The sequence below is a fragment of the Thamnophis sirtalis genome, unplaced genomic scaffold, assembly GCF_051295495.1.
Source record: "Thamnophis sirtalis isolate CommonGarterSnake01/CBP01778 unplaced genomic scaffold, rThaSir2_p1.2 scaffold_7, whole genome shotgun sequence".
NCBI lineage: Eukaryota > Metazoa > Chordata > Lepidosauria > Squamata > Natricidae > Thamnophis > Thamnophis sirtalis.
This window is the reverse complement of record NW_028261387.1, coordinates 96,639,169-96,708,299: the sequence shown is the minus strand read 5'-3', so window position 1 is coordinate 96,708,299 and position 69,131 is coordinate 96,639,169. Positions and strand designations below refer to the sequence as shown.

Here is a 69,131-nt window from a genome sequence, read left to right as displayed (position 1 = left end):
TGGCGCACGCAGAGTTTCAGAAGGAAAACCAATCCGCCGATTACAGTAATTGTTCTCCCTCTTAGGAAGTTTCTCCTTAGTTGCTTCTCTCCCCGTTGCATTTCTACCTGCTGTTTCTTCCTCTGCTGCCTTCAGCTGCTTTTGGAAAAGAGATTGACTCCCTCCTCTTTGTGGCAGCCTCTCAGATGTCGGAACTCTGTATCAACCCCCTCCCCACAAGTCCTTCTTTTCATGAAACTAGACCTACCCCCTTCGTGCAACCCTTTTTGGTATTATATTATATTGCACTGCAACTGGGTATTACACTCAATGGTCACTCTCGCTCTGCAGCTTTTGCCCAAGGAAGACAGAGAGAATGAAAGAGGCGTTTCACTGGGCAGAAAAAGTAGAAGCAGGGCCCTCCTTTCGCCCGGGGGGGGGGGGGCTGCCCACCTCTCCCCCTCGCCATCCTGCACTCAAGGGCTGATGTCAGCCTCTGCCTTGCTGCTGCTTCGGCTGCCATTGAAACGGGGAGGGGGGGCATGGTATTTGGGAGGGGAATCATTGTTGTGCTGGAGGAAGATTCTAGACACTGTCCTGACCATCTCATTGTGCATGTGGAGGGAGTTTCCCGCCAAGGTTAACTGTCCAGCATTCCACCCTGATGATATTTTTTGAAGATATCTCCCACCTGACAGTTGGGGGAATTATAATTGGACTATAGAATAGAATAGAATTTTATTATTTGTATGCCGCCCTTCTCCGGGAGGACTCAGGGCGGCGAACAATTCAAAAGGGGAAAAAGGGGAACATAAAACAAAATACAGATAATTAAAATAAGCAAGAGTCACGCAACCATACAAGTCGAGAGGGGAGGGAATAGCAATAGCAATAGCAGTAGACTTATATACCGCTTCATAGGCCTTTCAGGCCTCTCTAAGCGGTTTACAGAGAGTCAGCATATTGCCCCCAACAATCTGGGTCCTCATTTTACCCACCTCAGAAGGATGGAAGGCTGAGTCAACCCTGAGCCGGTGAGATTTGAACCGCTGACCTGCTGATCTAGCAGTAGCCTGCAGTGCTGCATTTAACCACTGCACCACCTTGGCTCTTAAACTCATCACCCCCAGGCCTGCCGGCAAAGCCAGGTTTTGACGGCTTTTCGGAAGGCCTGGAGAGAGGTGAGGGTCCGAATCCCTGCGGGGAGTTCGTTCCAGAGGGCCGGAGCTGCCACAGAGAAGGCCCTCCCCCGGGTAATAGCCAGGTGGCATTGGCTGGTAGATGGCACCCGGAGGAGGCCAACCCTGTGAGATCTAATGGGTCTGTGGGAGGTAATTGGCAGCAGGCGGTCTCTCAAGTATGGACTGGGGTGCCAAGGGGAGGGGATTGAACTATACATGATATTATTCGCTTTCGCGCCCAATTAACCAGACTCAGCTTTGCTTTGCTACCGTTCGTTTGTAATTAGTAACAGTACACTTGATTTCAAACAAATGGAGTTGAGTGGTTTCTTTCCTGATTACTAAATGAAGCAGCAGCTGACAGGCAGCCCTTTCTTGGACCCCCCCCCCCGCCCTTACCTGCTCCAGGCAGCTACGACAGGCCTCTTGGATGAGCTGCTCCGTGTCCACGTCCTCCCCGACATTCTCACGCACGTTCCCTGCCGCCTTTTGGAAAAACTGGAGAGAAGGAAGGAGCCGCTCAGGGTCAGAAGGCCGAGGACAGAACGGGCGGCCCTCCCGATGGATGCATTTACAGGCAAGTCCCTGACCTACGACCAAACGGAGCCCCCAATGTTTCTGCTGCTAAGGGAGACACTTCTTCAGTTAGTTTTGTCCCGTTTTAGGACCTTTCCTGCCATAGTTGCTAAGTGGATCACTGCAGTTCAGTTAGTGTAAAGTGAATCATACCGAGCCGAGGTGGCGCAGTGGTTAAATGCAGCACTGCAGGCTACTTCAGCTGACTGCTAGTTCGGCAGTTCAGCTGTTCAAATCTCACCGGCTCAGGGTTGACTCAGCCTTCCATCCTTCCGAGGTGGGTAAAATGAGGACCCAGATTGTTGTTGGGGGCAATATGCTGACTCTGTAAACCGCTTAGAGAGGGCTGAAAGCCCTATGAAGCGGTATATAAGTCTAACTGCTATTGCTATAATCTGGTTTCCCCGTTGACTTGGCTTGTTAAGGCGTTTGCAAAAGGGAACGAATGACATGACTCTGGGACGCTGCAACCGTCATATCTACGAGGCCAAGCGTCTGAATTTTGTTCAGGTGATCACGGAGATGCCGCTGTTGATGGTTGTAAGTGTGAAAAACAATCACAAATCACCTCTTCCAGTGTTGTAACTTCGGGCACTAAATAAGCGCTTGTCAGTTGAAGACGGCCTGTCTTTGTCCATGGAGATTCCCTTTCCCAAGAAGCAACGGGACTTTCTGCTTTTTCTTTGAAGACGTTTCCCTTCTTGTCCAAGAAGCTTCTTCAGCTCTGACTGGATTTGGGGGAGGGGAGGGAAGGATTTACATGCAACCATCAGTCATTCCATTCCACACACCCAGCCAGAGCTGAAGAAGCTTCTTGGATGAGAAGCGAAACGTCTTCGAAGAAAAAGCAGACATTCCAGTTGCATCTTGGAATAAAAGCACCTTTAGGACTACCTGCATTTAATTGTGGCTTCACCCAGTGGCCGGTCTTACGAAAGGCAGCCCTGGCAGATATGTGACACACCCCCCCAAGCCCCCTGCCCCTTTATTAGGCTCCCCAGCGCACTCCTGGCCTCCCACTGGGGCAGCCGGAGGTGGGGCTGGGGGGTGCCTCTGGCCAGGCAGCTGCTCCCTCCCCCAACCCCCTCCCCCTCCGCAGCCCCCTACCTTCATGTACTTGCCGAAGACGGCCTGGATCTCCTCGTTGATGCTGGGCTGCAGGACGGCTCGCAGGAGGTCCATGGAGACCACGGGGTCTGTGAAGCTGCAGAGGGAGGGAGGGAGGGTGGGTGGTCGCCCCAGCCCCTTCCCGGAAGCAGCTCCCTCCCCCGGCAGATATGGGGGGGCCTGGGGGGCAGGGAGGGAGGGGGCTCACCTGGTCATCATCTGGGACCGCCGCCCGCGCCGCTGCACCAGCCGGTGCTTGATCATGATGTTCCAGGGGCTCTGCGGGGAGGGGGGGGAGAAAGAGGGAGGGGTCAGAGGCGTCCCCCGCCACCCCCGCCCCTCCCCCGCCTGCGGGCCCCGCCCTCACCGCCGCCCCCGGCTCCCCGTCGCCCCCCGCCGCCGCCGCCTCCTCCTCGTCGTCGTCCTCGGGCTCCTCGTCCTGCGCCGGCGGCGGCTCGACCTCCCGGGCGGCCCCCATGCTCCGACCAGCGTCCCCGGCCACGGGCGCGCTTCTCTGACGTCACCGATGCGCCGCGGACAGACCCGGAAGCGGCGCCCGTTGCCCGGCAACGGCGGAGTCTTAGTCCCCACCTCCTGGGAGCCCTCACCCCAGAGGAAGAGGGAGGGGCCTTGGCGACCCCTGACGTTGGGGGACCCCCCCATAGATTCCCCCCCCAAGAACTCCCTATCTCTCCCCCCCCCAAGGAAGGAGGGTGAGGGGCGCGTTTGGCCTCCCTGGGGGGGGGTTCAGTCTGGGTTGGCCCTCAAGGGGGGCTCTTGGGCCTGGAAAGGGGGGGGGGGGACTGACGGCCTCTTGGTCCCCCAGGGGCTGCTGATCTATAGGTAGTCCTCCGCTTATGGCCACAACTGAGCAAGACGGTTGTTAAGCAAGCCTTGCCCCATTTTACAACCTTCCCTGCCTTCGTTTTGTTAAGTGAATCACTGCAGTTATTAAGTGAGTCACGCGGTTGGTAAGTGGATCCTGCTTCCCCATTGACTTTGCTTGCCAGGTGGTCACGTGACCCTGGGACACGGACAGCCGTCGTAAATACGAGCATCCGGATTTTGATCACGTGGCCCTTTTGAGCAGTCACTAAATAAAAGGCCGTAAATCAAGGAGCTTGTGGGACTAGACGCAGTGTTTCTCAACCTTGGCGACTTGAAGTCCTGTGGACTTCAACTCCCAGAATCCCCCAGCCAGCATAGCTGGCTGGGGGATTCTGGGACTTGAAGTCCACAGGACTTCAAGTCGCCAAGGTTGAGAAACACTGGAGTAGAGACTGTGGGAGGGGGGCAAATGAGGGTCTCGTGGGGCAGCCGGTTGAGGCCGGAAAGGTTCTGCCTGTCGGGCTTCCTTCTCTGGCCTTCTTCCCTTTTTTAAAGACTTGACATGTTTGCTGCAAGAGAGGCAATGATATCACGCCATTGTCTACGTTAAGAAGTCACGAGAAGACAGGCGGTTTTATTCCCCTTTGTTTTTGAACAAACGAAGGTACAGTATATTAGCTGCCCAACTCCCACATCGGCGACTGGAAAAATGATCATAAAATAAAGCCATTCCAAACCCCTCCATCTCCCTCCCACGGCAGGAACAATACAATCAGAGTCGCCACTTCATCGGCTCCATCTCCACCTCTCCGGACCTGTTGCCAAAACCAGCTTCTCTCTCTCTCTCTCTCTCTCTCTCTCTCTGTTTTGCCAAAGCTCTCCTAAGGATGCTTCCATCGCTGCGTGTGAATCGGAAACGGGTTTGAATTTTGAAAAGGCAGAGCTGCAGACGTCCGGAGTCAAGCCAGCAGATGGGCATTTCTGAATTAATGGCCAGTGATTCGGAGAGCTAGAACGGAAAGGGAGGATACCCAGTGCCTCCAAGGGAAGGTCAACAGGTACCAGGCAGTGGTTTCACCTTTTCCTCCAGGTGTGCGGGAGTGTGTGAGAGAGAGGCAGGGAGAGAAAATAAAGAAGTAAGGGATACGAGCAGAGGGCCTTCCTTGTTCTCTGACTTTTAATTGTCCTTCATTGGATCAATAATCTGTTACACGTGCTTGACAAAATAAGTAGAATAAATAAATAAAATAAGATTGCACAATACAATTCCTTTGGGAGGATCCGGCCAAGGACATCCCCGGATTCGGAACTGGCGCACATTGTGTGAAGCTCTGTGTGTGTCAGCTTTGATTAAATCTAAGAGAAACAACATTTGTTGCTGTAAGATGTGCGGCCTTACAAATCTATAATAAAAGAAAAGGATTTCCACATAGCCTCCCTCCTGACTGAGGCCATACTGACGCACATGATCTGCCTCTGGACTTTAGGATGGCAAGGAACCCAAACAGATTTTTTTTTCAGTGCCCCTGTAGCTTTGAATGGTCTCTGAATGAACTGTTGTAAGTCAAGGGATATCTGCCTGTGGCCATAGTTGGGGGGAGGATGTGCACAGGGAAACGCCAGGAAGCTTTTGGCCTTGGGGTGTAAAGATAGCTTGCGTCAAAAAAAAAAGCAGGTTCCTCTCTGTTTGCCCATTGATAAAGGCTCAGGCACAAGGCTCCCCAAACATGAATGTTCATATATGCATTCTGCAAACCTTTGCTCCCCCCCACCTCTCTCTGTGCTTCCCACCCCTTGAACAGCATTTGCAAAATTGCACATGTGGTTAACAAGGCTGTCATTACCCAGGAACATCCATGAACTTCCTCTTTAAATGGGAACTAGAGACCCCATGACCCCTTGAATCATCCATCCCAGGTTCCTCAGAACCCTCTTAGTGTAGTGCATTCATTGGAAATTTCTTAATAATTCAGGGAGAGCGTCAGACATTTCTGCCTTGAAAGTAGCCCATACTGAACTCTACACACGGCTGAATATTAGCACTTTATAATGCCCTGCTTAGACTTCACCTAGAATCCTGCATCCAGTTTTGGTCTCCACGATGTAGAAAAGATGTGGAGACTCTAGAAAGAGTGCAGAGAAGAGCAACAAAGATGATTAGGGGACTAGAGACTAAAATATATGAAGCACAATTGCAGGAATTGGGTATGTCTAGTCTAGAGAAAAGAAGGACTAAGGGAGACATGATAGCAGCCTTCCAGTATTTGAGGGACTGGCACAAAGAAGAGGGGCGGGGTCAACCTGTTCACCAGAAGGCAATTGATGGAAACTAATCAGGGAGAGAAGCAACCCACAACTAAGGAGAAAATTCTACAGGGAGAACAATTAACCAGTGGAGCAACTTCAGAGGTTGTGGAAGCTTCATCACTGAGGCGTTTGGGAAGAAATTAGACAACAATTTGTCTGAAGTGGTTGAAGGTTTCCCTTCTTGAGTAGGAGGTTGGACTAGAACTACCTTTTTTCTACTTTTCTGACAGAGCAATCAACCCATGGAAGAGAAGTTGACTTTGGAGGTTGTGGGAGCTTCATCACTGGAGGCTTTCAAGAAGAGACTGGACTGTCATCTCTCAGAAATGCTGTAGGGCAGTGTTTCTCAACCTTGGCAACTTGGAAGATGTCAGGACTTCAACTCCCAGAATTCCCCAGCCCTTCTTCAAGGGCTGCCCCATGTAGAGCGTATTGCAGTAGTCCAAGTCTCTCAGTCGCTGCTCGTAAGCCTGTTTTCACTCTGTCTGTGTGTCTCCTTTTGGTTTACTCGTTGTGGCCAGTGGGGTGGGGGTTGGGGGGGGGGGGGTTACCGTTTTTATTCTTGTTGTCCTGGGCTTTGTATCGTCTGTAAGCCAGTCGGAGCCACTGAGGGCGAGTGGGCAGCCATATCTATCCTCTGAGTAAATAAAGTGAATAAACCGAAGCGCATCAGGGTTTGCCAGCGATCGTGGGCGACGATGACGCCAAGCCAGGCATAAACACGCCTGATTCTGGGAGGCTGCAGGCGGAGGAGCAGCAGTGCTGCCAAAACCAGAGCGGCTGACTCTGCACAAGACAAGGGCAGACACAGCCACCCCGGGCGGTCCTCGACTTACAACCTCGGTTGAGCCTGCCGTTCCCATTGCCAAGTGAAAGGCTTGTTCACTGAGTTTTGCCCATTCCCCAACCTTTCTTCTTGCCACAACTATGAAGTGAATCCCAGCAGAGGCTGAGTTGTTAAGTGAATTTGGCTCCGCTTGCCAAAGGGGATGAAGAAGAGGAGGCACAGCCATTTGTCTGAAATAGCGGAGGGCCAGGATGGGATCCTATGGGACCCGGAGCCATGTTTCCTGGCATGCTGGTTTTCAGCTCCGGCGTGCATGCGTGTGCCAGCCAGCTGGCTTTTGGCCTTCTGGAGGACCGGGGTGTGTGTGTGTCGTTTTCACCCTCACCAGTTGAGGAAAGGGAAGGGACCATGCACGCGTGTGTGGGGGTAGGTGTGTGTATGTGTGCGCACATGCACAGGTGGGTGGGGAGGATTGAATTGGTCTGGGTATGTGTGGGGCGTGCGATAGCGCACATGGCCACAATTTGGCACGCCATAAGAAAAAGCTTCTCCATCACCCATATAGGGCTTCCTGCCTGAACAGGGGGTTGGACTAGAAGACCTCCAGGATCCCCTTCCAGATTCCATTCCGTTATTCTATTCTAATTCTAATTCTTATTCTATTCCTTCCCCTCCAATCAGGCAGTGGAACTGCTTCCCTCCAGCAGTGGTGGAGGTTTTACGAAGAGACTGGACTTGCCTGAAATGGGAGAGTGTCTCCTGCCTGAACAAGGGGTTGGACTAGAAGACCTCCGGGATCCCCTTCCAGCCCTAGTAGTCTGAACTGAGTTGAATGGAAAGTGCCCTGAAATTTTACTGCTGCCATCTTTGCAGAAGGGAAGTTCCTGGCTGGGGGATCTCGGAAGACCCCAATGTTTGTGATCCCAGAACCTCTGGGATCTCCCGGACCCTCCCCGGGTGGGGAGGACCCAGAGCCGCCATCCTCGGGGTCCAGCTCTCTCCCTCCAAGGAGGCTCTGGGGGGGGATCTGGGTTTGTCAGGCGGCTGCAGCTGCTGCTGTGTGGGAGTCAGAGGCTTCTGGGGTGTCTTGGAGGAAGGGAAGAGGGAGGCACTTCATCAGAGGGCCGCTTCCCTCCCCTCCCCACAGCCCCACCCAGGACAGCCTTTATAGCCTGGGAAAAGCGCCGCCTGGGCCCCAGGAGCCATCTGTCTCTGGGTGCCGGCTGGGATGACGCCAGGGGCCCTCTGGCTGCTTGTGGGCTCCGTGGCCCTTTGGACGGGGCTGCCGGCTGCACCATCACTCCGGAGTGAGTAACGGCTGATGCTGAGCCTAGGAGGGGGGGAAGGAAGCCTCTCCCTTCGTTTGCTCCTAGGAAGTGGAGCACCTGCTTGGGCTGCACCTGGGCAAGGGAGGAGGGTGGGCAGGGGGGGGGAAAGAGGAAGAGACCCTGAAGCCTCGGCGGCTGAGTTGCTGCCTCCTTTCTCTCCTAAGAGGCCAAGGTTTGGCTACGGGCAGTCCTTGAATTATGACCATAGCAGAACCTGCTCACTACGGTTGTCTTAACGGTTATAAAACAGGTCAGTCGGGACAAACACTTGTCTGAAATGGCCCCTAGGGTCTCCTTGTAGATCAGGGGGTTGGACTAGAAGACCTCCAAGGTCCCTTCCAACTCTGGTATTCTGTCACTTGATCAAGCCAATTTTATGACTTTTTCTGCAGCGGCCTTAAGCATGAACCTTAAGCATGGGGTCTCCAAAGACCCTGTTGGGCTTTGAGATGCCCCAAGAACACTTAGGGGAGCATTGCATGGACCCTCCTTTACAAAACCAGTTGACCAGCTTGGTATAAGGCCTTGAGCAGAGGGGGTTGGACTAGAAGACCTCAGAGGTCCCTTCCAGCCCTAGGATTCTAAAACAGGGGCCTCCAAACTTGGCAGGTTTAAGACGTGTGGAATTCACCTCCCAGAATTCCCCAGCCAGCCATGCTGAGGAATTCTGGGAGTTGAAGTCCACAAGTTGCCAAAGTTGGATGCCTCTGTACTAGGTCATGCCACTGAAATGGCTGCCTGGGGGATTCTGGGAGTTGAAGTTCCCAAGTCTTAAAAGTGGCCAGGTTTGGAGGCCCCTGTACTAAAAGCGTAACAGCCTTCCTGGGAAGAATGTTAGTGAGGAGGAAGGAGTGTGTGTGTGTGTGTGTGTGTGTGTGTGTGTGTGTGTGTGTGTGTGTGTGCGTGCATGCGTGCCCCGGTTTGGAAGGCAGAGCTGATCACGCCCTGCGCCATAATTCTGATTACTAATCATTCATTTCCTCCTAATTATTTCCAGGTATTTTCCTCTAATTTATACCTGGAAAGGGTTGGGAGGTGTTCGGCTCCACCGAGTTTTTTTCCGCCCCAGCATATTTTTGTAGACAAACAGAAACGCACCTCGCAAATTCCTGGGACGTCTTTGAGTTTTGCACAGAAACAAAAAAAAATAGAAACACAAAGAAAACATCAAAGGCTCGGTGGAAATAACAGGCTTGTTGTAGTTAACACACCTCATAACAAAGTGGTGTGATTGTGTAATAGAAGGGATGCCAAACAATTAGTTTCCGCCTTTCATGCTGGATTTTTGATCCTATCAACAAGATGAAGAAGCCGGGGAAGGAAAGACACAGAAATGTTTCTCAACCTTGGCCACTTGAAGATGTCCGGACTTCAACTCCCAGAATTCCCCAGCCAGCATTCGCTGGCTGGGGAATTCTGGGAGTTGAAGTCCGGACATCTTCAAGTAGCCAAGGTTGAGAAACCCTGTAGTAGAGGATGGGTCCCATGTCGAAGGGGGTGTTTGGTGAGAGCCAAGAGGCAAAATCTTCTGAAGAATCCAGTCGGGGGGGTCCACCCTCGGCTGCTTGAAGACTCCCAACCTGCCTGGCTGGGGAATTCTGGGAATGGAAGTCCAGAAGTCTTAAGAGTTGCCAAGATTGGACACCTCTGATCTAAGGTGAGCCAAGGCCATTGGTTGTACCAATAAAGGAGAATTTGTGTCGGTCAGGGTTGACACGAGGGGGTCCTTGGTGCTCTCAGAGGTTGGTGTTTTCTTGCAGGCGTTTCATCACCTAACTAGGGAACCATGATCAGTGCTAGAAGGGAGAGGAGTTTGCAGAATGCAGGAGAATGGAATGGGTGCGGGGGGGGGGGGAGGATGAAAGGGTGAGGTGGAAGATTGTTTGGTCCTCGGCTGATTTGCTGCACATGTTTCATTACTAGGTAGCATCATCTGTTTTAGAGGGGAGGGGCTTGTGAAAAGGAGGAGGAAGTTTCCTTCCAGATGTTTCATTGTCCAACTAGGTAGCATCATATTAGAGGGGAGGGGGGCTTGTGAAAGGAGGAGGAAGTTTCCTTCCAGATGTTTCATTGTCCAACTAGGTAGCATCATATTAGAGGGGAGGGGGGCTTGTGAAAAGGAGGAGGAAGTTTCCTTCCAGATGTTTCATTGTCCAACTAGGTAGCATCATATTAGAGGGGAGGGGGGCTTGTGAAAAGGAGGAGGAAAGTTTCCTTCCAGATGTTTCATCGCCCAACTAGGTAGCATCATCTGTTTTTAGAAGGGAGCGGGCTTGTGAAAAGGAGGAGAAAATTTCCTTCCAGATGTTTCATCGCCCAACTAGGGAACATCATCCCAGATGTTTTTCACTAAGGAGACATCCAGGTCCTTATTTGGGGGAGGGACCCCAGAAGGAAAAGGAAGGATCTCCATCCTCTCAGAGGGAATGAGGGGCCCATCAACGGAGTTCCAGTGGAGCCTCAGGAGGAGCCCAGGAGAGAACCAGCCACCCTCCTCCATACCATCCACTGGCTGCTCCAGATCCTCACTCCCTCTGATGCCATTTCTCCCCCCCCACCCCCATCTTTCTCATATCCAGGGACTTCTGGACAGCCCCCTCCTTCCCCCAGCGGTGTCCCTGGAGAAGCCCCCCAGGACAAGATCTGGCAGAAGGAGGAAGCAGGACTGGTATACATGGTGGCCCAGGGGAAGGAGGGTGGCGAGGACAGGAAGATGGGGGCTGGCCAGGAGGGCATCCTTCCCCTCCAGGCAGCAGGTCTCTCTAAAGGGAACCCACAGACGGAAAGAAAACCGGCAAATAACCCGGAAGCCGAATCTTCTGGGGGCTCCCAGATCAGTTGAAGAACCCCAAGGGGCAATCTGAGAAGGTCGCCTGGGCTGAGCTGGGAGGAGCTCCTGTATCGCCTGGTGGGGAGGAGAAGCCCAGCTCTCTGGCAGACCAGCATTGCCCAATCTGGAAACCTGGGACCCCGTCTGGGATCCCAGTCACGTGGCCACCACTGCTGGGAAGACAAACGCCAGCGGGGGGCCCACCTCCAGCAGCCCAGGTGGCAAACCCAGGCCTCCAACGCCGGGAAGGCCACCCCGACAGAAGAGCCGGTTCCTGGTCCCGGAAAGACAACTCGGGACAAGCCGAAGCCGGCTTTGCCCGCGGGGCATCAGGTGGGCCCCGCGTCCGGAGAGGAGCCAGCTGCTAAGAGTGGGCCCGGAGGCCCCCGGCAGGCCCGTGGCTGGTGAAAAGCCCCCGACTGGAGAGAAGCTGCCTTCCCAGGCGGGGGCAGGAGAAAGGCCCGTCTGCTGACAAGCCGGCTTCCTCCGAAAAGCCAGGAGATGGTGGGGAACCGGAGCCGAGAAGGAGGAGCCCAGCCCTGAGAAGGAAACCGAGGCGGGAAGAAAATGGAAGAGGAAGAGGAAGGTCTCTTTGATGACGATGATGATGAAGGAGAGGAGGGGGAGAAGGGCCAAGAGGACGAAGGAGGCCCCCCCAGGAGGAAACCCCAGATGCCGACGATGCCTTTGACAAGGAACTGGATTATGGGTTGAACAAGGGGCCCTTTGACGCCGACTCCTTCCACGATGCCTGGAGCGACGAGGGGGACGAAGGGGCTGAACTCGGCTTGATGGGAGAAATGGCGGCTCCTCCTCAGGCGGGAGATGCCGACGGTGACGGGAAGCCGACATTTGACGTGTGGGGAGACCTTGTGGGAGGGTCGGGGCCCTAACCGCAGCCCCCGCAGAGGGATGGAGCCCAGGAAGCGGGATTCGAAGCACAATCCTGGGAGCGGGGTTTGACGCTTTCATTTTAACAAATTAAAAATTCTAATTTCAATTTAATTCAGGAGAGTCCCCAATCTGTGTCGTATCCAGCTGCTTCCAGACTCCTCAACCTATGACCACGATAGAGCACAACCTTTGTGTTGCTAAGCGAGACATTTGTTTTATGAACCTTTATTGCCACCGTTGTTAAGTGAATCGCTGCAGTGGCTAAGCTAGTCACACGGTTGTTAAGTGAATCCGGCTTCCCCCATTGACTTTGCTCGTCAGATGGTCGCAAAAGGGGATCACGTGACCCCGGACATTGCGACTGTCGTAAATATGGACCAGTTGCCAAGCATCTGAATTTTAATCACATGACCACAAGGATGTCGCCAAGAGTCCTAAATGAAAATTACTGTAAGTCAAGGACTACTTGCCCTGCCTAATACTGTTTCTCTCTCTCTCTCTCTCTCTCTCTCTCTCTCTCTCTCTCTCTCTCTCTCTCTCTCTCTCTCTCTCTCTCTCTCTCTCCCTCTCTCTCTCTCTCTCTCTCACACACACACACACACACAAACAAAATAGTAGTAGCAATAGCAATAGCAGTTAGACTTATATACCGCTTCATAGGGCTTTCCACCCTCTCTAAGCGGTTGACAGAGAGTCAGCATATCGCCCCCAACAACAATCCGGGTCCTCATTTCACCCACCTCGGAAGGATGGAAGGCTGAGTCAACCCTGAGCCGGTGAGATTTGAACGGCTGAACTGCAGATCACAGTCAGCTAAAGTGGCCTGCAGTGCTGCACCCTAACCACTGCGCCACCTCGGCTAGTCCTACCTTAGCAATAGCAATAGCAGTTAGACTTATATACCGCTTCATAGGGCTTTCAGCCCTCTCTAAGCGGTTTACAGAGTCAGCATATCGCCCCCAACAACAATCCGGGTCCTCATTTTACCCACCTCGGAAGGATGGAAGGCTGAGTCAACTCTGAGACGGTGAGATTTGAACAGCCGAACTGCAGTCAGCTGAAGTGGCCTGCAGTGCTGCACTCTAACCCACTGCGCCACCTCGGCTCTACACATCTTTTTAAAATACGCTTTGGAAAAAAGTCTCCTTTGTGTTTTGGGGCAGATTTTTGACATAGAAAAGTCTTGGTGCTTCTTGAGGGTTTCTGGGGTATCCACTCTTAGCCACTGGAAGACTTGTGGGCTTCCACTCCCAGAATTCCCCAGCCAGCTATGTGGGACCCCTCTGCCCATGCTATGAATGTGCCTTGATCGACTTGGAGGCGTCCTTTACAGCATGAAATCAGCTGGTTCGTGTTTCACGGACTGAGAAAATGGAAGTGCAGGGGTGGGGGGGGTGGGGAGTCCATTTTTGCTCCCCAAAACAGGGAGGGGGGGTGCTGAGAAAGAAAGAAAGAAAAGAGAGAGAAAGGGAGGGAAAAAGGAGAGGAAAGAAGGACTACAGACCTGGCCCTAGATCCGTGATGGCAAACCTATGGCATAGGTGGCACAAGTGGCACGTGGAGCCATTTGTCAGGGCAGGCGAGGCACGCGAGCGCTGGCCAGCTGACTTCGGCCTCCTTTTGAGGCCATTTCCCCCCCTCTGGTGGCTTCTTTGAAGGCTCTGGAGCGTGAAAAAACTGGCCCTATGGGGAAACCGGAAGCTCAGGGACAGATTTCTGGTCTGCCAAGGTGGCGCAGTGGTTAAATGCAGCACTGCAGGCTACTGCTACTGCTAGATCAGCAGTTCAGCGGTTCAAATCTCACCGGCTCAGGGTTGACTCAGCCTTCCGTCCTTCCGAGGTGGGTGAAATGAGGACCCTGATTGTTGTTGGGGGGCGATATGCTGACTCTGTAAACCGCCTTAGAGAGGGCTGAAAGCTCTATGAAGCGGCATATAAGTCTAACTGCTATTGCTAAAAAAATAAATGCAGCACTGCAGGCTACTTCAGCTGACTGTTATCTGCAGTTTCAGCGGTTCAAATCTCACCGGCTCAGGGTTGACTCAGCCTTCCATCCTTCCGACGTGGGTGAAATGAGGACCCGGATTGTTGTTGGGGGCAATATGCTGACTCTCTGTAAACCGCTTAGAGAGGCCTGAAAGGCCTATGAAGCGGTATATAAGTCTACTGCTATTGCTATATTGCTATTGCTATTGCTGGTAGGGCCGGTTTTAGCCCTCCGGAGCCTTCAGGAGTGGCTTCCGGTTTGTCCACAGGGCCGTTTTTCGTTCTCTGGAGCATTCAGAGCATTCGCTGAAGGCTCCGGAGGGCAAAAAATGAGCCTACGAGCCAGCCAGAGTGACTTCTGCTTTGCTCGTATGCCCGGTTTTCGCCTGGGGAGGGCGAAAAAACCACGGCAGAAACAGGGGGAGTGTTGAGTGTGCGCACCTGCGCACTGAGGTCGTATGCATAGCATTATGGGTGTGGCACGCCCGTGCATGACCCCCCCCTGCACTCCCCTTCCTTTTGGCATGCAAGCCAAAAAACCGTTTGCCATCAGTGCCCTAGGCGCAGCTTCAGAAGATAATCCAGGGCTGGAAGGGAGCTGAAGGTCATCTAGTCCAACCCTGCTCTAGCCAGGCATTGTTAAAGTGTGTTTCTGTCTTTTGATCCCCCCCCCCGTTACATGATGACATAGCCACGCCCACTCAGTCACATGACCACCACCCACCAAGCCACGCCCACAGAACCGGTAGGGAAATAATTCGATTTCCCCGCTGGGGTATATAGAGAGTAGCCCCCTATGGGATGTTCTATGAAGCCATTGTTGAAAACCTCACTGCATCTCAGAGGTGTTTACGGAGGTCTGGTCCTGACGCTCCTCATACCTTGCTCCGTCCTCCCTCCTGCCCTGATGCTCCTCATACCTTGCTCCGTCCCCCCTCCTGCCCTGATGCTCCTCATACCTTGCTCCGTCCCCCCTCCTGCCCTGATGCTCCTCATACCTTGCTCCGTCCCCCCTCCTGCCCTGATGCTCCTCATACCTTGCTCCGTCCCCCCTCCTGCCCTGATGCTCCTCATACCTTGCTCTGTCCCCCTCCTGCCCTGCGGCCGTGGGCGTTGGGCAGAGTTTTGGCAACAGTTTTTGCAAATGGCCAGCAGGAGGCAGCCGTGTCCAGCCGTCCCTCCCGCAGCTCCTTCGCTCCCAGGACAGGAGCCCCCAGGACAGAGGATGAGGGAGTTGGAAGGCCCCCCCCCCCCGGAGGCTTTCTCCTCTAACCGCACCCTCAAGCAGCGAATTCTAGTCCTGCCTAGGGCGACTTTCCACCAGCCCTTCTCTCTCAGCCCAGCCCGCCTCACAGCAGGGATGCCGTTTGCAGGGGAAATAAGAGGAGGGGGGAGCATTAGGTATGCCCAGCACCCTGAGTTACTTAGGATAAACATGTCGAATGGAGCCCCTGTCCTTCCCTGAAGCTGCTCTGCTTTGATTCAGTCCTGAAATTATGGTCACAAAGGGAGAAATCACCTCGTTTGATTTAGTTTGAGAGGTTTGGCTGCTCCAGAGAAAAGAAGGACTGGAGGGGGGGGGAATCATGATGGCATCTTCCAGTGTCTGAGGGGCTTCCCCAAGGAAAGAGAGGACCCACCTATTCTCCAAAGCACCAGGACGAGAAGCAATTGATGGAAACTAAGCAAGGAGAGGAGCAACCTGGGACTAAGCAGAAATTTCCCTACAATGGGGACGAATAACCAGTGGAACAACCTGTCATTTTGCCTATTCATTCTCGAGTCTTCCCTTGCCCCCCGCTCCCAGTGTTCCCTGCCTGCCTGCCTGCCTCAGGGACCCCCCCCCTGCCCTTCAGCCCACCCCCTCTTGAAAGGAAGCCTCAGACTCTGCTGCTGGAAAAGCAGGGCCCTGGGTTCAGGCCAATGGCCGGTGAAGCCCCAAGCACCCCCCATCCTGGCTTGAGTCCCAGTCCCTCCAACCCCTCCCCACTCCCTAGAAGGGCTGCCCCGGTGGGTGAGGAAGCCTCACTCACGCAGCCCCATCAGAGACGGCGTATGTGGGGGGGGGGGCAGAGGAGGCGCAGGTAACGGGATCTTCCCCCCACCCCATCCTGGGCTCTGAGATCAGCTGCACCAAAGGAGAACCAAGCAAGGGGGGGGGGTTGCATCGTGCAAGGACAGAAACCCCCCCAAAAGAACCCTAGATGAGGGATGCAACTGGGTTGTGCCTGTTTCCACCAGGTCTCAGGAGACCCCCCCCCCTGAAGACATCTGCTGCTCCTCAGCCTGGCCCCCCCCCCGGCCCCTCAGCCCCTGCTCCTCCCCGCCCAACCGGCTCTCTGCAGTATTTCTGGCATTGCTTCATAGTTGGGTAGCTTCTGGGGCACCCCTGATAAAGGAAAGGCTCCCAGGCCCCCCCACATTGTTTGGGATGGTTGGGGAAGGTGTTGCAGCCCCCCTCGACTGGCAAGAGAGGAGGTCCCTTGTAGGTGCTCTGGCGTGTGTGTGTGTGGGGGGGGATAGAGCAGCCCCGGAATAGAGGCTGGAGATTTTGGGCAGCTGGATCCACAAGTCTTAAAGTTGCAAAGGTTGGAGACCCTAACAGGATTTGCATCCGGAGCCTTGGGATCCTGGGATGGTTTTGTTTGTTCCACGCTTATACTTTAAATGGAACTCAGGGACCCTGAAGCAACGGGGAACGTCACACCAGAAGGCTGGTGCTGCACCCCATAGAACCCATGGGCTGGAAGGGACCCCGGAGGTCTTCTAGTCCAACCCCCTGCCCAGTCAGGAGACCCTAGACCATAGTAGAAATACACCAAAGCGAGGAGCAGAGGGAAAGAAGAGGGAGGGGTAGAGAGGGTACGAGAGAGGACTGGAAGGAGGGTGAGATGGAAGGGAGGGGGAGAAAGGAGTGTTAGAGGGGGAGGGGAAGTAGGAGAGGGGAATGTTGGAGGGGGAAGAAAGAAAGGGTGTATGGAGGGCTGAAGTGGTATATTGGTTTTGTATTTTGGGGAATACAAGGATGGCTGTGTTTGTTGCCCAATGTTATATGGCCCCAAGGTGGCGCAGTGGTTAAATGCAGCACTGCAGGCTACTGCTAGATCAGCAGGTCAGCGGTTCTAATCTCACCGGCTCAGGGTTGACTCAGCCTTCCATCCTTCCGAGGTGGGTAAAATGAGGACCCAGATTGTTGTTGGGGGCAATATGCTGACTCTCTGTAAACCGCTTAGAGAGGCCTGAAAGGCCTATGAAGCGGTATATAAGTCTACTGCTATTGCTACTGCTATAATCGTGCACAGTATATACGTGACTGTATGAAATGAAAATGAAAAATGAAAATAAAACATTTGAACATAAAAGGAGACCCTAGACCATTCCAGAGAAATGTGGTCCAATCTCTTCTCCAACTTCTGAAGCAGCTCCTTCCGCAGGTGAATCGTTCTCAGGAAATTCCTCCTCAGTTCCAGATTGATTCTCCCCTTGATTGGTCCCCATCCGTCGTGTTTTTTATCCTGCCTTCTGATGCTCTGGAGAATAATTCGTCCCCTCGAATTTGTGGCAGCCCCTCAAATTGTCATCCAGTACAAAACTGCCTTTGATGGCTGGATCCTTCGATGGCTGGATCTACCGAGATCCCTTGGTCGTTCCTCATACCTTTCAGTCTCCAGATCTTTCGTCTCTTTGGGCTCAGAGGGGCTCTGGGGAATCCCCCCCCTCCACTTTGCTTCCATTCTCCTGGCAGGAAAAGGGAGAAAGACCCCTTCGGGGAAACAACCCCCCCCAATCTCAGTTTCAGTTTCAGATTCAGATTCAGATTTAATTTATTTGTATGCCGCCCTTCTCCGGGAGGGACTCAGGGCGGCGAACAACTCAAAAGGGGAAAAGGGGATACAAACACAATACATATAATTAAAATACACAAGAGTCATACGGCCATACAAGTCGAGAGGGGAGGGGAACTCATCAACCCCAGGCCTGCCGGCACAGCCAGGTTTTGACGGCTTTCCGGAAGGCCTGGAGAGGGGTGAGTTTGTTTTGGAGGGGCTCTGAGGACGAGGTTTATGCAAAAGAAAATGTATGCCTGGCAAGGAGGAGCAGCCAGGTGGGCACCCAGCAAGGTGTGCCAGGTCTGTGGCCGATGGGGGCATTTATTTATTTATCCATCGGTTCAGTTTCTTCAGATGCACGGAGGCCCCCATGAAGGTGCCTGGCAAATTCCGTCCTTTAATGGTGAAGAGACTCCCAGGAAAGACACAGAGAGCATCTGGGAGCACCGTCTCCTTCGGGAAATCGTTTATTCCAGAATCCCCCCCCTTTGGAAGGCGCCTGGAGGCTTCCTGCGCCTGGTCTCATCCTCTTTTTCAATTCAGCGCAAAGCAGGTGGAGTTTCCATCCTCAGGGAGACCCTGGAAAGGGAAGGAGGCCTCAGGAACCGTCTTCCTTGGGCGGCTGCAGGAGGGGGGGGCTCCCCGGCCCTCCCTCCCTCCCTCCCCAGCCTTTGGAGAGCCCCCCCTTCTTGCCAGGCTGAGAACCCGAGAGAGACCCCCCCCTCCCCTGCAGTGAGGGGCTGCTTTGCTCCAGCCTCTGCCTTCGGGACCAGTGGTGCCTTTCCATTATTTTTACTGCCGGTTCGCTCAGCAGAATCTTGGGGGGTGGGGTAAGAAGAGGGGTCCTTCTGCAGTGCTGCCAGGAGGAGGCTCCCTTCCCCTTCTTTGTACACAGCTGTCCAGGTGTGAATCAGAGGTCGTATTCAGCCGCTTGGTAACGGTTCGCACAAACCGGTAGCGGAGATAGCGGAAATGTGGCGGGTCGATACCGGGACCCCGAAAGAAAGCCCGGCCAGCAGAGCCTCACTAGCCCCCCTCTCCCCCTTCTCCCGTCTAGGGCTCCGTGATGACCGGGGGACCGCTATTCCCGTGCCCGGGGAAACCTGAGGACAAGAACGGCGGGTCTCTAGGGGGCGCAGACCACCACCGCCGGCGCTCGCCCCACTTACATTGGCCGGAGATGGAGAGCAGAGGCCCCCAGAGGGCAAAGGCGACCCCCAAGAGGAGGAGGAGGAGGAGGAGGAGGAGGAGGAGGGGGCTGCCACCCGACCTCATGACGACGGCTGGGTGACTGAGCCGCCTCCGACTCCTCTCTGGGATAAAAAGCGCCCCCCCATTCCCTCCCCTCCGGAAGGCCGGGCTGGGAACCCCCCCTCGTCCCGCCCGTCTCGCGCTTCGGATTGGCTCCTGCGGGGAAGGTTTCGGCCTCCGGGGGTCCGGCGGGGAAACGTCAGTGGGCGCTCACACATATCCCAGTCCCTCCCCACCCCACCCTGGACAGTCTCATCTCCCAAGGAGGCATCGGAGGCTGCAATGGGAAGATGCCCAGATCTGTGGGGACCAAGATGGAAGATCTTGTACAGGAGTAGTGGAGTTCTTCCTCCTGGACCACTTCACAACTCCCAGCTGCAGTCTGGCCAGTCACTAGATGGGGCCCCTTCCCACCCACCCTGGTGGGCTCAACCCTTGGTGCTGCCCAATTTCAGATGCAGCTTCATTCCCCTCATCAGAAGGATCCTGATTCTAGTACCTGAATTCAGTTGGCGTGGAATTCTTTTCTCCCAGGCAAGACGGAAGAGTTTTGGGTTTGGTCAACTGTAGAGTTCCCGTCAAGATCACCAAGGACCCCGTTTATGAGCAGACTCAGCCCGGTAATTTTATTGAGCACACCACGGCAACTGAGCTCGAACACAGCGGAATTGGTACAATTGCTGGGACTTGTACATGGCATTGACAATAAGCATACTGAAGCCGACTACGCCAAAGGTCTGGGATACCTCCAGGGGCCAAACACCCCTGTGGGAGATTCCCATGAGCCCTACTCGCATACAGGAGTCAGCGCATAGGATAACAGAGTTGGAAGGGACCTTGGAGATCTTCCCAAACCCATGCTGTCTGGGGAATTCTGGGAGTTGAAGTCCACAGCTGGTCATTTGCATCCTTTTATAGCAGGGGTGTCAAACTGGATTTCTTTGAGGGCCGCATCAGGGTTGCGTTAGTCCTCACGGAGTAGGCATGGCCAGGGTGGGTGTGGCCAGCTCAATGTCCCTCGTGTCAGACAAAACAGGCTCACGAGCTCCGTTTCCAGCTGCAACGGCCTCCTGCAGCCCTCCGTCAGTGAAAACGGAGCTCTGGAGAGCTGCCTGAGGCCCTCAGTGGCAGAGGAACCACGAACTGGTCCTTTGATGTTTCCAGGATGACCCTGTGGGCCAGGTCTGAGCACTACATCGGCCTTGAATTTGACACCCCTGTTTTAGACTATGGTTGAAGCACTTGGAGGTTTCTCTGTGTCCTCAGGGTCTCCTGAGGGGAGAATGATGGTTACCAGAGTCTGCAATTCCTTTTCCTCTGGAAATCCATCCCTACTTCCACACCATTCGAAGGGTCTTCATCCCAAATTCAAAGGGGCCTCCTGAGAAAGCACCTTTGGGACAATCATGGTTTTCTAAGTCAGCCTCTTCACAGTATTCCTGGCATCCCGTCAGGGACTCCTCAGCTGTTCGTGTTCGTGCTGCAGCCAAAGTCAACATAACGCTCGCAACTCTCGGCGGTGACATAGAAGAAACATTCTCTGGGGACCCTACACGAGGGAATATGGTTGGGGACGCTGCTGCAGTCTATTCTGGCCGGAAAGAGAGAAGATTCCGGAAACTCCAAACTTGGCTCAGTTGTCTCTGGGGTGTTTGTGTGGGGATAGAGCAGCCCCAGAATAGAGGCTGGGGGTTTCTGGGAGTTGGATCCACAAGTCTTAAAGTAAACCGAATGAGTGAAGTAGGCAGACAGAGAACGAAAGGAGATTGTATAGCCGAGGCAAAGGAGCTTCCTTCCTTCACACGTTCAGGTAATGGGGGGGGGGAGGCTTTCTCGCACGCCTTCAGAGAAAGAAAGAAGGTTTGTGAGAAAACACCCCGCTCCCTCTCAGAGGCGGGGCAATTGGTGACCCAGCCAATCAGTGTGAGTGGCGGTCGGGGGAAAGCATTGCGGGGCGAGCGAGTGAGCGAACGGCGACCGTATGGGAGGGGGGAGTGAGCGAGGGGGGGGGCAGTCGGGAGGGAGCATTCCGGTACTGTGCCACCGGACGAACGGGTTCCAAAAGGTAAGCTAAATGTCACGAACGGGTTCTAGCGTACCGGTGCGAACTGGGCTGAAACCCACCCCAGGCCCAGACCAAGCCTAGGCCTTGGAGATGCCACGTAGCCATGAAAGGGCTGTGAAAGCCAGCAGTGGGCTCCCAGATAAGGCCAGTAGGCCAGTCCGAAGCCTATTGTAGTTCCAGGGGAGACCCATTGTGAGGTCAAAAAGATTTTGGACTGGCGTTTACATCGGGGTCAGTTGCAATACCTAGCCCACTGCAATAGCAATAGCAGTAGACTTATATACCGCTTCATAGGCCTTTCAGGCCTCTCTAAGCGGTTTACAGAGAGTCAGCATATTGCCCCCAACAATCTGGGTCCTCATTTTACCCACCTCGGAAGGATGGAAGGCTGAGTCAACCCTGAGCCGGTGAGATTTGAACCGCTGACCTGCTGATCTAACAGTAGCCTGCAGTGCTGCATTTAACCACTGCGCCACCTTGGCTCTTGGTGGAGAAGGGAAATCCTGGAAGGGAAATCCTCTATCTCAGGGGTGCATGGCTAGCTGGGGAATTCTGGGAGTTGAAGTCCACAAGCCTTAAAGTTCCCAAGTTTGGACACCCCTGCTCTATCTGAAGCTACCTGGGTCAAAGCTGGCAGGTTGATTAAACAGTTCCATAACAAATTCCCTCTTAAGCCCAAGGGGCCGCCTGGAGGGGGGGGGAGGGAAGGGGAGGTTGACGGTAACACAGGTTAGCCTCCCTCCCTCCCTCTGATTTTTCCCTTGAAGGAGGTCCTTCTCAACGGAAAGGGGGAGCGAAGACTGTCAGCCCTGAAACCATAGTGAGGCCGGTTGCAGCTGTGGGAACTTGAGGGGGGAGATAGAGATAACGGGGGGGGCGGGGGAGTCTAGCCAACATAACATTCTGTCAGCCTCTCTATTCCTTCCTTGCTATCGGCTGCCATAGTAATGGGGAGGGTAGGAGTTATGGTATTTAGGAGGGGAACCGTGCTGGAGGAGACATCTCAAAAGAGGGAGTTTTATTCTCACCATCTTCTGCCATGCTGGTGGCTTCTGTTTGGGTGTCAGCACCCCTCCATTGAATAATTAGGAAAGAAAGACCCTGAGATTCCATATGTGTGAAATCCAAAGTACTTTTACTAATTACAAATGGATAGTGAGCGTTTGCATAGCGAAGTCTGATTAATTAGGCGCGAAAGCAGTTGATATATAGAATAGCCCATTCCCCACCCCTGGGCATCATAGTCTTAGTCCAATCATAAGTCCTTCAAGTGTCAGGTGTGAGATAACTTCAAAAGGCATCACGAAGATGGAATGCCGGTGCCGTTAGTCCAGGCGGGAAACCCCCCCACGCACGCGTAGTCGGATCATCCAGAGAACTCCAGAACCTTCCTCCAGCACATCGAGTAACCCCTCCCAAATACCAAGCCCTCCCTCCCCGTTTCATGGCAGCTGAAGCAGCAGCAAGGCAGAAGCTGACATTGGGTTTGGTCAAGGCCAACCGTCTCTGCATACCAGCCAGATGAGGCCACCTTAAAATGAACCCCTTGGGAGTTGCAGATTGGACAGTTAGGCTGGGGTACTGGAAGGAGGGATTTGGGTAAACTTTTGATATGTACACGTTTGCGCCATTCAGTCTCAGATCTTGCTTTACTTTCGGTGTTTTCATTTCACATTCAGTAAAAGTACATTTTTTCTAAATCAATGGAGTTGGGGGGTTCCCGTTCTTGGATGTTGAATGCTGCACGGTTGACACATTCCTTCCCGTGGGAGCCATGTCCCCACCAGGCGCTTGGAAGACGTGGAGCAAAGACAGCCAAAGGAGGACTGGGACCTGGGGGTGAGAACTTTGGGTTTTGGTTTGAGTGGGGAAAACCTTGGGTCCTATGCCTCCCTTAAGTCCAGTTTAGTCAAAATGCGGCCTTTTCCCAGTTGGGACAGCATGTCCTTCATCAGAGGCAAAGGGTAGAGATTATGAGAAGAGATTGAATTAAGGTTCTTAAAGTTAACACATAAACGAAGAGAGCCATCTTTCTTCTCCCTGAATAGCACAGGGGCAGCCACCTTGGGTCTGGCTGGTTCAATGAAGCCCCTCTCCAAGTTCTTGTCAATAAACTTCCTCATCTCCTCCATCTCCCTGGGTGACATAGAATATATTTGGGGTTTTGGAAGCGCCACTCCAGGCAAAATCTCGATGGTGCAATCAGTGGTTCTGTGGGGTGGAAGCTTATCGGAAGATTTTTCACTAAAAACTCCTCTCAGGTCCCAATATTCCTTTGGAATCTTCTCTTCCCCCTCAATCCTCTCCTAGCCAATGGCGGCCAAAGTGGGGTTGGAGCCAGTAGGCTCTGACGCTTCGACCCCCCCCGTCTGGGGCTGCGCTGGTTCGAATGCGCATCCACCCCTCCCTCCAGTTAATGCGAGGGTTCCATTTACGAAGCCAGGGGAGTCCCAAAATAAGGGGCCTGTCCATTCCAGGTGCCACAATAAAAGAGATTAACTCTAAATGGGTTCCCATCTTCATTTCTAGAGGTTCAGTGTAAAAATGGGCTGGGCCCCCACCTGCAATGGATCCATCGATCTGGCAAAAAACAATAGGGGTTTTTAAAGTCCTCAACTTCAAGCCCAGTTTCTCAACCATTGCTGGGCTAATCATACATCTGGAGCAGCCGGAATCCAGGAGAGCTGAAAGCTGCTCCGTCTCACCAGCAGGTGGCACCCTTAACTCAATTGGGATTAACATGGGGGCTTTATTTGAACTCACCCAACGATGCGAGGTGTCGTCATCGGATTCATCAGCGGAACTGGTGGTCACGTCCCCTTCTTCCTCCTCCGGCTGGAAACGCTGGGGAACATTCTCAGCAGCGCACGCAGCCTCTTTCTTCTTCCCCGGGGCCTTTCCCGCCTTTCCCTCCCTCTTGGTAGGGGGTGGAGTGGTCTGGGCTAGTTTAACGCGGCAATCCACGGCGCGATGGCCTCCCTTCCCACAACGGAAGCACGTGAAAGGCTTGGTCTTGCCGGCGAAGCTTCCCCTCCCTTCACTCCTGATGCGAAACGGGGCTTTTTGGGCTGGGGGGGGGCGACCTCTCCGCTTCTCTCTCTTTTGCGCATTGAAGTCTAGCCAAATCTAACTCAACGTCTGCTGCATTTTCATACCAAGCAACAACTCGTCTGGGAAGGTGTCTGTTAACGCATTGCTGGTAAATGTCCTCATTCAATCCCAAGGCAAACTGATCCAAGAGGGCCTCTTCTGACCACCCCCTCACATATGCTGATAGCTGCTGAAAATCCTGAGCATATTCAGCCACTGGTCTGTTTCCCTGCTTTAGGGCCATAAATTTCACCTTCCCACGTTTCTCAATCAGCGGGTCATCAAACCTCCTCTTCAGTGCAGCCATAAAGTCATTAAAATTCCTCAGGAGAGGGGAATTGCATTGGTGTAACCTCACCATCCAATCGGCTGCCTTTTCTTCCAATGAAATTAAAACCATCCTCACTTTCATCTCATCCGTTTCTAAATCCGGACCATATATTTCTATATAATTCCAAATTTGAATGACGAATAGCCCCAACCTCTTGGGGTCACCGTTATATTTTATTGTTAAGGGAGGGACGTTTGCCATTCGGCGTCTTCTGGGGGCCCCCCCTACTCTGGCAGCAGCCCTGGCTTGGGGGGGGGCTGGTTATGGGTTTCCTTGCTCCCAACCTCCCTCGGCCTCTTCACCCTCCCAAAATCTATGCATGGAGTACTTTTGTTCAAATTCTTCCATTTGCTCCCTTTCCATCGCTCTCCCACGGGTCTTTTGCTCAGACATAGCCTCCTCAAGGAGCCATTTTGCCTCGGACAATCGGTAATCCTCGATCCCAGCTTCCTCCCATTCAGCTGGTTTCTTTTTCAGTCTCCTTCTGGTGACTCCTGCATCCAATTCTTCATATTCCTCTTCATCGCTCGCATGCAATGACATTTTTCTTTGTTCCTTCTTGTGAGCACACCCCCCACTGTAGGTTGAAACTCCTGGTGGGGTGTATTGTGTATTGTGAGACTTTGTTTATTGTCAGCACTTCTTCATTGGATAATCAGGAAAGAAAACCACAAGACTCCACTGATAGAAATCAAGTGTACTTTTACTAATTATAAATGAACAGAAGCGTAGCAAAGCGAAGTCTGATTATTTAGGCACGAAAGCAAATGATATATTGAATAGCCCATTCCCCACCCCTTGGCATCCCATGCACAGTCCAATCATAATTCTCCCAAGTGTCAGGTGCGAGATAACTTCGAAAGGCATCACCCAGATGGAATGTCGGTGCCGTTGGCCTTGGCGGGAAACCTCCTCCGCATGCGCAGTAAGACGGGCAGTAGAAACTCCAGAATCTTCCTCCAGCACAACAATCAGTCCCCTCCCAAATACCATGCCCCCCCTCCCCGTTTCAATGGCAGCCGAAGCAGCAGCAAAGCAGAGGCTGACACCCGCCTTTCTTAAACATGGCCAGCTGGGTGTCATTTAAAATGACGGAAAGAGGCGTGCAAATTGTTATTAAACAATTCCCTAATAACATGTGCATGTCCACAGCTTCGCTTAGGCAAAAGTTTGATACGTTTGCCTGTTCTGCCAAACGCATTCACAGGTTGTATGCCATCCGAGTGTGCAAACCATGAGAAGGAGCTAACCTTTTCATTCTATGTCTGAGACACCCAGTAGGTACATGTAATGGTTCCTATATCTTGTAAGAAGCACGAGGGGAGGGTGGCCGTGCAATGACCCCCCATGGTACCCATCCTGGGGGGTGGACAAAAACCCCTCTTGAGGACCACCGTCCCGATCTGGTAGTCATGTCACAAAAATACGACCCTATTGTTGAATTGGAGGGTTTTAAAATGACCAAAATGAGCTGACGAGGAGAGAATGTCTTTTTAACAAGATAACGGTCGGGTGTAGTGGCAATAATTTCTCCGTCTTTCAACCAATTCGAATATGGTAAAAATGCAACGCCCCGTGTGTCTGTACATGTAAGTGTCAATGGTATGTTTTCATGTTGCTCAGTTCTCCTAGTGCTTAGCAAAATGTGCGGATCGTCCTCTATGGGGGAAGCTGCACAGTGTCCTAAAAATATAATCAATACTCGAATTATGACACACAATGAAAAAATACCACAATGATATGAGAAAGTTCTACAACTTATGGGTTTCATGAACTCCTGCCACAGCGACAGGGGATAACCTGGAGGCTTTCTTCGAAATAAGGGACATCCTTCTGGTGGCGAATACGGTGGAGGGTGTCCTACCCCGTTTTCCTGGTCAAGGCAGGAAACAGCCTCCGCAGTCTCATACGGTGGAGGGTGTCCAGGCCTGTTTTCCTGGTCAGGCCAGGAAACAACCTCCACAAGCTCTTCCTCATTCGGGGGCTGACGGACGATCGGCATCCCTGGATGTGTGTGGTGGTGATTTTGGAAGAAAAGGTCTTACGTATCTTCCTGGGACCCAAAGTACTTTGTCTTTTAGTTGGATTGCGGCGTAGCCTCTTCCCCAGGTAATCAGGTCGGCAGGTCCTCGCCACGTCAGGTCAGGCAAGCAGCGATAGTAAACAGGTGGTTGGGGAGTGTCCGCAGAAGGTGGAGCTGCAAAATGACGAGTTGCTGCTGAGGAAGGTGGCTGACCGGTGAGATTTAAAAAGTTTAATGTATATAAACAATAGCAATAGCAGTAGTAGACTTATATACCGCTTCATAGGCCTTTCAGGCCTCTCTAAGCAGTTTACAGAGAGTCAGCATATTGCCCCCAACAATCTGGGTCCTCATTTTACCCACCTCGGAAGGATGGAAGGCTGAGTCAACCCTGAGCCGGTGAGATTTGAACCGCTGACCTGCTGATCTAGCAGTAGCCTGCAGTGCTGCATTTAACCACTGCGCCACCTTGGCTCTTAAACAAAGATTAAGAATGTTTTGCAAAGCCGGGAGGCTAGGGGGTCCTTTCCCCTTTGTTTCAATGTAGCGATCAAGGGCATGCTTAAGAGTCTGATTGGTGCGCTCAACCATAGCCTGACCCTGGCTGTTATAAGGAATGCCTAATTTATGCACAATGCCCCATTGGTTACAAAAGGCAGCAAAGGCTGCACTTGTGTAAGCGGGGCCATTGTCTGTTTTTAATTCTTTTGGGCATCCCAGCGATGCAAAGGTCCGAATACAATGATTAATAACGTGTTTGGGGGGATGCCATAATGTAGCCCGAATACGTATCAATGGAAACATGTAAATATTTCCAAGGGGCAAATGGAGGATATTGGGTAACATCATTTGCCAAATTTGGCAACATTCCATTCCTTTGGGGTTAACCCCCATAGGGAGGGAATGTGACTGCCGGCTACAAGTAGGGCACTGTCAAATGATTGCAGATGCCTCAGCCAATGTGAGGCCAAATTGTTTTATGAGCGCTTTCTTGTTTTGATGAAAATAGGAATGACTCTCCCATGGGGTGGGAGCTGTCAAGGTCAAAAGGGAAGAAGAGTTGGTAGCAGCCGTCAGCTACATCATTGCCTTCCTGGAGAGGCCCAGGGAAAGGCTGATGACTTTGGATGTAGGAAACATGAAAAAAATGGGTGCAGGTGGAAATTAACTTTTGCAAAGATAAAAAGAGCGAAAGTAATTGTGGTTCCAATGAGGGAGAAAGATAGGCCTCATAAATTGATTTCACAATCTGAGTTACATAGAGGCTATCCAAAATCAAGTTGAAGGGTTTATTTGGAAAGGTAGAAAAGGCCAAAATGGAGGCAGCAAGCTCCGCACGCTGAGCGGAAGTCTGCAGGGGGGTAATTTTGGTATACCACCGGCCATCCTGCTGCCAGGCACAGGCTCCACACGTTTTGCTTCCGTCGGCAAAAATAGTCATGGCCTGAGGAAGCGGGCGAGGGGAATATGGAGTGTGCCATCGCAGGGGAACAGTTTTCAAAAGAGCCAATCTAGGGTCGGGAGGTGCATGGCAAGAAATCTCACCTGGCCAGTTGGCGAGTGCGAATTGAAGGTTTTCCGAGCTAGCAAGTAAAGTCTCCCAAGTCGATAAAGAACAAGGGACAAAAATCGTGGAAGGTTCAATTCCGGCCAACAACTTTGTTCTGACATGGGCTTTTGTAATTAGGGCTGCAAAAAGAGCAGGTTTCTGAGAAATAGTGGATCTTGGGGTGTGAGACAAGTGAACCCATTCAATAATTAATAATTTTGAAGTTTTTTGCACCACGGCCCCCGTTGGGAGCCCAAGAGTGTTACATATAATGAAAGCTAGGGGGGGGGGTATCGTCCTGAAGACGATCCACCCAAATTTGAGCGAGAGCCTCATTTACTTCTTTTAACACTTGCTGATGTGTTTCATCTAATTTAATAATATCCGCAGGGTTTTTACCCATTGTTAATGCAGAAAACAACGGAGCCAGATGAGGGGTTGTGAGCCCCATATATGGGCGTGCCCAGTTAATGGAGCCCAAATATTGCTGCAACTGTACTAATGTGGGAGTGAGTGGCAAGTCCATTTTTGGCAGTGCAGGCACAGCACGAGAAGCCAAAAGCTTATGACCCAGGTACATATGAAAAAGGTTGTACGGTTTGAACCTTCTCTGGAGCTATATGCAGGCCGTTTTTATGGAGAAGGTTAGTCAGAAAAGGTAATGTTGCTAAAGCTGTACCTGGGGGGTCTACATGCTGCAACCAAGATATCATCCATATAGTGATAAACTAAAAAAGTGAGGGTGTGCCGTCCGATACGGCTGCAAGGTTCTATCTACAAAATATTGACACATAGTGGGACTATTGAGCATTCCCTGAGGCAGGACCATCCATTGATAGCGAGAAGCAGGTTTGGAATGATTAAATTCCGGGACGGTAAATGCAAACCATTGGCGCTCATTCTCATGGAGTGGTATAGAAAAAAAAGGCATCTTTTAAATCAATGACCATGAGATCCCACTCTTGGGGAATCAAGTTTGGATTGCGGAGGCCGCACTGTAGCGCCCCCATGGGTTGGTGAATTCTATTGACGGCCCGCAAATCATGCAAGAAACGCCATTTTCCAGATTTCTTTTTTATAACAAACACCGGGGTGTTATACGGGCTCAGGGACGGCTCAATGTGTCCCTTTTGTAATTGTTCCTGCACTAGTTCTGTTAAAGCCTTAAGCTTCTCCTGGGTCAATGGCCACTGATCGACCCAGACAGGGGTTTCAGTTTTCAAAGTTAATCGCAAAGGATCAGAAAGCAAGGCAGAAGAAGACATGACAAACGAAGTGGAAAGCAGTTACTGCAAGATTAATTTGGCATTAAATTGGTGCATGAGATCACGACCCCACAAATTAATATGGAGGGGCAAAATGACAGGTTTGATGTGAGCTACTACAGAAGAATCAAAAGAAGCAACTGGTAGCCAATGCTTACTGATTTTTGCCGTTTGGACACTGCACAAGAGAGGAGGAAGCCTTGGGTTTAGGGGGTGAATTTGGTGAGGAGGTTTCCAAATATGGCGGGGGTGTGTGTGTCCGGTTCCCCCGTCATGGCTTTTTCATGAACTTGTAAGCATTCCATGACGATCCGCCAAGTGGAAAATATTTTCGGTGGTGCCCTTGGGGGCTCATGAAAATACTTCCCTAATTTTACCCAAATGGTTGTCCGAATTGAGCCCTTTTCCGGATAAGCCGGGAAGTGTTCATAAATATATTTGAGCAAAGCAATCAACTCAGTTTTAGTGGGTATAGGCAAATTTCTTCCATTAGTTTTAAGTATAATAATTGAGGACTTGGCTAATTCCCTAAGTTTGTGGAGGTGCGCAACCTGAGGTTAGAAAATCCTGTCCCCATACTCACGAATAAGGGAGGGTGCTTCGTCCGCGGACGACCGGCCCTGGTTTGCAGAGACTTCTTCCAGTCGAGTGAGTAAGGGGGTGCCAAGAGACGTGTTCGATCCACAAATCACGTCGGGGTCACCAGTTGCGGCTTCGCACTTCCAGTGGGCCACTCATGCTCTTGGCCGAATGAGAAGGAAAACACCGGACAAATATTTCCTTGGGATGAGGGCCCCGAATGTACTTCAGAGACCTCTTTTATTAGGTGCAAACAAAGAAAAGGTGTACACAATTAAATCAAAAGGCACATGATTAACTAAGTCCAATAATAATGTTACACCGTGGCAAAAAGCTCAGCCCTAGGCGGGGAAAAGAGTGGGGAGAAGGTGGGGAGAGAGATGTGAGGAATACACGCACGGCTCACATTCCTGTGTCCGTTTGTGGTTCTTGCCAAATGATATAATTGCAGATGCCAGCGCAGCCCGCGCTGGACATCTTCGCACACAGGCTGGTACAGTTCAGAGACTAGAACTCTCTGTTTCCTAGCTGGTTTTTAATTCTAACTATCTTGATCTTTGTCTCTTCAAATAATGTTGCAGAATTTAATTCCTTTTGATTTCTTTTAGTCCCTCACAAAAATTTTCAAACCTTTAATAAGCCCGTTTTGTAATTCCAACGCAGAAAATTAACCAACCACTCTCCTAATCTAGTGTTTGTATATCCCTTTTAATGATTAAGAGATCTTGTATGTCCAGTGTAACCGCTTTTTCCATGTCATTCTTGTAGCCAATCATTTTTATATCCAGGTCGGTATCTAATTTTCCATCTTCCCTGGTACTACCTGTTCTCCTTCCATGAAGCCATCCATGCACAGGCGAGGCCATTAAAATTAACATCTGGGTCTATTGTTCAGAATGTGACCTTCACCATCTCCAACGTTAAAATGTTCTGCTTCATTCTTTTCTTGTAGATTAAGTTTAAGTGTCCTCTAAATTGCAATGTTTAGGTCCCCTTAGTTTTTCTCTAGTCCAATTTTCCAGTTTTTCATCTTATTATTTTTGTTTTGATCAAAAGCATTTTCCCACAGGAATACATTTTTTATAATTACTTCCAAAATTCTATTTCAAATGTATCCCCCACATCTCTAAAACTCCCCCACCCTCACCCAGGGCCCGTTTATGAGCAGACCCCGCCCAGTAATTTTATTGAGCACAGCACGGCAACTGAGCTCGAACACAGCGGAATTGGTACAATTGCTGGGACTCGGACATGGCATCCCACCCAAAGGTCTGGGATACCTTCAGGGGTCAAACATGGGTGGGGGGCATCCCCATGAGCCCTACTCGCATACAGGAGTCAGCGCATAGGATAATAGAGTTGGAAGGGACCTTGGAGGTCTTCTAGTCCAACCCCTGCTTGAGCCCTAGCCAATCACCAGCTCAGCACGATCACCGTCCACCACCCTAATTGAGGGGCACATATCATAGGAAGAATTTCGTGCAGGAGGTTGCAAAGTTCCATCCGAGGGAAGAGGAGACCCACACGGGACCCCAAAGGAACCGGCTGTGAGTGTCCTGGATGAGGAGGCAGAAATGACCCCGTTCAGCTGGCAGCGAGGAGGCCTCGGACGGTTCTCTTAAACTGCTGAATGGACCCTAAAATGGAGGTTTGCTGCCTCCTGGTTCTTACCTGCTGTGCTGCAACGTAACGATGGTGAGGATGGCCCCCCTCAGTATGCCGTGTAATATCACTCCACAATTAGAGAGTTGGCGTAGTGGCTGCACAAGGAGCGATGATCGAATGTGTGAGAAGGAAGAGAGTAGCAGAATGACAGAGTTGGAAGGGACTTTGGAGATCTTCTAGTCCAGCCCCCTGCACCAGCAGGAGACCCTTCGTCATCTCATTTAGCTTTTTGCTCTTTATTTTGGATTCTTTACGTTGTTCAATGTATGATTGAAATGTTCCTCCTCTCAGGTTGGAACTCACCTGGCATTTTCAAATTTGTCGTTCTGAAGGTTACTAATAACTTAGAAGCAGCTAATGAGAAATTCCTAAGAAAATGATTGGAAAGTGACATTTGCAAACTCATTGTCCTTTAAAAGTCTCTGCCACAAATGTGATCAAGATGGTTAATCCCATCATCTCCTCTGCCCAAAGCTATGGAAAAGCTCTCTCTTGTTATCTCCTTATGAGGAGCAGCTGTCCGGAGCACATGTGGGCAACTTCCCATCTTCTTCTTATCCAGAGATGATCCAAGGAGTTACCTTACTTATACCGGTATCCATCACATCTCTAAAACTCCCCCACCCTCACACATATCCCAGTCCCTCCCCACCCCACCCTGGACAGTCTCATCTCCCAAGGAGACATCGGAGGCTGCAATGGGAAGATGCCCAGATCTGTGGGGACCAAGGGTGTTTGTGAGAAAACACCCCCCCCCCCTGACTCTCAGAGGCAGGGCAATTGGTGACCCAGCCAATCAGTGTGAGTGGCGGTTGGGGGAAAGCATTGCGGGGTGAGTGAGTGAGCGAACGGCGACCGTACGGGAGAGGGGAGTGAGCGAGGGGGGGCAGTCTGCCACTTGTGTGCTGGACCCGTGTCCCTCTTGGTTAGTCTCGGCTTCCCGGGAGGTGACTCGAGGCTGGCTCCAGGCAATTACCAACGCTTCTTTGAGAGAGGGGTTTGAAGGAGGCGGTGGTGAGGCCCCTCCTTAAGAAGCCTTCCCTGGGAAGAAGGCGGGGCTTAGCAGTGAGAAGATGGAGTTTCAGGCTACTCCTGAAATTCCTCTATACCGAAGGATTTTTGAACGGGTTCTTTGAACCCTAGCTGTCCCGGAGACGACAGTGAAGGTGAGGAGAGACCCAGGACCTCAGAGATACCCGCAAATCTCTGGGGGGGGGTATTAACTCCTCGTGCCAATTCCTTTCTGGATTAGCTGCATGCTAACTGAAACTGCAGGTTGCCCCTAAGAATGCTAGAAGTGATGTCATCTGGTAAGCTGATTTTATTATCCAAGAGAGACTGTCCGCGTTAAAAACTTAAGATAACTGAAAGCAAAGAACAGGGAAATTTAGCGGCGAATTGGCTTTTTCTAATGGATTTATGGCTGGTGGTTACTTTACTTCTTAAATGCTTCAAGAAACTCCTCGACACCCTCCCCCCTCTGAATCTCCTTAAGTGGATCGTAAAATTTATTTTCTACTAATTAGCCCGTCACGATTCGACACTTTTATTACTTTACTACTCGGCTTTGTTTACAATCGCAGCCTGTGAGAGACTAAGAAGTCTGTGGAAAAAAAAAAGAGTTTGCAATTTTTAACTGCGACACACATCATGGCGTCCCAAAATACCTCTAAGATTTCATTTCAGAGACTTTTTTTCGCATGTAAAGGATTCTTTGATTCTTATCAAAGACTGGAAAGAAAATTGGATCATCTGATTTTAAAATATGAAGCAAAAACTGAGATTGTTGAATGTCTAAATGCTCCTGAAATACAAACGGAAAATGTGAGAAATGGTGTCTGGTTTATCTCAGAGGAAGAAAGGAGGGGGGAAGCTATAAAGAAGACTCATTTAAAAAGACAGGGTGCAGGAGGAATGGAAAATCCACCCTTGAGAATTAAAGTTAATTTGGAAAATTTTACAAGCCCAGGACAACATTATTATTTCATCAATGGCATCCAGAGTTCAAAGGTGCCAAAATATCTCTGTCTGGATTTGATTATGAAAACATTTGGTAAATTTATCCAACGCGTGGCAATTGGCTGGAGAAGATCTTGCTATTGGAGAGACACTGGCTGATAGATGGAGAACGTAATTTAAAATCTAGCTAAATCTGATTACCTTAATGTGTAATAGATATAGCTGAATAATGACTGATATGGATAGTAATATATATAATTTGGAACTGGCTGATAGATTGAAGAATACAATTGAAAACTAGTTAAATCTAATTGCTTTTTCTTGTAACAGATATAGTTGAATAATAATTGATATTGAAAGTAATGTATATAATGTGGAGCTGATATGATAACTAACAATTGGAAGATTATACATAAAGAGTATTAACTATAATAATTATCACTATTAAAAAACTAAATAAAATACATACAATCAAATGTTAATCAATACTGGGAAAATGTTATGATATATGATATAATTAAATATTATGGATGTCCAGCTAAAATAGGATATGAGGATTTGATGATAATAGAGGATTTTACAAATAAGTAAATGAAATGTCAGCATGTGTTATGGATTAATTATGTAATGCATAGCTAAAGATGAGGGATGTTCAAATAACCATAGGTAATTAAAACTGGAGGTATAATGATTTTGATATGGTAAATATTCGAGTTGAGATATTTGAATTAATATGAGTTAATGGAAGAGAAGCACCAAAGCATGTTGTAACCAGTTGATATACTTCTTTTTTTTTTCTTATGATAGACACCTGTGTTCTGTTTTGTTTTCCTGCCTTGTCTCTTGTCGTTTTTGTCTTTTTTTGTATTATTTTTATTTTTTATTTTAATTTTTATTTTTTATCGGTCCTTTTTCTTTTTCTTTTTCTTTTTCTTTTTTGATTTCTTTCTCTCCCACTGGTGTGGGCAGGGATTGTTCAAGATTATTACTTTCATCAATATTCCTAAATAATAATTACAGTTAAATGAAAATGGATATATAATAATGCCTTAGTTAATATGAGTTATGTTGATTGACTGTGGAGGAGATGTACCAAACTTATCTGTAATTGATTGATACATTTTCTACAGATGTAAAGAAAGATGTGTACCTGTTTTAAACTAAAATTAAAAAACATTTATTAAAATAAGAAAAAATTTCAAATCTTTAACCAGCCCTTTTTGTAATTCCAACACAGAAAATTATCCGAAAATCTCCAAATTTAGCCTTTGTATATCCCTTTTAATGATTAAGAGATCTTGTATGTCCAGTGTAACCACTTTTCCCCTGTCATTCTTGTAGCCAAACATTTTTATATCCAGGTCCAGATCTAATTTTCCATCTTACCTGGTACTTACCTGTTCTCCTTCCATGAAGCCATCCAGGCACAGCCCATCTCTCAAGGCAGAGGCCATTAAAATTATTCTTCAGAATGTGACATTCCCCATCTCCAACGTTAAAATATTACGTTCCACTCTTTTGTTGTAGGTTAAGTTTAAGTGTCCCCTAAATTGTAATGTTCCAATTTTATCTGGACCCTTAGTTATCTTCTTTAGCCTTTCGCTCTTTATTTTGCATTCTTTACATGTTAAGTTTCTGATTAAAATGTTCCTTCGCTCAGGTTTGAAGGCATTTTCAAACTTCAGACGTCAAAGATTGCTAATAACTTCGAAGCAGCTAATGCAGTGTTTCTCAACCTTGGCAACTTGAAGATGTCCGGACTTCAACTCCCAGAATTCCCCAGCCAGCTCGCTGGCTGGGGAATTCTGGGAGTTGAAGTCCGGACATCTTCAAGTTGCCAAGGTTGAGAAACACTGAGCTAATGAGAAAAGATTAGAAAGGGACATTTGCGAACCTCTGTCCTTTAAAAGCTTCTGCCACAGATGTGAGCAAGATGTTTAATCCCATGTGCTCAAAGCTTTGTTAAACCTCTGTCTGGTTATCTCCTTATGAGGAGCAGCTGTCTGGAGCACCTGTGGCCAACCTCCCGTCTTCCCCATCCTTCTCCTCCTCAGAAGGAGCCTGATTCGAGTACCTGGGTTTAGTGGGTGTGGAATTATTCTCTCCATCCAGGCCAGGCGGAAGAGTTTAGTTTTGTGCTTGGTCAACTCTACTGCTCCAGCCACAAATCCTGCTGTGTTCGAGCTCAGTTGCCGTGGTGTGCTCAATGAAATTGGTGGGCTGCATCTGGGTGAACTTGACTGGAACAGTAGAGATGACCAAGGGTTCTTTTTTATTTGGTTCAAAACAAGGCTAGAATAGGAAATGCCAAAGGGTTGCAGGAATTGGGTTTTGCTGTTTTAGAGAAAAGGACGGGGTGACATGGTAGCAGTTTTCCGGTATTTGAGGGCCTGCCACAAAGAAAACATATTTTCAAAATAAATTTATGTATATATATGTAGTGTCACAACCCCTCGTGAGCCCCAATTATGGGAGGAAGCTAACTGCTTCCATCATCTGTCAATCGGCTCGTCACAAGAGTCCATCACGACAGAAACCCAATATTTTTACGGTTGCCTTTGTTATATTTGTGTTTTATTTGTGCTGATTTTATTTATTTATCAGCACAAATAAAACACACACACACACACACACACACACACACACACACACACACACACACACACACACACATATATATAGTGTTGAAAATATATGGTCTTGTTGTATTCGGGTCTTTTCCTGTGTAAGATTGAGATTGTCTTGGCAACGTTTCAGTGAGGTCTCACTCGCCATCTTCAGGCTTTTGGGTTTTGGGCTTAAAGAGAGGCTGTGAGTTCACCACCCTGAGTTCCTTATAATGTAATAAAGGTAGGATAAAAATGTCTAATGAAGCCCCTGTCCTTCTCTGGAGCTGCTCTGCTTTGATTCATTCTTAAATGATGGTCACAAAGGGCCACGTAGGATCAACTCCTTTGATTTAGTTTGAGAGGTTCGGCTACTGCAGAGAAAAGAAGGACGGGGGAGGAAATGATAGCAGTCACCCAATATTTGAGGCGCTGCCCCAAAGAAATGGGGGTCAATCTATTGTGCAAAGCACCTGAAGGCAGGATGAGAAGCAACGGATGGAAACTAATCAAGGGAGAAGCAATGTGGAACTAAGCAGAAATTTCCCTATGGTGGGAACAAGTGACCAGTGGAAGATATTGCTTCCAAAAGTTATGGGTGCTCCATCAATGGAGGTTTTTAGAAGAGTCTAGGCATCAGTTCTCCTGCTTGAGCAGGGGGCTGGACTAGAAGACCTCCAAGGTCTCTTCCAGCTCTCTTCTACTCAGACCTTTTCCCCATGCTTCAGGCCGAGCTTGCAAAAAATGTTTTATGAAATCCATTCTTTGAAGCTGAAGACGCCCTTAATGTTTAGAGGATCCGTGCAGACCTCTGGATGGGAGTGGGCTGCATTTTGCCCCACACAGCAGCCCTCCCACCAACCCTCTTTCAAACTGTGTGTGGCCCTTCTGGTGCCCTCTGTGGCTCCGAGACCCCTTTGCCCCCCTTCTAAGCCATTAATAAGACATGCCCCCCCCCCAGGATGGCCCCCACTTGATCTGGAGCCACAAAATGTTCTTTTAATTCAGCTTCTCTCCACTTAATCCTTGGCCATCCTGGTCTAATGGGAAGGCTGGGGGCTTCTCGGCCATTGCGTCCCACAGCTGGAGAAATTGGGGGGTTCCTAACCTCAATTAGTTTTTGTGGCTTTGTGTGTTGGTCTGTGGTTAGTTTGTGTGTGGTGTAAACACAGAAAAACAGGTTGATTCACTATCCGGTTTTATTTATTTTATTTATTTATTTATTTATTTGAGGTTTGAGGGAGGTGCGAGACTCCAGGCACTGGCTATGAAAGGGGAGGCCTTAAGCTGGGAAAATAGGTGGGCAGCTTCTCTCTGGAGAGGGGGAGACACGCCAGGAGGCCACCCTCCCCCATGTCTATGCTGGCTCCTTGGGTGGGTAGGACTGGCATACATTCCCCTGTATGCCTGGCAAGGAGGAAGGAGAGCAGCCAGGTGGCACCCAGCAAGGTGTGCCAGGTCTGTGGCCGATGGGGGCATTTATTTATTTATCCATTGGTTCAGTTTCTTCAGATGCACGGAGGCCCCCATGAAGGTGCCTGACAAATTCCGTCCTTTAATGGTGAAGAGACTCCCAGGAAAGACACAGAGAGCATCTGGGAGCACCGTCTCCTTCGGGCAATCGTTTATTCCAGAATCCCCCCCCCCCCTTTGGAAGGCGCCTGGAGGCTTCCTGCGCCTGGTCTCATCCTCTCTTCCAATTCAGCGCAAAGCAGGTGGAGCTTCCATCCACGGAGCCCTCAGGGAGACCCTGGAAAGGGAAGGGAGGCCTCAGGAACCGTCTTCCTTGGGTGACTGCAGGAGGGGGGCTCCCCGCCACTCCCTCCCTCCCTCCCTCCCCAGCCATTGAAGAGCCCCCCCTTCTTGTCAGGCTGAGAACCCGAGAGAGACCCCCCTCCCCTGCAGTGAGGGGCTGCTTTGCTCCAGCCTCTGCCTTCGTGACCCCCCAGTCAGTCTAGGTGCCCATATATCAGAGTATGAATGAGTTTTCATAGACTGGAATAGGCATGGTAACCGGTAGTGGAATTCAGGTCTGGATTGCAGAAGCCGCAGCAACACAGGCCTGCCACGCTCCCTCGCCTCTGCCATTTTGGATTTTTGTGACTGCGTGTGCACAGTTCACAGTACATTGTTCTGTGGATGCATAAAGAAGAATTTACATTGACCAGCGCAGGCGTGAGTGAAGGAAGCTCCAAGGACCTTGGAGTACTCATCGCAAATGATCTACCGTATTTTTTGGAGTATAAGACGCACCCTTTTGCCTCAAAAGGGAGGCTGAAAATCTGGGTGTGTCTTATACACTGAATGCAGCATTTTTTTTGCCTCCTGAAACCAATGTATTTACATATATTGTTTTTTGGCTTAATTAATTTTATTCCTATTTTGCAGCCATTTGTAGCCCATTCCTAAGAGGTCTTTAAGGGGCGTGCATATGCCTATCATCCCTGTCCTAATGTTCCCTTGTATTCATATTTATTTCATGTATTCATAATCATGTTTATATTTATATCTGTTATGTACCATGATTCATGCTTGATGAAATAAACAAAATGAATTCTGAATTCTGAATTCTGCTGCTTGATATTGCATATAAAGAGGTTTCTTATATATCATTGAATCCTGCTGAAGTTCATTTAATTCTCTGCTGGTTGGATGTGCTGCACAAAATCTGACTCTATATTTGGGCATAGTCCAGCCCCCTTTCCTGGGGGACAGGGCTCTTCTCTTCTGGGTGGGCTGGGAGCCCACCTAGCCTGAGGGTGGAGCAGTGGGGGGGGTTCCTTTCCCTCTTCCTCTTCTTTCCACCCAGCCCTCAAGGCGTGAATGCAGGGCCTTCTGCTCCTCCCCACGTGGCCTCCTCACCCTTCAGCCTCCCCTCCCCCACACACCCACCTTTATGGCGGCAGACCACCTGGCAGGTCCACTTGTTGATGAAGTTGTTGCGGTTCCCCCCGCAGCCCCCGAAAATGAACTTCTTGCATTCTTCGGTCTTCGGGTCGTAAAACCAGCGGTAGGTTTTCTTGTTGCAAGGCCCCTCCTCAGGGGGCTCCTGGCAGTAGCCTGCAGGGCAGAAGGAGGGGATGGAGGTTGGCAACAGGCGGGCAGCTCTATAGGTGGTTTAAAAGGGGGGGGGAGGGAGGAAGACCTGGGAGTGGGAGGGAGGGAGGAATAAGAGACAGAGGACTCTCTCTGGCCTCCCCTTCCCCCAAAGCCCTCCCCCTTTCCTGGATTTGGGCATTTTGGGCTTCCATTCAGGCAGGCCCCCCTGGAAGTGGGGGGAGCCACGCAGGAGCTCCTGCTGTGCAGGGCAAGGGAGGAGAAGTGGGGGGACGCCCACCCCTCCCTTCCAGATGGTTTTAGGGGTAGATGTGTAGAAACAGAGCAAATCTGTCATTCCGGACTCTTCCCTCCGCCCCCCCTCCCAGTGTTCTCTGCCTGCCCGTCTGCCTCAGGGGACCCCCTGCCCTTCGGCCCACCCCCTCTTGAAAGGAAGCTTCAGACTCTGCTGCTGGAAAAGCAGGGCCCTGGGTTCAGGCCAATGGCCGGTGAAGCCCCATGAAGGCCCCCCTGGCTTGAGTCCCAGTCTCTCCAGGACCCCAGCCCCCCCCTCCCCCAGGAGGGCTGCCCCGGTGGGTGAGGAAAAAAAAAGGGGGGGGAGGAGGCGCAGGAAAGAGGGAAGCCTCCCCCCACCCTCTCCTGGCTTCGGAGATCAGCTGCACCAAAGGAGAAGCAAGGAAGGGGGGCTGCGTCATGCAAGAGCAGCCCCCCCCCAAAAAAAGTCTAGAAGAGGGATGCAGCTGGCTTGGGCCTTTTCCCACCAGGGCTCAGGAGACCCTTCCTCCCTAAGACCCCTGCTGCTCCTCATCCTGCCCCCCCCCATGGCCCCTCCCTGCCCAGCAGCCCGGCTCACCAGCCTCTTCGCAGAATTCCTGGCATCCCGTCAGGGACTCGTAGCTGTTCCTGTTGGTGCCGCAGCCAAAGTCGGTGTAATACTGGCAACTCTTGGTGGTGACGTTGTAGAAGAAACATTCTCTGGGGACCCTACACGAGGGAAGATATTTGGGGACGCTGCTGCAGTCTATTTCGGCTGGAAAGAGAGAAGGTTCAGGAAACTCCAAACTTGGCTCAGTTGTTGTTGCTCTGGGGTGTGGGTGTGGGGATAGAGCAGCCCCCGAATAGAGGCTGGGGGTTTCTGGGAGTTGGATCCACAAAGTTGCCCAGCTTGGAGACCCCCACCCTGATAGAATTGGCATCCGGAGCCTTGGGGGCTTCACAAGTGTCTCTTGACACAGGGAGGATCCCTCTGGCTCCTGGGCTAAAATTTATATTTTATATTTCAGCTGAATCTCAGTGAGCCTGAAGCCCTGGAGCAGTGGGAAACGTCACACCAGAATGCTGGTGCTGCACCCCATAGAATCCATGGGCTGCAAGGGACCTCGGAGGTCTTCTAGTCCAACCCCCTGCTCAGGCAGGAGACCCCAGACCATTAGACCAGCCCAATCTCTTTTTCAAAACCTCCAGTGTTGGAGCATTCACAACTTCTGGAGGCAACTTCTGTTCCACTGATTAATTGTTCTAACTGTCAGGAAGTTTCTCCTTAGTTCTAAGTTGCTTCTCTCTTTGATTAGTTTCCACCCATTGCTTCTTGTTCTGCCCTCAGGTGCTTTGGAGAATACATTGACTCCCTCTTCTTTGGGGCAGCCCCTCAAATACGGGAAGACTCCTATCATGTCACCACTGGTCTTCTTTTCATTAAACTAGACCTTCCTAGTTTCTGCAACTGTTCTTCACATTAACATCCGGTCATTTAATCAGAATACAGAATACCAGAGTTGGAAGGGACCTGGGAGGCCTTCTAGTCCAACCCCCTGTTCAGGCAGGAAACCCTCTACCATTTCAGACAATTGGCTGTCCAATCTCTTTTTGAAAACCTCCAGTGTTGAAGCCTTTGTAACTTCTGGAGGCAACTTCTGTTTCACTGATTAATTGTTCTCACTGTCAGGAAGTTTCTCCTCAGTTCTCAGTTGCTTCTCTCTTTGATTAGTTTCCACCCATTGCTTCTTGCTCTGCCTTCTGGTGTTTTGGAGGATAAGTCATCCCCTCTGCTTTGTGGCAGCCCCTCAATTGTCTTCAGTACATAACTGTCACGCCCCCCCACCCCCACCCGACCACTCAGAACTGAAAAAAACACACCAATGTATAGATTGGAGCTTCAATTCCAATGAGTCTCCAAACTGAATCAGGTTTCTAAATACAATTTCCAACCCAAATATATTAATCTTTGATTCGGAGACTTGGTGGGTCAGTCCATGCACAGAAAGAGCCGTTAGAACTCAAAGTGGTTTTCTAAGTCAGCCCACACAACATCTTACTGGACCACCTGAAGGAAACGGGGCGGGTGGTCAGATCTGGCCTGATTGGCTCCTCCTGAGTTGCACGGAGGGGGGGGGGAGACAGAACAGGGACAGAACAACAAAGGTTTCAGCTGTAAGGACGGAGGTGAAGTTGGGGAAAGTTTTCCCGCATTGTAACAGCTGGTTTGTCTCTGGCCTGGACACCATCCAGAAGCTGTGAGCGAGTCTCCTTCTATGGCAGTGTTTGAACGGAGTTGGGGGGGGGGAGGGAGGAGCATCTGTCAGAGAGCCTCCTGCACTCCCTAGAGGGTGGACTAGATCAGTGTTTCTCAACCTTGGCAAGTTGAAGATGTCTGGACTTCAACTCCCAGAATTCCCCAGCAGTGGTTAGGACAGTGTTTCTCAACCTTGGCAAGTTGAAGATGTCTGGACTTCAACTCCCAGAATTCCCCAGCCAGCGAATGCTGGCTGGGGAATTCTGGGAGTTGAAGTCCGGACATCTTCAACTTGCCAAGGTTGAGAAACACTGGACTAGATGACCTCACAGAGGATACAAACTCTTACCTTCTCTAATTCTATCAATATTTGTATCAAGCCTAGTAACACCCCGCTCTGTTCCTGGATGTTAATGTTATTAATAAAATTGTGTTATTACACTGTAAGGTAATTATTTTTCACTTGGTTTTATAACCTATACATCACCCTATAGAGGTGATGGGCAGCATAGACATTTAATCAACCAATCAATCAATCGATTGATCAATACAACCTTAAAATAACCCGCGGGCGGGCGGCTGCGACCACCTTTGGGGGGGTTTGCTCGGGGAGGGGAAAGGGAGGGGAGGCGGGGACCCTCCGTTCATCGAAGTTTTCTTCTGCACCGGGCCGGTCTCTCGCCCGAGGAGCTGACTCCGGACCTTCCCCCTCCGCTCGCCCCTTCCAGAGGAATTCCCAACAGCCGTCCGGAGTGCGCTGACTCCGGGGTGAGCGGCGTCCTTGGGAAGCCGGGGCCCCCTTCCCGAAGACCGCCGAGCCGAGCCCGGGACCCCCGAAATAAAGCCTCACTAGCCCCCGTCTCCCCCTTCTCCCGTCAAGGCATCCGCGAAGGACGGAGGGCCGCTGTTCGCGGGTCCGGGTTCAGACGGTGCGGGGGCAATCGGGCTCCGAGCAAGAGAAAACCCCCCTGGCCGAGCCATCCCATCGCCCCCCCCCCCCGCACACCATTCCCCTGGCGCTCGCCCCACTCACAGATGCTGGTGGGGAAGGAGAGCAGGGGTCTCCACAGGGCAAAGGCGACCCCCAAGAAGAGGAGGAGGAGAGGGCTGAGACCGGACATCATGGCGATGGCTGGGCGACTGAGCAGCCCCCCCATTCCCTCCCCTCCGGAGGGCCGGGCTGGGAACCCCCCTCGCCCCGCCCCGCCCGCTCCTCGCCTCCCGATGCTTCCTGCGGGGAAGGTTTCGGCGGCCGGGGGTCCGGCGGGGAAACGTCAGCGGGGGCCGGTCGGAGGGGCAGGGAGGGCGAGAGGGGTTCCCAAAGGGAGGATTAGAACTCCCATCTCCTGGCCAGTTTTCATGGCTAAGGAGAGACTCGAACACACCATTTCCCCTGTCATTCCTGTAGCCAATCATTTGTATATATCCAGGTCCATATCTAGTTTTCCCTCTCACCTGGTGGCACCTGATCCCCTTCCATGGCATCCACACTCTGCTTCGGGCTCTTATTGTAGGTTAAGTTTAAGGGTCCCCTATATTGTAACGTTTAGGTCCCTTTGGTTTTTCTAGTCCAGATTTCCAGTTTTTCATCTTATTATTTTTTGTTTAAATCAAAAGCGTTTTCATGTTCCAGTTTTATCTGGACCCTTAGTTATCTTATTCAGCCTTTTGCTCTTTATTTTGCATTCTTTACATTAAGCTTCTGATTAAAATGTTCCTTCGCTCAGGTTTGAAGGCATTTTCAAACTTCAGACGTCAAAGATTGCTAATAACTTCGAAGCAGCTAATGCAGTGTTTCTCAACCTTGGCAACTTGAAGATGTCCCGACTTCAACTCCTAGAATTCCCCAGCCAGCGAATGCTGGCTGGGGAATTCTAGGAGTTGAAGTCCGGACATCTTCAAGTTGCCAAGGTTGAGAAACACTGAGCTAATGAGAAAAGATTAGAAAGGGACATTTGCGAACCTCTGTCCTTTAAAAGCCTCTGCCACAGATGTGTGCAAGATGTTTAATCCCATGTGCTCAAAGCCTTGTTAAACCTCTGTCTGGTTATCTCCTTATGAGGAGCAGCTGTCCGGAGCACCTGTGGGCAATCTCCCGTCTTCCCCATCCTTCTCCTCCTCCTCAGAAGGAGCCTGATTCTAAGTACCTGAATTTAGTGGGTGTGGAATTATTCTCTCCATCCAGGCCAGGCGGAAGAGTTTAGTTTTGTGCTTGGTTAACTCTACTGTTCCAGCCACAAATTCTGCTGTGTTCCAGCTCAGTTGCCGTGGTGTGCTCAATGAAATTGGTGGGCTGCATCTGCTCATAAAGGGGGGGGGGGGCTGGGTGAACTTGACCGGAACAGTAGAGATGACCAAGCGTTCTTTTTTATGTATCTTTTTTTTATTTGGTTCAGGACAAAGTTAGAATAGGAAATGCAAAAAGGTTGCGTCAAACTCTGAACACCGGGGTTTGCCATAACAGGGCGGGATGGAGCCACTGCTGAGTGAGGGGGTGTGCCAGAACCGTAGAGACAGAAGCCAGCAGAGCACCGGTTACGGGGACTGCAGCATCGACAGAGACACAGACGGGACTCGGCTGCAAAGCGGGGAGGCGCGGCGAAGTGAGGGAAAGCCGCCGCCATCCCAAGCGATGATCAGCTGTTCTGCCCAACGGGCGGCTGTTCTGGGTCATGGACCGCCCGGGCGGAGCCCCGTCAGGCAGGCTGACACAAGACCGAGGACGGGGGAGGGGGGGAGGGTAGCAAAGGGGGGAGGGGCGTGGCTCACGTACATAACGCATGTTGGGAGGCGGAAGCTCCCAGCGCTGACTTTGCATCCTGACAGGCGGCTGTTTTGCTGCTTCTAGAACTCATGGTTTTTTTTTCCTGAATAATTTTATTACGTTTTAATTACAAAAATAAACTTTCCATCATTCCTTAAGCTGTGCAACCTCGTTCCTCTTTGCCCACATTTTCCACGTTCATATTAACATTAATTCCCCAAGTTTAGTATTATAATATATTAAGCATTTAAATGTTGTAAAACTCTCCATTTTTCTTCTTAACATCTTCTAGTAATGATATCATATTAACATTAAACATCATTATTCTCATCACACACATTCTAAGAGTTTTCATCTCATTTATATCTCTCTTTTAGCTTTCTTTATTTCCAAACTCCTGTTTTATTCTCCAACCATTGGTAAAAATACATTGTTCTGACCCAGCGATGTAGATTGGCTGGGGCAGCAGTTTAACTCCATGCTTTTAGGAGGTTCTTTCAGACCAAGTTTATTATCAGGCATTCTTAACAGCAAAACTTACAGTTCAGTGTTAAGATACTTTCCGTGACTTTCCGTGATCTCTCCCATCACGTAGTGTAAAAAGTCTTTCTATTCCTTTGATGAGCGATTGGCTGCCATCCCAGTTAACAAAGGGCGATTCAGAGAGGGACCAGTAATAAATCACTTTTCCTGAATTGTCTTTAAGCATCTTTGCTAACCTCGCTGGTGGCAGATGCCATCTGTAAAACATCTTATACGAATTCTCTTTATATGCAGTTGACTGCGATTTCTCCGCGGGTCGCCCATGAGGCCAATGATGAAGGAAGACACGGACACGAGTCTTCTCTCGGGATGAGCCGACCCGGAGCAGAGTCCAGAGGCCTCTTTTATTGAGCATACACAAGGAAAGGGTGGATTCACATGGTCTGTGTGGACCAATCATGGTTGTACAAGTCTATGGTATATGGTAACTCATTTACTTCCATGTAGACCTAAAGAATGCCCATAGTCAACAAATAAATCTTTTACCAGTATGCAAACTTCTAATCCCTAATTAATGTTTGAGAGTTAATCAGTTGTAACCTCTGACCTAATTAATGCTTAGAGTTAAGGGTCTGTGATTACTGATCTACTTAATGCCTAGAGTTAAGCAGTTTGTTTTACTGATCTTGTTATATGGTTAATCATTACTTCTGTTGTATACGTGTTCCAGCACAGCTATGCATGCCTACACGGATACTGCAACAGTTGACATTGTTAATTTGTAATTCCTACCCCACAGTTTCTGCCATTTCTCCAATTCTATCATGTAGCCAAAATTTTTCGCCCATCTCTCATTGTCTCTTTAACTTGATCCTCTTCCAATTTTATGCCCAATAAGTAATTATACAGTTTCTTTATTAATCTTTCTTCTGTTCCTGTTAGAATTTTATCTAATTCCATAAATTCTTTGTAAAAGCCCTGTAATTTGGCATCTTTCTCATCTCTAGACTGTATCTGCACATCTTCTGGAACTCACTGTGTGCCAGAGTCCAGCTGAATGAAGCCCATTAGCCTACAAGCATGTGGCGTTTTCATGACAACTGGATTCGGTTCGGAGTTTGGACCTTTGAGAGAGGAAGTCAGTGATCCTCACCAAATCCTTCTGACTGCTTCTTTCTCTTCCCGTGGTGTGGTAGGAGAGCAGAGGAGAGAATGGCAGAGGGGACGGTTCCAGCAGCGGATGTAGGCGCGTCGGTGGAGCAAGTGGCAGAGACGGTCCTTACACCAGAGCAAGGAAGGGAGGCAGTGCTGCCAACTAGGGGACATTGGCCTCTTCCTGGAGGCACTGGGGGCCCAGTTTGAGGATGTGACCAGTGTACACCAGGTGGCTTCTTGTGCTATGATAACGAGGCCGCTCCGCAGGGGGCTACTTCTGGGACTTCCACAGGGCCGCCGACAAGGTGAGAGGATGGCCTGAGTACCTGCTGATCCGTCATTTTAAGGTGGGCCTGGTCCAGATTTTACACCAGGTGTGTACCTATCAGGGCCTACCACACCAGTTTGCTGCATGGTACCAGGTGGTCGTAGAACCAGACGCTGAACTACGGGAGTGTCGGACTCAGGGGGAGTTTGTTGCTGGACTATGGGGAACACGGGGCAGGGGGAGGGGGTCTGATGCTGGACCATGGAGGACAGGAGAGCAACTGCCCATCGCCAGTAGAGTGGGGCCCTCACCTTCACCTGGTCTGTGGGGATGCTTCACCTTGCGGCGCCTCCCCGCTTTGCAGGCAAGCCCCATCGCTGCCTCCATCGACGCTACAGCCCTCGCTGCAACCCCCATCACGGCTCCTCCTGGAGGGTATTAAAATGCCGTTCGAGGTGTGGACAGACCGTAGAAGCCTCGCGGCATCCGGTCCCTGTTGGTCACCCAACCAGGTGTGCTTCCTATTTCTGGTTTACTTTGAAGCACATCCCTGGGGGGAGGAACTTCCTGGCAGACGCGTTGTCTAGGACAGTGTTTCTCAACCTTGGCCACTTGAAGATGTCTGGACTTCAACTCCCAGAATTCCCCAGCCAGCAAATGCTGGCTGGGGAATTCTGGGAGTTGAAGTCCAGACATCTTCAAGTGGCCAAGGTTGAGAAACACTGGTCTAGGATGCTGCAATACAACAGTTGCAGGGAGGGCCTAGTACAAGCCGTCATCCCCCCCCCTCCTCACCACAACAAGCTGCAGAACGTACCGCCCATAGACCGGTCGTAAGTGCAGATGAATCGACCCACCATTTGCAGCGTCGATGGAGACAGCGACAGGGCTCGGCTGTGAAGCGGGCAGGCTGACACAAGACCGATAATGGGGGGAGGCTAGCAAGAGGGGGGGGGCATACATAATGCGTGCTAGAAGGCCAACGCTCCCAGCGCTGACTTTGCATCCTTACAGAGAGCTATTTTGCTGCTGCTAGAACTGATAGCGTGCCAGAGTCTGGCTGAAGAAAGGCTCTTAGCCTACAAGTGTGTGGCGTTTTCATGACAACTGGCTGTGGTCCGGAGCTTGGACCTGAGATTATGTCTCATTCCCACATGTTGGCAGCTTTAGAGGGTGGAAAGGGCACCATGGGGAGATGCTCTCTTCCGGAGAATAGATTGGTACAAGGAGAGCTGGGTCAAGCACCCCCTGCAGGACGGCAACATGAGCGCCTGCTCGGGAAGCTCCCTTTGGTTCCTGGAGGTTGTTTTCAACAGCAATGAATGAATGGGAGAATAATGGGGAGGGACCCTGGGGGTCTTCTATGACAGGGGAGGCCTTAAGCTGGGAAAACGGGGGGGCGGGGGGGGGCGGCTCCTGCCTCCCCTCCCCCATGTCTGTGCTGGCTCCTTGGCTGGGTCGGACTGGCGCACGCTCCCCTGTATGCCTGGCAAGGAGGAAGGAGAGCCAGGTCTGTGGCCCATGGGGGCATTTATTTATTTATCCATCGGTTCAGTTTCTTCAGATGCACGGAGGCCCCCATGAACGTGCCTGGCAAATTCCGTCCTTTAATGGTGAAGAGACTCCCAGGAAAGACACAGAGAGCATCTGGGAGCACCGTCTCCTTCGGGCAATCGTTTATTCCAGAATCCCACCCCCCCTTTGGAAGGCGCCTGGAGGCTTCCTGCGCCTGGTCTCATCCTCTCTTCCAATTCAGCGCAAAGCAGGTGGAGTTTCCATCCTCAGGGGAGACCCTGGAAAGGGAAGGAGGCCTCAGGAACTGTCTTCCTTGGGGGGCTGCAGGAGGGGGGGCTCCCCGCCCCTCCCTCCCTCCCCAGCCTTTGTAGAGCCCCCCCTTCTTGCCAGGCTGACCTGTCCCAGAACTAGAGAGACCCCTCCTCCCCTGCTGTGAGGGGCTGCTTTGCTCCAGCCTCCTGACCCCCCCCCTCAGTCTAGGCACCCTCATTTGGGGGACTCCAGCCCCTCTTCTCATCTGGGACAGGCTTAAGGGTGAGGGTGGAGCAGGGGGGTCCTTTCCCCCTTCCTCTTCTTTCCCCACAGCCCACAAGGTGTGAATGCAGGAGCTTCTGCTCCTTCCCACGTGGCCTCCCACCTTTCAGTCCCCCCCCCCCACCGTTGCAGCACTGCACACCCACCTCTATAACGGCACTTCAACCGGCACCCCCGACGTTTTTTGAAGTTGTTGGCGTTCCCCGCACAGCCCCCAAAGCTGAATGGTTTGCACCTTTGGATCTTCGGGTCATAAAACCAGCGTGGCAATTTTAAGTCACAAGGCCCTTCTTCAGGGGGCAGCTGGCAGAGGTCTGTAGTGGGCAGAGAGGGAGAGAGGTTGGCAGTTCTATAAATGCATTAAAAGGGAGGGAGGGAGGGAAGATGGAAGGAAGACCTGGGAGTGGGAGGGAGGGAGGAATAAGAGACAGAGGGTAGGAGTAGGGGAGAGGGAAGGGAAGGAAGAAGGGGATGAAGAGGAGGAAGGAAGGAAGTAGAGAAGGAAGGGAGGGAGAAAAGAAAAGAAAGAGAAAATAAGGTGGTGTCACAGCAGGTGCGAAGGATGGTAAACAAAGCATTCCAAATTATACCTTATAACCTCTTAAATGGAATAATAATAATATAAGAATGGCAAAGAAAAAGAATAGCTATGTGAATGTATACCTAGAACTGTATGTAAGAGAATAAATGACAGTAAAAATATCAAGCATAATATAGGAAAATAATTTTTGGTCATAAGTAGCTAAGTTTAAATAAATGCACATAAAAATGGATAACGAACAAGGAGATTATGAACGCAAGATAGAAATGTATAGAAGGGAAAACACCAACTGCAAAGAAACTGATTCGGAACTGCGGTATGATATACGATGGAACTTATGGTTCCTATGTTGTTTTTAAGTCATGTGTTTGTTTCTGTTGATGTGCTTATGTGTTTAAAAGAAAAATTTATAGTAATTGTAAAAAAAAAAAAAAGGCAGGAGTTCCTGCTGTGCAGAACATGAAGGGAGCAGAAGTGGGGAGTCACTCACCCCTCCCTTCCACATGGTTTTAGGGTTAGGAAGGAAGGAAGATGGGAGAGAGATGGAAGTGAGGGAGGAGGGGAGGGAGGAGTGGAGGAAGGAAGGAATGAATTGGAGGAAGATCCTCCAACGAGGGAGGGAGGGAGGGAGCAAGGAAGGAAAGAAAGAAAGAGAGGCAGAAAGGGAAGGAAGGATGATCCTGATGAGTGAGGGGAGAGGGGGAGGGAGGGAGGAATATCAATATAGCAGTAGACTTATATACCGCTTCATAGGCCTTTCAGGCCTCTCTAAGCGGTTTATAGAGAGTCAGCATATTGCCCCCAACAATCTGGGTCCTCATTTTACCCACCTCGGAAGGATGGAAGGCTGAGTCAACCCTGAGCCGGTGAGATTTGAACCGCTGACCTGCTGATCTAGCAGTAGCCTGCAGTGCTGCATTTAACCACTGCACCACCTTGGCTCTTAAGGAATAAGGGACCCAGAAGTCTGCTCCCAGGGCAAACTGGAAATCAGGTCGGATCCTCAGAAGAGGCAGTGCACCTGTGACAGTGACATGACATGATGTCATGGAATTTTTTGGGCTTCTCCGAATGGCCACGAGGCCTGACTGGGCTTGCAGTCCCCAAACATCTGGTGGGGCCCGGTGCCCTCAACCATGCCCAGCACCCCAGATGTGCCAGGAGCTCCCCATTGGCATGCCAAGGTGCTCCCGGAGGGCCCCAGTGGCCTGACAAGTCCCAGCCATGGAATTGCTCACATTCCCACGTCTCCCTCCCCGCCCCCCCGAGAGGGTCTGGCTCTGGGTCTCACCTGTGACGGGCTTCATGCAGCGCAAGGTGCAGCCGAAGGAACAGCACTTGTCCGCCCCTGGGCAGTTGCCGTCGTGCAAACAGTAGCTCATGCACGGCACCAAGGCGCCACGAGGGCTCGGTGGGCAGAAGCCGGGCTTTTCTGCAAAACAGAATCAGCGCATGGGCTCCGTGAAGCGCCACTCGTGCAGCTCCATCAGAGACAGTGTGTGTGTGTGTGTGTGTGGAGGGGAGGGAAGGTGCAGGAAAGAGGGGAGCCTCCCCCCACCCTTACTGGCCTGGGGGAATCAGCCGCACCAAAGGAGAACCAAGCAAGGGGGGGGCTGCGTCCTCCAAGGGCAGGAAACCCCCCCCCCCCAAGGAGCTTAGCAGGAGAGGCAGGCAGCTGGGTTGGGCCTTTCCCCGCAGGGGCTCAGGGGGCCCGCCCACCCAAAGACCCCTCCCTGCCCAACAGCCGGACTCACCAGTCTGTCCGCAGTAGCGCTGGCATTCCTCGATGGTGTGGTAGCGGTTGGGATTCCCGGGGCACCCGTGGTAAACGAAAGGCTCACAGCTCTTGGAGGTGGCGTTGTAGAAGAAGCGGCGCTTGGGATCCCCGCATCGCTTGGAGTCGTTGGGGAAGGTGGTGCAGCTGCCCTCGACTGGCAAGAGAGGAGATCCGGGAAGCTCAAAATTTGGCTCAGGTGGAGGTGCTCTAGGGGTGGGGGGGATAGAACAGCTTCCTAACACGGGGTCTCCAACTTTGCCAACTTTAAGACTTGTGGACTTCAGCTCCTGGGGGGTTGGGACTTTAACTGGGTGGGGAATTCTGGGAGTTGAAGTCCATGGGTCTTAAAGAGACCTCCACCCTCATCAAATTTGCATCCAGAGCCTGGGGGGCTCCGGGGATGTCTCTTGACACCGGGAGGATCCCTCTAGATCAGGGGCATCAAACTTAAGCCCTGGTCAGGAATAGGAGGGCGGTGGGGAGAACTCCTTCTGAGGAGCATCGCAGGGGAGTGGGTGGGTGGGAGGGGGGGATCTCTGGACTGCAAGCCAAACTCCAGCCAGCCACAAGTGAGACAATCCAAGCCAACCCCAGTCTGGGAAGTCCAGACTCTGGCTGGAAAGAAGAAAGGATTCTTTCAGGTCACACCTAGGATGCCTCACTCACTTCTGTGGCCCGAAGAACTTGAGGAAGGACTTTGGCCACCAGGAGGGACGGAGAAACAGTGCCCCGGAGTTGGTCAGCATTCAAAGAAGGAAATGTTGGGAGGCAGAAGGGAAGGGAAGAAGGGGAGAAAGTGGGGAAGGGGTGATGGGAAGGGAAAGGAAGAGGAGAGGAGGGAAGAAGAGGAGAGAAGAAGAGAAGAAGATGAGAAGATGAGAAGTGAAGAAGAGGGGAAAAGAAGAGGAGAGAAGAAGAGGAGAGAAAAAGAGGGGAAGAGAAGAGGAGAGGAGAGAAGAAGAGGAGAGAAGAAGAGGGGAAGAGAAGAGGAGAGGAGAGGGCAGTGGGAGAGCCAGGGAGTAGCTGCTCTCTTCAAGCGTCTGAATAGCCGTCATGTGGAAGGATTGTTCCAAAGACAGAACAACAAACAAAGATTCAGCAATAAGGAAGGAGATTAAGGAAGGAGATAAAAGTTAGGGAAAACTTTGAGCATCTGTAGCAGCTGTTTGACTTGGAGCCCCTGGAGAAGAAGTCAGCTCTCCTTTCTGGGCGTGTTTGAAGGGGGGGAGGAAATATCTGTCAGGGAGCCTCCTGCACAAAGGGTGGACTAGATGACCTTCCAGGGCCTACAAACTCTTACCTTCTCTGATTCTATCAATATTTATATCAAGCCTAGTAACTCTCTGCTCTGTTCCTGGGTGTTAATGTTATTATAATGTTATTAATACTAATATCCTTAATTGCCGGTATGTTATTAGTATCATTATAATGTAATTAGTTGGCTTTATAATCTGTGAGCCGCCCCGAGTGACCCTGGAGGGGGGATGGGCGGCATTAGAAATCAATCAATCAATATAAGCTTCAAATAACACGCGGGGGGAGGAGCGGGGGGGCTGCGGTCCTCTTGGGCAGCGTTTGCCCGGGGAGGGGCGTGGGAAGGCGGGGACCGGAGCCTCGTTCATCGACGTTTTCTTCCTCTCCCGGATTTTGCCCGCGAAGCGGATTCCGGCGCCGGAACCGTCCGAGGCTCTTCTCCGAGTCAGGAGCCTGACGGGGTGACTCGCCGGTGGGAGCGAAGCGGCGTGATTCATCGGCCTCGCCCAACCCTCGAGCCTCGGAGTTACGCACAGCGAGCAAACGCAAACCTCACGGGAACGGAAGTGCGTGCCGGGCTCCACCGGGGCCTCGTCCGTGGCCCCTGAGCCCCGCCGGGCTGAGCCGGACCTCCCCCCTCCGCTCGCCCCTTCCCACCACCCGCTTCCGTAGGGTCCCCACTCCCGCGCCGCCTGCCTCCCAACGGCCGTCCGGAGTGCGCTGGCTCCGAGGTGGGCGGCGTCCTTGGGAAGCCGGCACCCCTGGCCGAAACCCCAAGGGCGCCGAGCCGAGCCCGGGACCCCGAAAGAAAGCCCGGCCCGCGGAGTCCCGCTCGCCGCCCTCTCCCCCTTCTCCCGTCTAGGGCTCCGCGACGGTCGAAGGACCGCTATTCCCGCCTTCAGGGAAGCGCAGAGAGCAGGACGGAGGGTTTCTGGGGGGCGCTCAGCTGTGCGGAATGGGGGGGGCGTTCGGGGCGCCTGGCCGAGGCTCCATCTGGAGGGGCTTCAGACGGGACGGGGGCTTTCGGGCTCCGAGCAGCAGAACCCCCCTCTGGCCGAAGCCTCCCGCCGCCCACCCTCCCGTCCCACCCCGTCCCTCCCCCAGCGCCCGCCCCACTCACAGAGGCTGCAGACGGAGAGCAGAGGCGCCCAGAGGGCGAAGGCGGCCCAGAGGAGGAGGAGGAGCAGGGGGCATCGACCGGACCTCATGGCGATGCTGGGCGACTGAGCCGCCTCCGACTCCTCTCCGGGACAAAAAGTGCGGCGTCCCCCCTTTCCTCCCCTCCGGAGGGCCGGGCTGGGAAACCCCCTCGCCCCGCCCCGCGCTTCCCGATGACTCCTGCGGGGAAGGTTCCGGCGCCCCGGGGTCCGGCGGGGAAACGTCAGCGGAGGCCGGGCGGAGGGGCGGGGAGGGCTCGGTGGCTTCCCGAAAGGGGCGCGGTGACCCCCCGATATCCCTCGACTCCCCACCTCACCCCGCGTAGGGCAGAAGGACCAGCCCCTCTCGGCCTCTAGGCGCGGGGGAGTCTCGCGTGGACCCGCTGACCCATTGCTGGCGGGGGATCCCCTTCCCCGCTTTGCAGAATCTCCAAGGCGGCTGTGGGGAGGGGTGTCGGCTCGCCCCACGGGCCTCGAATGCCCTGGAGGTTCTCCCTGGACGGCTCCTTGTCCGGGACGGTGCAGGGCAGGGAGTCTAACCGTGGGAACCTTGGAGGCCAAGTCTGGCAGTTAAAGTCCCGATTCCAAAGTATAGGATAGGGTCTCCTGCTTGAGCAGGGGGTTAGACTAGAAGACCTCGGAGGTTCCTTCAAGCCCTGTAATTTCTCTGCTGTTGCTCCTCAGTTCACCTAATTGCAAGGCTTGGCTGGTCACAATGGAGCCCCCCCCCGGAATTTTTGCTGAGTGGGCCGGAGGGCAGCAGCAGCCCATGGAAGGGAGGGTGAGGGTCCGTCTGGAGGCTCCTGGGCACTTTTCCATGTTTGCTCCGCAGCTTTTCTCTTTTTCCCAACTGAAAGCTAAGGAGGAGGATGGAGGTGATAAAGAAGGAAGGGGTGGGAAGGGGCCCTACCTGTTGAACTGTCAGGCTGCCAGGCAGGTGCCCCCTCCTCCCCAGGCCCTCCCCTCAAAGGGACTGCAGGGGCGTCATCCGAGGTGAGAGTCCGCTTGGGGGTTCCCAAATGCCAGAAGGACGCAGGGAAGCCCCTGCAGCACCAGGCAAAATGGGGCTGGGGGCTGGGAGGAGGAGGAAGCAGGAGGAAGAATCAGTGTTGCAATGTTGTCCCCAATTTACAACTGTTCATTTAGTGACTGTTCGAAGTTACAGCGGCCCTCAAAAAAGGGACTTTTGACCTATTCCGTTCCGTTCTATTCCAATTTCTATTCTATTCTCCTCTGCTCCGATTCCCTTTCCGTTCCGTTCCGTTCTATTCCTACAACCATTATCTGTAATGGTTGTAGGAATAGAACGGAACGGAATGGAGCCGAGGTGGCGCAGTGGTTAAATGCAGCACTGCAGGCTACTTCAGCTGACTGCAGTTCTGTAGTTCAGTGGTTCAAATCCCACCGGCTCAGGGTTGACTCAGCCTTCCATCCTTCCGAGGTGGGTGAAATGAGGACCCGGATTGTTGTTGGGGGCAATATGCTGACTCTGTAAACCGCTTAGAGAGGGCTGAAAGCCCTATGAAGCGGTATATAAGTCTAACTGCTATTGCTGCTATTGCTATCTCCCTGGTCACGTGATCCCCTTTTCCCACCTTCGGATGGGCAAAGTCAACCAGGAAGCCAGATTCACTTTGCAGCCGTGTTACCCACTTAATGACTGCATTGGTTCACTTAACAATGGTGGCAAGAAGGGTCATTCAAGTGCGACAAAACTCACTTTCCAACTGTCTCTCTTTACAACAGAAGCTCAATTGTGGCCCTATGTGCTCCAGGCTCCAAGGGGGGGGGGGGCTGCTACTTCCAGGAGAGGAGGAAGAGGAGGCTGAGATTCCCATTTGGCAGGATCCACGGGGGGCGGGGGGGGGAGCGCTGGTCAGCCCCACCGGCAGCTGGACCCTGAGAGAGGTCTCTTTTTTGAGTTAAGGGCTGGACTACAAGATCTCCAAGGTCCCTTCCAACTCTGTTATTCTGCACTGAGAGGGCAGAAGGGAAGCCCCCCCCCCTCCATCATCTCTTGGCTGCAGTCTCTCCTGCAAAGACCAGCTTGGTGGCTCCGCTCCTTTTCATCCCTGCACAATGTTTCCCCCTCGGCTGAGAGTCCCAGAGGGGCTTTTTCTTCAAGAGGCAACTGGACTTTCTGGTTTTTCTTTGAAGATGTTTTGCTTCGCATCCCAGGAGCTTCCTCAGCTCTGGCTGGATGGAGGGGAAGGGAAGGATTTAAATGCAACTGTCTGCCAGGAGCATAAATCCTTCCATTCCCCCCCATCCAGCCAGAGCTGAAGAAGCTTCTGGGATGAGAAGCAAAATGTCTTCAAAGAAAAACCAGAAAGTCCAGGTGGCCTCTTGAAAAAAGCACCTTTGGATGGCTGAGAAATCTCCATAGACCTTCTGTTGGTAGATTAAGAGATTAATGGTTCACCGACAAATGTGCGCTCAACAAAACCGCGCCAACAAAACCGTGGTGAGAAAACTGGGAGTTCGAAATTGCGCCGACGAATGAGCGCAGAAGCGCGCCAACAACAGCGCGCCAACAAAAGCGCGCCTTCAACGAACAATTAATAACAACCCAATAACCCTAACCCTAACCCTGAACCTAACCCTTACCTTAACTTAAATCGCGCTTTTGTGGGTGTGGTTTTGTGGGCGCGTTGTTGTTGGTGCATTTATGACATTGCGGTTTTCTCGTGGTTTCGTCGGTGCGCTTTTGTTGTGCGCGCATTTGTCGGGTCACGGAGATTAATAACTTCCACTAACGTTGAGGAAGTTCCTGGTGATTTTGGAACAGGTGGCAGAGAAAGGAGATTTTGCATGGAGAGCTCTAAGGACACAGGGGTGAAACACATACGTATCTATGCGCATAAGCAGCCTTCATGCATGTAATGTTTTTCCTGCCGTTCTGTCCCCCCCTCCCCCCCCTTGCTGCTTCTCTTTTATTTCTGTTCTGCTTAATTAAAGGCAGAAAATCTGTCTGCTTTGGCTCATTGTCTCTCATTGACTAGACTCTAGACCAGTGTTTCTCAACCTTGGCCACTTGAAGATGTCCGGACTTCAACTCCCAGAATTCCCCAGCCAGCGAATGCTGGCTGGGGAATTCTGGGAGTTGAAGTCCGGACATCTTCAAGTGGCCAAGGTTGAGAAACACTGTCCTAACCACTGCTGGGGAATTCTGGGAGTTGGAAGTCCGGACATCTTCAAGTGGCCAAGGTTGAGAAACACTGATCTAGACTATCAGAGAGTAGCAAGGCCTCTGTGTCCATCCCAGACTTACTCTGGAGTAAACCCTTTGTAGGGACTGAGTGTCAGGAGTTTTTGTCTCAGAGAGAGGCTTCCCCTGCACATTCTCTCTGGAAAGCCACATTGGGGAACGATGCGCTGCATCTCAGCCCCTCTTCCTCTGACTTGGAGGGGGGGATGGACACACAGGTGGGGAGGGGAACCCCCAAAGTGGCAGAAAAAGACAGCTGAGACCAAGATTGCAGCTGGAACCGATGCTTTATTGCAGAGAAAAAGGAATGAGCCCAGGGTGGGGTTTGGGGGGGAGGGTCTCCAAGGTGGTCCAAGGCAGAAGGAGAATCTTTGGGTCAAGTGGGAACAGTAGTTCCAATTGTGGTGGGTCTCCCCGTTGCTGATCCTGTAAAAACAAGCATTCAGATGTGAGCTTTCTGCCCAGAACGGCCTCCGGTGTTTCCCCCTGCCTCATCTTACAACCATCTCAAAATCAGGAGGAATGGCCTGATTGGGAGAGAAGGGAAGCGATGGGGCAGCCTCCCCCCTTGGAGTTCTGGGGCTCCATGACTGAGGGTTTCAAGCAGAATACAGGATTCAGAAGAACACAGTTGGAAGGGACCTTAGAGGTCTTCTAGTCCTGCTCAAACAGGAGAACCTACACAATCTCACACAAATGGTTGTCCAATCTCTTCTTGAAAACTTTCAGTGGTGGAGCACCCAGGACGTCTGGTGGTAAGTTGTTCCACTGGTTAATTGTCCTCATTGTCATGAAATTCCTCCTTGGTTCAAGCTTGTTTCTCTACTCGATGAGTTTCCCTCCGTTGCTTCCTGTCTTGTTCCCAGGTGCTTTGGAGAATAAGTTCAGCCCCTCCCCCCACCCTAATTGATGGGCAGATATCAGAGGAGGCAGGTAAGCTCCCCGTTGGGAGCGTATGTTCAGCGAAGCGTTGGGAGAGTTGTGTTGGAGAACACATAAACCAGCATACAGAGACACTGCAGTTTAAGTAGGCTTTTACTTCCGTGAAAATAGAGGTATCAGAGTCCATCAAACAGTCCAAGTCATACACGGATAAGACAGTCAGTCATCAACGCCTTTCAGTTAAGGGATAATCCAAATAACATAGTCCATAATCATACAAACAGTCTGGTACTCAAAGTTTGCTAGCAGTTGCAAAACTTACAATAGCTCACGGCACTTTCTAACAGCCAGCTTCCAAAACACTCAGATCAGATCAGCCCCAGCATCTAACAAAACAGAGAACTAACAGTCGTTCTGGCTCCCTCTTATGGCCGATTGAGGAAAACAGCGACCAATCACATTTTACAGTATGATTTAAAGAAACAGGGGGAGGAAGACAACTCTCAGGTCCTTGCTGCTCTCTGAGCTTGATGATTTTCTTACAGACATTTCATGTCCCAACTAGGTAACATAATCAGTGCTACAATGAAATGAGAATATAATAACAGAGTTGGACGGGACCTTGGAGGTCTTCTAGTCCAACCTGCTGAGAGATTGAGGTTTGCCCTCTGGTTATATATAAGTCGTTTTTGGCGATTCCTTGGTTAGGCTGTTTGATTCTTTGCCTAGTGTTGATCTGGATGTTAATCTCTGCTTATTCGGGTGCCGATTGCTGGTGAGGGAAAAAGTTTTAGTTTTAAAGCTTTTGAGAGCCTCTTTCGAACACTATCTGGGTGTTATTTACCTGTTGACGGCTGATTTCTCTGGGTGCCAGCCAGGAATTCCCCAGCCTTTGGGGGCTTTTGGAGTGGTCACTCTTTCCCAGTGGAGATTCCGGTGAGGTCTTCCCTCAAGAGCCGAGGTGGCGCAGTGGTTAGGGTGCAGTACTGCAGGCCACTTTGGCTGACTGTTATCTGCAGTTCAGCGGTTCAAATCTCACCGGCTCAAGGTTGACTCAGCCTTCCATCCTTCCGAGGTGGGTGAAATGAGGACCCAGACTGTGGGGGCGATATGCTGACCCTGTAAACCGCTTAGAGAGGGCTGAACGCCCTATGAAGCGGTATATAAGTCTAACCCCGTGGAGATTCGAACTCTCACCACCCTCCAGGCCTTCCGCACAGCCCTTAAAACCTGGCTGTTCCGACAGGCCTGGGGCTAAAGAACCGTTGCCCCCGTCTCGAATGGTATGACTGTTGTGTGTTTTAAACCATGCATTGTTTTGTGTTGTTTTTAATTTGTCTGTATCCCCCCCTTCCCTGGTTGAGTTGTGAGCTGCCCTGAGTCCCCTTCTGGGGAAAAGGGCGGCATATAAATAAAATCAACAACAACAACAACAACAACAACTGCTATTGCTATTGCTATTGTTCCCACATGTTGTGCAACGGAGGAATTTTCCCCAAGGCTTCTGAGCGAGAGTTGGTGTTTTTATTTTTCTTTCTGTTCGTGGGTTACTTTTTGTACTTAATCCTTGACTTCCCTCTCATTGCAAGGCATCATCTTCTACATTCCAGGCTAATGACCGGTTGGGCCTTTAGATGTGGGCCCTCGTAACTGGTTAAGCAGGACCTTTAGCAATTATAGTAGTTAGACTTATCTACCGTTTCATGGGTCTTTCAACCCTCTCTAAGCGGTTTACAGAGTCAGCATATCACCCCCAACAACAATCCGGGCCCTCATTTCACCCACCTCGGAAGGATGGAAGGCTGAGTCAACCCTGAGCCAGTGAGATTAGAACCGCTGAACTGCAGATAACAGTCAGCTGAAGTGGCCTGCAGAGAGCATTCTGAGGCAATGGGGGTGGGAAAGGTGGACTTCTCCATCAGCCTTGGCCACCCTGTGTCCAGCCCCCCCCACCTTACAGGAAGGGTCTTGGGGTGACATATTTGGGCCAATCTGTCACAGCATCACTGAGACCAAAAGTCTGTAGAGATTCTCTGTCATCCAAGGTCCCGGTTGTCCCAAAGGTGTTTTTTTTCCAAGAGGCAACTGGACTTCCTTGTTTTTCTTTGAAGATGTTTTCCTTCTCATCCAAGAAGCTTCTTCAGCTCTGACTAGGATGGTGAGGAACGGAAGGATTGATACTATAGCAATAGCAATAGCAGTTAGACTTATATACCGCTTCATAGGGCTTTCAGCCCTCTCTAAGAGGTTTACAGAGTCAGCATATTGCCCCCAACAACAATCTGGGTCCTCATTTCACCCACCTCGGAAGGATGGAAGGCTGAGTCAACCCTGAGCCGGTGAGATTTGAACAGCTGAACTGCAGATAACAGTCAGCTGAAGTGGCCTGCAGTGCTGCATTTAACCACTGCGCCACCTCGGCTCTAACCGAGGCTTCCTGATACAGTAAAAAGCAGGCGCTTCGTCCCAAAACCCCTCTTTTTATTTCATCTCCCGTATTGAGTCCAAAACAGTTTGTAAAGAGTCTGACAGAAGTCTGCCAAAGTCTTTCGGGATAAGGCTGATAAGCGCCCACCTTTATCTCCCTTGAAACACTGCCGAAGACTTAATTGGCAGTTAGCTTTGCAAGGCCACACGGAGCACAGAGTCAGAATGGAGCTTCAGAAGGTAAACTGACCAGCACGAACCAAGTTGCTTCCTGCAAAGGTTCATGTGCCTTTGCCCCTCCTTTACGTCCTATGGGAGGGGTCAATCACCTCCAAGCCTTACTCCCGAGTTGTCCCTTCTGTCTTAGCTGTTCTTGCCTTCTGGCAGCTCTGCGCATGCGTACACTGGGAACAAGGGGAGCCTGTTCCTCTGCCTTGTTGATGTCCGACTCTGGAGGCTCCGGAGGCAGCACATAACTCCCAGATGCCCCTGGCCCCCTCTCTGCCTCCGACACAGAGCCCTCACCCGAGCCTTCCCCAGACTCCAGGACTGGCCCATCTTCCTCCCCAACCTCTTCGCTTCCTGACTCTACTGCCAGCTCCGCAGGCTGCCAGCAGACCACAACAGATGGCCATTTGCTTCCCTTTAGAGCAGTGTTTCTCAACCTTGCCAACTTGAAGATGTCCGGACTTCAACTCCCAGAATTCCCCAGCCAGCGAATGCTGGCTGGGGAATTCTGGGAGTTGAAGTCCGGACATCTTCAAGTGGCCAAGGTTGAGAAACACTGCTCTAAAGAGGGTCCTTGAAGCACCTGGAGGTTTATCTGTGTCCTCAGGGTCACCTGAGTGGCGCAAATGGTTCCTGTAGTTCTTCCATCGTCCCCCACTATCTTGTCAGAGCTGAAGAAGCTTCTTGGGGTGCAGCCCTCTCCGTGCCTGCATTGGGCCGAAGCTGCCAAGCTGTGAGTCACCCCTTGAGTCTGGGCTCCTGGGGTAAGGAACGGCCTCCAGCTGGCTGTCTGGTGGATGAGTCAATATTTGGTCAGCCTTCCTGAAGCAGCTGCCAACAGCTCTTCCTCAGACACATATTGCGCTAGGCTAAGTAGGCATATCTAGGGACGGTTGGCCAACAGGGCGCGTCATCTCCTTTCCGTGACTCTGGCGTGACGGATGGGGTCCCTGCCGCTCTCAGGGCTTCTTCCAAGGGGGGAGGGGGTTGCCCAGGCCTCCCTTCTGACAAAGGGGGTCTGGAAATGTGAGGAAAGATCCATACAAGCCCTCCTTGCAGGCAGGGGGACAGAGAAATAGAAGGACAGAGCTGGAAGGGACCCTGGGGGTCTTTTTTATTTTTTATTTTATTTTATCAATCTCCTATATACATTCACAATTATATGATTTCATAACTGTTATTAATAATATGTATTTATAACAATTTTTCCCCCTGCAGTTGACAATATACTTGAAAATTGCTTTCTTACCATCCCATAGTTCCATCTTATCTTACAACAGTCCTACTTCTTCTTCCCTCCCTCCCTCTTTCCTTCCCTCGTTTCTTCTCTCCTACTCTCCTTCCTTCCCTCCTTCCTTCCCTCCCTCTTTCCCCCTTCCTTCCTTCCTTCCCTCCTTCCTTCCTTTCTTCTCTCCTTCTCTCCTTCCTTTCCCCCTTCCTTTCCTCCTTCCTTCCCCCCTTCCTTCTCTCCTACATTCCCTCCTTCCTTCCCTCCTTTCTTCTCTCCTTCTCTCCTTCCTTCCCTTCCCTCCCTCGAGCCGAGGTGGTGCAGTGGTTAGGGTGCAGCACTGCAGGCTACTTCAGCTGACTTGTTATCTGCAGTTCGGCTGTTCAAATCTCACCAGCTCAGGGTTGACTCAGCCTTCCGTCCTTCCGAGGTGGGTGAAATGAGGACCCGGACTGTTGTTGGGGGGCAATATGCTGACTCTCTGTAAACTGCTTAGAGAGGGCTGAGATCCCTATGAAGCGGTATATAAGTCTTAACTGCTATTGCTATTGCTATTGCTATCGCTATGCTATGCTTATCTATCTATCTATCTATCTATCTATCTATCTATCTATCTATCTATCTATCTATCTATCTATCTATCTATCTATCCATCCATCCATCCATCCATCCATCCATCCATCCATCCATCCATCCATCCATCCATCCATCTATCTATCTATCTATCTATCTATCTGCAATATTGCAGGTTAACTCTGCTCACTGCCAGGAGTTCATTCCTGGTTGACTCAGCCTTCCGTCCTTCCGAGGTGGGTGAAATGAGGACCCGGATTGTTGTTGGGGGCGATATGCTGACTCTGTAAACCGCTTAGAGAGGGCTGAAAGCCCTATGAAGCGGTAGATAAGTCTAACTGCTATTGCTAACTGCTATTGCTATCGCTATGCTATGCTTATCTATCTATCTATCTATCTATCTATCTATCTATCTATCTATCTATCTATCTATCTATCTATCTATCTATCTATCTATCTATCTATCTGCAATATTGCAGGTTAACTCAGCTTACTGCCAAGAGTTCGTTCCTGGTTGACTCATAAGTCTAACTGCTATTGCTATTGCTATTAATTATTCGCACTGTCAGGAAGTTTCTCCTTAATTCCAGGTTGCTTCTCCCCTTGGTTAGTTTCCATCCGCTGCTTCTTGTCCTGTCTTTGGGTGCTTGGGAGAATGGGTGGACCCCGTCTCCTAGCCCCTCAAGCATTGGAAGGCTGCTACCTTGTCAGGTGAGGTGAAGGAGGCACCTGCAGCCTCCTCCATCCTCCCTCTGCCTGTGGCTCACTCCCTACCTGTGTTCATCCAAGGCTCTTGAACCAAATCGGCTGAGACCCAGCGACAGGGTCCCACGGAAGACCCCCAACGAAACAGGCTAGAAGTTCCTCAAAGTTTCCGTTTTACTAGAGATGTCGTATTGGCACATCTGGGAAAACTCCGAATCTGAAAGGCTCCAGGTTTTCCCCACCCAAAAGAAAACCCAAGAGCCTTCCCAGCACCTACCGGTCCATCCCATGGTCCAATCAGGCACCGTCCCACCTCGAGAGGCCTCCTAGTCACACCCCTCCAGGTGCAGGGCAGAACGTCCTTGACTCCCGGAGAAAGGAAAGTTATTATGACTGTGTATCTCCCATAGAACCGCCCCCCCTCCCAGTTTCCCACAGATTAAATGTGGCAGACCTGAAGATCCAATGCCCAAGACGGCCTCCAGGCCTGACACCCAGTTGCCTTCTCTGTGCCCCATCCAAGCTTTGGCCAGGTGCCCATTCGGGGAAGCTCTTGGCCAAGGCCCACAAGAGACGGGGTGAGGCGCCTGCCCTAATCCCCCTTCTACACAAGTAGCTGGGATGGAGACAATATCTTCCATTGTGAAGGAAGAGGCTGGTTGGCTCCCCTCCAGCGTCTCCTGTGGCTTTGACCACAGAATTACCTGTCTCCTCCTGATCCTCTTTGCCAGCCTATCCTCTCCCTTCCGGCACCTCCTCCCCCCACCTTGCTGCCCTTCACCCCAAGGAGACTTCCTGCCCTGCAAGGTGGGGACTTCCTGGTGTCCACAGAGTGGAGATTGCCAAATGTTTCCTTGTCTGATGTTTCCTGGTCCCTCTGTGAGACGGTGGGGAAATTCTCGACCTGTGGCCTCTTCCCATTTTCTTTTCAAAGACAGCGGGCACTTGATTCCCAGGATGTGGGCAGCAGAAGCCTCCTGCAGAAAATGGAGACCATTCCCAGAAAGGAAAGAAGAAAAGTAGAAAGGAGAGAAAGGAGTAATAAAGGAAGGAAAGAAATATAAGACAGATGGAAAGAAGGAAGGAAAATATGAAGGAGAAAGTGGTGGAAGGGAGAAAGGAAGGAAGGAAGAAGGAAAGAAAGAAGGAAAAAGGGAGGACAATATAAAAGGGAGAGAGGAAGAGAAATGAAGGAAGGAAGGAAAATAAAGAGAGGAAGGGAGAGATGGAAGGGAGGAAGAAGGAAAGAAAGAAGGAAAAAAGGAAGGAAAATATGAAAGTGAGAAGGAACAGAAAGAAATGAAGGAAGGAAAATAGAGAAAGAGAGATGGAAAGAAGGAAGGGAGGGAGGGAGGAAGGGTATTGTCAGCCAACCAACAGCCCTTTCATTGGCTTTTGTGGTGAATGCAGAGGAAGGGGGAGCTTAAGACAGGTGTGGCAAAACAAAATGAGGAGTGGGCTCTGAAAGAGCATGCACTGAATGCAGTGGGCAGGGGTGGTGGTTTCTGCCCCTTCCAGAGTAAGCAACATGATGGCCTCTTTGAAGGTCTCCAGCCAAGGAGGGACCCTCAGCCCCTCATCTTACCTGGAATTCTAGATTTCATTATTAGCATTTTAAAAAGCCACATTGGCACTTTTTTTGTGTGCCACTCTTCCTTTAAGTTTAGGCTTGTGTTATAAGTTCAACAAAACATGTTTTTTTCCCCTTTTGGGCCAAAGCCAACAATTTGGGATGCAAGAACCTGTCTTTTTAGCACTAAACAGTAGAGAGCATGTTCTGAATGCACTTGCAAGCTTTAAGAAAGACCCAGCTGGGAAGGAGTAAATGCCACCCACCCATTTCCCCCCTGGGGAACGTTATCTAGAACCGATGCTTTCTATTGTTCCAGCCTCAGGTCTAAACCCAGAGCCTTTTATTGTTTGATCGCTGCTCTCTGACGTCTCACACAGAGCGACAAGCGCATGCACCATTTGTTCCTCTGGACTACAAATAGACTTCTCTCCCCCCCACCCTTTAAGTGCATTTTCCTGGCCTGGATTACTTGGTGACTCATCTTTTGAGGTGGGCAAGAAAGCCCCTTTGTAAAGATCACAAATTCAGGGATCTAATTCTCATCAGTGCAATGCCGGGGCCTGGAGGCCACCCTGACACAACTCCTCCATTGCTGAACAGCCCACAACTTAGGTAATTCCCCCCCAGGCTTAGCTGAAATTCTTCCATGTAGTAGTAAAATTAGTAGACCGGTAAAATTCTCTGGACATAATATACTTTGACTTCAGGAAGGCATTCGACAAAGTAGACCACAACCTACTTCTTGGTGAGCTGGAAAAAAGGGGGATAGATAGCATCACCACCAGATGGATTTGTAGTTGGCTGACAAACCGTACTCAATGAGTAATCCTTAATGGGTCTACGTCTGCATGGAGGGAAGTAAGCAGTGCGGGTGGCATGAGGTTCCATCTTAGCCCAGGACTCTTCAACATCTTCATCAATGGCTCAGATGAGGGAATAGAGGGGGAACTCATCAAATGTGCGGATGATACTAAGCTGGCAGGAATAGCTAATAAGTTATTGATGAGTTCCCCTTCTATTCCCTTATCTAAGTCATTAATTATTAGTAATAACACCCTAGAAGATTGGCTGAAGATCCAGATGGATCTGTATTTCTATTTAGAAATACACCAAAGGGAGGAGTAGAGGGATAGAAGAAAGAGGGGTAGAGAGGGTGGGAGAGAGGATTGGAGGGAGGCTGAGATGGAAGGGAGGGAGTGTATTGGGAGAGAGGAGTGATAGAGGGGGAGGGGAAGTAGGGTAGAGGGGAATGTTGGAGGGAAGACAGGAAAGTTGGAGGGGGGGTGAAAGAAAGAGGTGTATGAAGGGTTGAAGTGGTATATTGGGTTTGTATTTTGGGGGGTATTGTTGACAAGGATGGCTGTGTTTATTGTTCAATGTTATATGGCCCCGGTTATGCACAGTATATATGTGACTGTATGAAATGAAAATGAAAAATAAAACATATTTACACAAGATCCAGATGGATCTGGACAGACTTGAACACTGGGCTCTATCTAACAAAATGAAATTCAATGCAGAGAAAAGTCTTAACACTTAGACAAGAAGACCCAAAAGAACCCACACATCGACTGGGTGGAGCCAGGCTTAATAGCAGGGACTGTGAGAGGGATCTTGGGCAACCATGACTGAGAACCTCCATAGACATCCTCTTGGTCTTCACATGGTCCTTCCGTTGAGGCAACCCAGAAGGACATTTGCTTTTCTGTGGTGGCATCTTGTAGCTGGTTCAACTTGGTTCCATCAAGATTCTTTTGTCCAGGACGGTCTATACCCAATCTTGCTTTTTGATTTTCCCCACCCAGTGGAAGCCTCTGCAGTTGCCTCCACTGAAACTCACTTGGTTGGTCTCTGCCTCACGGATCTGAGCCCTGGTTCTCAACACTGAAAGCTTGAAACTTTAGAAAGAGCGCAGAGGAGAGCCACAAAGAGGCTAAAACACACCAAGAAGGGTTGCAGGAACTGGGTATGTCTAGTTTGATGAAGAGAAGGACTATGGGTGACAAGATAGCAGTCTTCTGATACCTCAGGGCTGGCCCCAAAGTATTCTCCAAAGCACCTGAAGGCAGGGCAAGAAGACATGGGTGGAAACTAATCAAGAAAGGAAGCAATCTGGAATTAAGGACAAACTCCCTCAAAGTGAGGACAAGAAATCAGTGGAAAGGCTTCCCTCCATAAATTGTGGCTGCTCCATCACGGGAGGTTTTCAGAAAGAGATTGGAGAGGCATTTGCTTGAAATGGTCGATGGTCTTTTGCTTTAGCAAGTGGTTAGGCTAGAAGATCTCCAGGGTCCCTTCCAACTCGGTTATTCTGTAATCTTATCCAATATTATCTCATTCACACTTTTGGCCACCAGGATTTTATGATCCTTACGGTTTCTCATGATAAACGCAGGTTCCATTGTGTCATGCTGCACATTATCTATTTGGCTGATGCAACCTCTGGATTAGCCGCAGGGAGAGAGATTCCCCCAATGCCAGGAATGGCATTCTGCCTCTTCTGGCTGTTTCCCCCTGATTCTTCCCCATAGGATGCTCTCATTGTCCCGTTGAGCCTGTGAAAAAAGTTGTCAGAATCAACGCTTGGATCCCGGAGGTTTCCCAGGTCCATGTTGGGCTCCCAACGTCCTGTGGATGGTCAAGGAAACATTCAGTTGGCAAGAATCTCCCCAACTTTGGCTCCCGGAAGAGAAGGGAGAAAGGGCCCCATCTGCCCCCCCCTTTCCCCCACTTATGATCCAGAAGGGTCTTTTCATGGGTGGTGGTGGGGGGTCAGGTCCTCTGGTGTGGGAATCTTCACACCAGAATCCAAACCAGCAGCCTCTTCTTGGGATCATCTCAAGAGTCTGGGGGCCAAGAGAATCTCTTATGATCCTGTTAGGGATATTGGACGAGGGATTCTGGTTCTCCTCCTGCCCACCCAAACGCCATCAATGAGCAGAGACCCCCTGGGGGTTTCCTTCTGGAGTCAAGACGGCCTCCAAGATGAAGGGTGATGAACTAAAGGCAGATTCTCCTTCTGGTGGCCACGAGCTCTGTCTAGAGAAGAGGAAGCAAGTTGACCAATGAAAAGGTCAACTCTTCATTGTTCAGAGGATAGAGGTGCAACTGATGTGCCTTTTAAAGTGAGGGGGGGGGCTATGGCTTCCACTTCCTGCCCCTCAAAGAAGTTCAGTTCTTCTTTGTCTGTATAACTCCTTTTCTCTCTCTCCATCCCATCTCTCTCCATTTATCCATCTCTCTCTCTTTTCATGATCCATCCATCCATCCATCCATCCATCCATCCATGCCATCTTTCTCCATCTGCCTCTTTCCACCTTTCCAGCTCCCTTCCTTCCTCCCTCCCTTCCATCCTTTTATCTCTCTCCATCTACCTCTATTCATCCATCCATCTCTTTCCATCCATCCATCCATCCATCCATCAAGCCCTCTCTTTCCATCTGCCTCTTTCCACCTTTCCAGCTCCCTTCCTTCCTCCCTCCCTCCCTTCCATCCCTTTATCTCTTTCCATCTACCTCTATTCATCCATCCATTTCTTTCCATCCATCCATCCATCCATCCATCCATCCATGTCTCACTCTCTCTCCATCCATCCATGTTTATTCATCTTCCTCTCTCTTCATCTATCCATCCATCCCTTTATCTCTCTCTCCAATTACCTTTCTCCATCCAACCATCTCTCTCTTTCTATCCACCCACCCACCCGCTCATATAGAACAAGATCAGGGGACAGATGTGGCATGAATTGGGACCATCAACAGTGCTAATTCTGCTGGCTCTAAAAGACATTCCAGAAGTTCACAAATAAAGAAAAATTAGCAACTAGGGAATGCATTAGAGAACATTACGGGCTAACGCGATACATTCTAGATCAAAGCTGGTCCTTGGCAGTTATGATTGGCAGGTTACAGATCGCAGCTCTGCTGCCAGGGGAATGCTGGGAGTTCACCCGCCTTAAAGTAGCTGAGGTGGGGAACCCCTGCCAGGCAGCCTCTGCCCAGCCCAGGTGGGGCCGGCCCTCCCGCTTAACCGTAGCGGCTGCAGGCTTTCCGGCACTCAGGCCAACTTTCGAAATTGTTCTCGTTTCCTCCGCATCCGGTCCAGGAGAAGGGCAGGCAGGCCTTCTTCTCATAGTCAAAGTACCAACGCTCCTGCAGGGTGTAGCAGAGGCCTCCGTCCGGAGGGAGGATGCAGATTCCTGGACACATAAAACAGGAAGGAGCAGATGGCAGGGAGAACAAGGGAGCCCCGGGTTCGAAAGCTGGGAAAAGAAAGGGGGGGAGGGAGGCGGAACCCCCAGCCTTCCTGCCCCTCCCCTTCGGCTGACCTCACTCACCAAGGTCTCCAGAGGTCATGCCGAGGTTGGCCCAGAGCACCAGGGAAGCCTGGAGGAGGAGGAGGAGCACGGCCACGGACCTCATGAGTGCAAGGAACAGAATCCAAATCTTGCTCAGGCTGAGGTCCGGTCACTGAGCCAGGACTGAGTTTCTGAACTCAATAATTCCTAGGAGAGAAACAAAACCAGAATTGTGAACTCCTGGGTGCTCTCTGAGTGTTGTGATCTTCTTACAGACGTTTCATTATAAAACATCTGGGCTGGGGCCCTGGAGTAGAGGAAGAGGAGGAGGAGAAAGAAGAAGAAGAAGGAGGAGGAGGAGGAGGAGGAGGAGAAGAAGAAGAAGAAGAAGAAGAAGAAGAGGAAGAGGAGGAGGAGGAGGAGGAGGAGGAGGAGGAGGAGGAAGCAGAATCCTGCTCAAGCAGGAGATCCTCTACCATTTAAGGAGAACTGTGGGGTCCTTGGTGCTCTCTGAGCCTGGTTGTTTTCTTGCAGATGTTTCATTACTAAACTAGGGAGCAACATCTGTGCACAGCCACAACTATTCTTCAGGATCCAATCACGGTCAGTCACTGGGACCAGAGGTTTTGTCTTCTAAGCTTTCGGACTTGTTGCTCTTCTTGTTTTCTAGTTTTTCTCGCCCTGTAGGCAATCGTGAGGCCTCTTGTGTATGTTTTCATTGCGTCCCAGAGATTTTGAATTGAGGTGTCTTCTTTTTTTATTTATTCTAAACAATAGTTTTAATTCTTTCTCCAGCATTTGACTGTATTCTATTTCATTTACAATATTTGAATTCATCATCCGTCTTTTTCTTCTTCTTTGACCTTTCCATCTTAATTTTATTGGATTATGATCTGCCCATTCATTTGCTTCTATTTCAATTTCATCTAACTGATTACATAGACCAGATGAGATCCAAGCCATGTCAATTCTTGATA

General features: G+C 50.9%; 3 protein-coding genes across 3 annotated transcripts in view; all 3 read right to left on the bottom strand.

The window, feature by feature from the left end:
* The window catches only part of DNTTIP1 (deoxynucleotidyltransferase terminal interacting protein 1), a 7,379-nt gene extending 4,013 nt beyond the window's left edge, over window positions 1-3,366 (bottom strand). Inside the window, exons 1-4 of the mRNA XM_087720703.1 lie at window positions 3,211-3,366; window positions 3,052-3,122; window positions 2,844-2,940; window positions 1,560-1,658 (exon numbers count right to left, since the gene is read on the bottom strand). Of these exons, the coding sequence (XP_087576829.1) occupies window positions 1,560-1,658; window positions 2,844-2,940; window positions 3,052-3,122; window positions 3,211-3,321 (378 nt within the window). The 5' untranslated portion in view covers window positions 3,322-3,366. The remainder of the gene's footprint in view (window positions 1-1,559; window positions 1,659-2,843; window positions 2,941-3,051; window positions 3,123-3,210) is intronic.
* A 14,570-nt stretch (window positions 3,367-17,936) lies between these two features.
* LOC106540148 (BPTI/Kunitz domain-containing protein) lies at window positions 17,937-42,749 on the bottom strand. Its single transcript, XM_087720701.1, has 4 exons — window positions 42,619-42,749; window positions 39,927-40,103; window positions 38,909-39,076; window positions 17,937-18,212 (listed from the first exon to the last, which is right to left on the bottom strand). Exons 1-4 carry the CDS (start codon window positions 42,740-42,742, stop codon window positions 18,202-18,204), a joined length of 480 nt encoding a protein of 159 aa, XP_087576827.1. The 5' UTR covers window positions 42,743-42,749; the 3' UTR covers window positions 17,937-18,201.
* A 5,019-nt stretch (window positions 42,750-47,768) lies between these two features.
* LOC106540206 (BPTI/Kunitz domain-containing protein) lies at window positions 47,769-53,157 on the bottom strand. Its single transcript, XM_087720700.1, has 5 exons — window positions 52,997-53,157; window positions 50,600-50,776; window positions 50,137-50,277; window positions 48,451-48,618; window positions 47,769-48,048 (listed from the first exon to the last, which is right to left on the bottom strand). The coding sequence occupies exons 1-5, from the start codon at window positions 53,082-53,084 to the stop codon at window positions 48,008-48,010; spliced, it is 615 nt and encodes a 204-aa protein (XP_087576826.1). The 5' UTR covers window positions 53,085-53,157; the 3' UTR covers window positions 47,769-48,007.
* Window positions 53,158-69,131: the final 15,974 nt, after the last annotated feature.

Coding starts and splice junctions, on each gene's coding strand:
- LOC106540206 (XM_087720700.1), bottom strand. CDS start 53,084: ATGAGGTCCGGTCGATGCCCCCTGCTCCTCCTCCTCCTCTGGGCCGCC. Junction 48,619..50,136: donor CTGCATGAAGCCCGTCACAG/GTGAGACCCAGA, acceptor TGCCCACTACAG/ACCTCTGCCAGCTGCCCCCT. Junction 48,049..48,450: donor GTTGAAGTGCCGTTATAGAG/GTGGGTGTGCAG, acceptor TTCCCTTTCCAG/GGTCTCCCCTGAGGATGGAA.
- LOC106540148 (XM_087720701.1), bottom strand. CDS start 42,742: ATGGGGGGGCTGCTCAGTCGCCCAGCCATCGCCATGATGTCCGGTCTC. Junction 40,104..42,618: donor CTCCTTCCCCACCAGCATCT/GTGAGTGGGGCG, acceptor CTCTCTTTCCAG/CCGAAATAGACTGCAGCAGC. Junction 39,077..39,926: donor GGAATTCTGCGAAGAGGCTG/GTGAGCCGGGCT, acceptor TCTGCCCTGCAG/GCTACTGCCAGGAGCCCCCT.